This window comes from Lotus japonicus, chromosome 3, assembly GCF_012489685.1.
Source record: "Lotus japonicus ecotype B-129 chromosome 3, LjGifu_v1.2".
Classification (NCBI taxonomy): Eukaryota; Viridiplantae; Streptophyta; class Magnoliopsida; order Fabales; family Fabaceae; genus Lotus; species Lotus japonicus.
The window spans coordinates 71382790-71454878 of NC_080043.1; the positions used below are offsets into that span (position 1 = coordinate 71382790).

At 35.9% G+C, this 72089-nt stretch overlaps 5 protein-coding genes across 9 annotated transcripts in view; all 5 read left to right on the forward strand.

Annotated features, from left to right (window-relative positions):
* Window positions 1–323, forward strand: part of LOC130745634 (U-box domain-containing protein 40-like) — a 1172-nt gene extending 849 nt beyond the window's left edge. The window contains exon 1 of the mRNA XM_057597991.1: window positions 1–323. This exon is cut by the window's left edge and continues 849 nt beyond it. Coding sequence (XP_057453974.1) covers window positions 1–144 — 144 coding nt within the window. The 3' untranslated portion in view covers window positions 145–323.
* Window positions 324–15260: 14937 nt separating this feature from the next.
* LOC130745630 (organic cation/carnitine transporter 7) lies at window positions 15261–21440 on the forward strand. The gene is made up of 6 exons (XM_057597987.1): window positions 15261–15422; window positions 15546–15814; window positions 16599–16836; window positions 17625–18150; window positions 18239–18441; window positions 20720–21440. Exons 1-6 carry the CDS (start codon window positions 15420–15422, stop codon window positions 20942–20944), a joined length of 1464 nt encoding a protein of 487 aa, XP_057453970.1. The 5' UTR covers window positions 15261–15419; the 3' UTR covers window positions 20945–21440.
* Window positions 21441–24122: 2682 nt separating this feature from the next.
* LOC130745629 (YTH domain-containing protein ECT4) lies at window positions 24123–33897 on the forward strand. 3 transcript variants are annotated; one of them, XM_057597984.1, is made up of 8 exons: window positions 24123–24280; window positions 24755–24798; window positions 25887–26013; window positions 27103–27179; window positions 27260–27775; window positions 31222–31749; window positions 32274–32486; window positions 33135–33897. In XM_057597984.1, exons 1-8 carry the CDS (start codon window positions 24235–24237, stop codon window positions 33513–33515), a joined length of 1932 nt encoding a protein of 643 aa, XP_057453967.1. In that variant the 5' UTR covers window positions 24123–24234; the 3' UTR covers window positions 33516–33897. The 3 variants fall into 3 exon arrangements, with proteins under 3 accessions (XP_057453967.1, XP_057453968.1, XP_057453969.1); XM_057597985.1 differs by having other exon boundaries at window positions 24755–24792; XM_057597986.1 differs by having other exon boundaries at window positions 24151–24280; window positions 24628–24798.
* A 5267-nt stretch (window positions 33898–39164) lies between these two features.
* On the forward strand, window positions 39165–45270 carry LOC130745632 (uncharacterized). 2 transcript variants are annotated; one of them, XM_057597989.1, is made up of 6 exons: window positions 39165–39339; window positions 41032–41176; window positions 41716–41976; window positions 42837–42918; window positions 43598–43794; window positions 44747–45270. In XM_057597989.1, exons 1-6 carry the CDS (start codon window positions 39209–39211, stop codon window positions 45011–45013), a joined length of 1083 nt encoding a protein of 360 aa, XP_057453972.1. In that variant the 5' UTR covers window positions 39165–39208; the 3' UTR covers window positions 45014–45270. The 2 variants fall into 2 exon arrangements, with proteins under 2 accessions (XP_057453972.1, XP_057453973.1); XM_057597990.1 differs by having other exon boundaries at window positions 39200–39339; window positions 41032–41148.
* Window positions 45271–46861: 1591 nt separating this feature from the next.
* Window positions 46862–61191, forward strand: LOC130745628 (protein STRUBBELIG-RECEPTOR FAMILY 5-like). Of its 2 annotated transcripts, XM_057597982.1 has the most exons (16): window positions 46862–47192; window positions 47291–47423; window positions 48013–48084; window positions 48199–48264; window positions 48914–48985; window positions 49066–49137; window positions 49628–49699; window positions 49796–49861; window positions 50318–50383; window positions 50463–50767; window positions 51857–52140; window positions 52434–52702; window positions 53184–53304; window positions 59833–59969; window positions 60060–60216; window positions 60531–61191. In XM_057597982.1, exons 1-16 carry the CDS (start codon window positions 47108–47110, stop codon window positions 60657–60659), a joined length of 2106 nt encoding a protein of 701 aa, XP_057453965.1. In that variant the 5' UTR covers window positions 46862–47107; the 3' UTR covers window positions 60660–61191. The 2 variants fall into 2 exon arrangements, with proteins under 2 accessions (XP_057453965.1, XP_057453966.1); XM_057597983.1 differs by lacking the exon at window positions 46862–47192 and having other exon boundaries at window positions 47357–47423; window positions 48194–48264; window positions 60531–61190.
* Window positions 61192–72089: the final 10898 nt, after the last annotated feature.

A 72089-nucleotide genomic window follows, 5' to 3' on the forward strand; every position in this document is an offset into this window, starting at 1 on the left:
CACCTCTACACGAGCTCCGAGGAATCCATAGCCACCGGAACTTCATCATCAACCCCGCCACTGCAATTCTCAACGCAACCCAGTTGCTGCTACTCTTCCCCTTCCTCCTCTGAACTCGAACCAGCAACAACCCCAGAAGAATAAGAAATCGTATTTGAATCGAACGAGCTTCTTCCTCGGTTCTTACTCTCCGCGCTTCTTCCCCCCTTCTCTTTGAGCTTCTTCCTTTCTCCTTCTCTTCGAGCTTCTTCTTCTCCCCTTCTCTTCTTCTTCATCTTCCTTTCTTCAATTAGGTTAAAATTGGGGGAGGGGAATCGTGTTTCTGATTTGGGGAATGAGTTTGGGTAAAAAATATAATGTTAAAATGAAAAAGAAATTCCACGTCAATTAATGAAAGGGGTTCCGTTTGGTCAAACTAACGGTACTTAACAGAAGGGCCTGGAACGCACGTTTTTGAAACGTTGGGGGTGCCTGACCGCTACGTTTAAACACGGGGGGCCCCGATCGCTCATTTTTGAAACATCAAGGGCCCAAAATGGAATTAAGCCTTTAGTTTATTAATACTTGAATACATGATTGAAAAAATGAAAACATATATTTCACACATATAGTCCGAACTGTACCCAAAAAAAAAAACACATATAGTCCGAAAAATTCATGAATTTCGCAATTATAAGTGTGCATTACTTACTGTACACATTACATGGGGAAAGGAGAATGAAGGTTGTGTGTGGAATGAGAGAGGGAAAGGAGAAAGTTGAGTGCTTGGGTATGAAGGGGGAATTAGATTTCCCACACCTGTTTTAGAATTGTCACCCCATTTAAAAGTGGGGAAAAACCAAAATTGCCCCTCCGTGTTTTAGTCCAGAGGTTGAAAATTCAGACTCCTCCAGAGGTTGAAAATTCGGACTCTGCTAATATTAGAACAGAACAATCAATTCAGATTTACTTTTAGAACAGAACAGAACATCAACACTCGGAGCTCTCAATACGTGTGACCCAGAAGCGACCCAGAAGCGATACTGAGGTACCCATATCCGACCAAGAATCGCGACCAAGACCAAGAATCGCGACACTGAGCTCTCAATACGTGTGACCCAGAAGCGATACTGAGGTACCCATATCCGACCAAGAATCGCGACCAAGACCCATGTCCCATATTATTGTCACTGCATTTTCATGTTTCTGTCTTTGTGACAGTATCTGGTTTGAGAGATCCGAATCTTGAAGTTTCATTTTAATCCAGTTTTTCAACTCTCGGACGTCTTAAAAAGGGGGTGGTAAATTTAATTATCAATCAGTCCGAACCTTATAGTCCTTGAGAGATCCGAAACTTATAGTCCTGGATTGATCCGAAACCTAAAGTCCTGGATCACTCTTACCAAATGCAGCAGAATGCAGTAAGTTAAGACCAAACCAAAGGCATATTCCTCAATTACAATCTCAACCACCATCACTGCCTATCACACAACCAACTCTGACCACCATTAATCTTCACCACCAACCCCACCACCAGCCCCATTACTCATTCATCCTACACCATAAATCCCTTTACTTCCTATATTAGTCTCCTATGCACCAAAGGCATCCTACACCATTACATTATTTATGTATTGTAATTTTATTTAAATTGGATCATGTAACTTTTAAATTTTAAAGTCATGTTATTTTTGCTGCAATTGGACTAAAGTCATGTTATTTTAACTGTAATTAAAGAATCCGAACTTATAACTCTCGTACTAGTCCAAAACATCAACCTCTGGACTGGTATAGAGGTTTAAGTCCCGGAGGGTAGTCCCGGCATTTTTTTAAAAAGACTAGGGTGACAATTCTAAAATAGGGGGTGGAAAATCTAATTCCCGTATGAAGGTTGGGTACGGCAAAATGAGAAAAAGGAGAATGCTGAGTGCGTGGGTTTTGGGGAGATGGTGTGTGGGCGGAGAGGAAAAGAGAAGGTTGAAAGGACGGTTGAGGGATGTATTTTTTTAATAAAGGGTATTTTGGAGTTAAGTTCAAACGCTATCCTTATCGTGTATCATATTTTGGGTAAATTCTGTGGTACCGTGAAATTCTTTTTGGTACGGTATCCTGACTATATGAAATTGTGAAATTGAAGGGCAGAAAAAGAGAGAAGATTAAACCTTTTAACTTTTGTTGAAAACCTTAGACGTCATGCCGGTTGTTGCAGCTCTTTTTAAGTCAGAATCTAGTGGTGGAAGTTGAAATGTATGCGATGTAAGAACAAGAGAGTTATTGACCACAATAAGGGTGAGATATGGAATTTGGTGTCTGACAAACGACAAAATAATGAGATAATCTACTAAAATGGTCATGAATGATGGTGCTAGAGGCTTTTAAAAGTTAAAAAATTTGAGATAAATATGTTTTACATCATTAAAGGTACCGTACCCTCATTTAAATTAAGGTACCACAGCAAACACCATTAAGTTTGTAGGTACGTAAGTTTGTGGTTGGATTCAATAAAGAAGCTACAGGATATTTTCTCATTCTCCACTATGCTTGTTTGGAGAGCCTCTTCAATGGGAGTATGTAATGTCAAATGCATACTCTTATCAATATCTAATTATCTATTATCTTTGAAGCATATTTTTAATTTCAACATGGCTAGTGAGGGTATGTGAGAGTAGATACTCAATTTAGTCATGAAAAATGTGTTTATATTTATTGTTTAATGTAAAAGGTTTAAATAAAACTTGCAATTAATAAAATAAATTTTTTATATAAACTTTTAAGAGTTGTTAGGTTGAAGTAAAAATTAATAAAATGATAGAGATGATATGACATTATTAAGAGTTGTAAAAAGTAAAATGTAAATACTTTAGTTATGGTTAAAGATGCTCTCATAGACATAGACTCGTATTGTAAATCTCCCATTGATTATTGTGCGTTATTTCCCTCATGCTTTTTTTTTTTTTTAAAGTATTTCCCTCATGCTTATTCTATCATAATGTATGCACTTCTTTGATTTACCTTGCTTTTTATCTGACTCTGTGGTAATTGAAAAAGGATAAAAGTACTTATGGGTATTTTCGTGTTGTTGTGTAATGAAAAACTCTGATTCACATTTTCTCAAATATTTATTTAATGTGATAAGTGATAACTCTTCTCAATTACTATTTTTAAACACATGTGTCATGCTATTATTGGACAACCATAAAAACAATGTCTATTTAAATTTTGTCTATTGAAAAGGATAAAACTCACCCAATATTTTTTGGTATTTATCATATATTGTTGCCCAATGAGAAATTTAGCTTTACACTCGGTAAGAATCGATGAAGGACAAAGTTGGTTTTTATAGTGTGATCACTAATATTTATTTAATTAGAGAAAATATTTAAAAACTCATTAGTTTGGTTTGAGGGAACTTATAAATAGGCCCCAAAGGCCAAACCCTTATATCTATACATTTGTTTATAAGAATTAGGCTTGAGCAACGGTTAGTGTCGATCAGTTTCGCGTCAGAAAATCCAAAACCGACACAAATATGAGAATACAAAAATTCCATCCATTTCCAGCTAGTTTGCTCATCAAGTGAATCAGGTGCGTACTTTCTGAGCTGAAGTAATTGATACAACTTACGACATCCATGCAATTTAGGGTTTTAATGAGACCAATCCCTACGAAGACTTCATATGAATTGTGGAAAGAAAGGACATCCAACATTTTATATTTTCATCCTTTTGGATGACCTTGTTTTATCCTTCAACCAAAGACAATATTGGTAAAGTTGACTCTAAGTCATATAAAGGCATATTTCGCTTATAAAAAAAATATAAAGGCATATTTCTTGGGGGTTTAATAAGTTTTTTCCCGAACTTTGGCCAAGATTTGGTTTTCGTCCCTCGCTGACGTAACTTCTGGATTAGGGCCCCAAACTATGGCCGACTATGGTTTTTGTCCCTGTCGGAGGGTGGCGCTGACCGTCGCGGCCACATGTCACTGCTAGCCCACGTGCCCTTGCCACGTCAATTAATGAAGCTGACGTGGAAAAAAATAAAAAAATGAATTTAACGAAAAATAATAATAAACCCTAATTAATTTTAAAACCCTAATTATCTCCTAATCCTAATCCAAACACTCTCATATCAAATTAGAAAGTCCCATAAATCTCACACTCTCCACTTCTCATCCCTCAACATCTCTCACTCTTCAGATTGATCTCTCTCACGAACAGAGGACAGAGGTTGAAGAAGGACCATCGAGGAAGACGAAGTTGCCACCATCGAAGACGAAGGAAGACAAAGGAGCAAGGAGCGTGGAAGGATGCATGAGCGTTAGACAAGGTTAGTGCAATGCCTCCTTTATATCCTTTGACACTACCATAAAACAGTTTAGTTGGTCGGCCGGTCGCTTAATGGGCTAAATCGGTCGCTAAAACTATTAGTGACCGATTTAGAGACAAAAGTTCGTTCGTTGCTATAACCTAAGTTGCTAAACTTAGCGACCGAATTAGCGACCGATTAAGGGATGGAAATTAGCGACCGATTTAGCGACGGATGTAACACCCCCTTTTTCCCATTGTTTTATTTAAAAACGTTTATCGGAGTTTAAAAACATATCAAGGGAGTATTACACTTCTTCGCGAAAACTCATTAAAATTAACACTGGTTGTGTTTGAAAATTTATAAGTTCATATGGTTTTCAAAGAATGAATTATTTCTGCCAATAAAATTTCTAAACCAGCCAGACAGTCCTAAGATGCATAAAATCACTTATTTAAATAGGTTTATCTTCCATGATATTCCAATAAAATTCATCATACTCAGAACTGAATTTCATAAGCACATCGGCCATCAACAGTACGACATCTCCATAATTTAGAAAATTATTCAACAAATTCCATAAGGAGAGGTTATAAAATCCTCTCAACAGAAATGCAAAAGTAACGTAAAATATCTACCCAGTGTTACATTACAGAGCAAGACACTTTATTTTATTATAATAATAAACTAAGACTCTCTGAAGCTACTCCTCATGAGCCACATCTATACCTCCAGTACCTGTACGATGTCGCATAGAACATCATTCCAACAGAAGGGTAAGAACTTACATTGTATAAAATATAGCATAACAAAGAGCAAGTAAACAATTCAGATCCTGCTTTATAAACTCTTCACCTTTTCTTTAAAACCTGAGTGATTATAATATTTGCTCTCAAGACAGTTTCATAATTCTTATTATTGTTTCGGAAAATTATAAGCTTTAAGAAGAATAATAATTCGACTTTACCACAACAGCAAAACAATTCACCAACAACTCACCAAACACATAAAACCACTGAAAACGTGAAACTTAGTGTGTGAGACTCCAATGTATGCATGTGGTACCAATTGTTAACCTTAGCGGTATCACCGCGTCCACTCCAAACAGTTAACCACCAATGAAGTCCACTCCAGACTTCCAGAACCACTCCAGTTCTGGGGCAAGCCCCAGTTTTCCGAGGAAAACCGACATGTTGCCTCTTGACTATATGAAGTGTAAGATCAAGGTTTGATCAGTGGTTGCATCTCTATATTTTGATGATTACAATTAAGGTTTGTGATGATGAACAATTGTGGTACCCTAACGTTTGTCTTTTTTAGTTGTGACAAACAGGTTCTGAATCTGACCCAAGCCTATTTATTCAGAAGAAGAAGAACCAAGGGATACTGAAAAGAGAGCCCTAAAGCTTACCATGTTCGTTCAGAACAGTGGCAAATCCTTCAGAAGTTCTGAAGATACAAGCTCTCAAGAGGTACTGAAGAACCAGAGTCAGAAGCTCTGAAGACCAGATGTTCCAGCGGAACGGTCCAGAAGTAGAAGACTCAAGTTCTGAAGACCTGCAAGAAGTTGGTTCTGAAGACCCAAGCTATTCTAGCTCTGACGTTCAGAAGTTCTGAGGAACTTGTTCAGAAGCAGAAGTTGCAAGGTCAGAAGAATCCAAGCTTTAATCTGACGATGATCAGAAGCTTCACCAACGTTCATCTGAAGCACCTCGGATCTCAAGTCAACTGGTGAAAGGACAGGTCGCTATCATAGTACAAACCGTACAAGCCTCAGTCTGTCCGCCACCTACCTCGTTCAGCCTAGCAGTCTGATATTACAAGATTGCCACTCCAACGGACAAAACCCTAGCAACGGCTACATCACATGTCTTGGAGTATATAAAGGCTGAAGAAAGAAGAAAGAGACGAAGAAACTTTGCTGAACTCATTCAACTTATACGAACCAATCTCTTAGCATTATTTCTTCACTATTCTTAAACATCTGAGTTTACTATTAGCTTTTTAGAAGCATTTCCTGTAAACCCGAAACCTTTTACATTACTTTGTAAAGTTCCTTAAGAGACCAAGGTTGGTCGGATCTTGAGAGGACTGAATCAAGGTTGATTCAGTGTTTAGCTAGTCTTAAGAGGATCGGTAGATCAGCTTCTTAAGAGGATACTAGTGAGAAAATCAGTGTATTGTTAGTCACTTAGCAGGTAGCAAAGTGCAGCTGTAACACTCATTGATTTTAGTGAATTGCCTTCATCAGAAGAAGGAAGAAATCACCTTCACGGGTGGACTGGATTAGCTTGAGCTTTTATCTCAAGTGAACCAGGATAAATTACTTGCGTGCTTCATTTCTTATCCCTCAACACCTAGTTCTTATCTTTGAGTTTGGAAAAAGTTCTAAAAGTATATCCTTATTCAAAAACTCTATTCAAACCCCCCCTTTCTAGTGTTTTTCGCACCTTCATGAAGTGTATTTTGTGCAAAAACTCATAAATTAAAACATGCAATTTGAGACCACTCCAACCCCAAATATATAACATATTTTCTCACCAAATTCCATAACGGAAATCACACCAAAATTGCACAAAATAACACTTCAATATACTTATCAAAATCATTCACTATTCCACCGACAAACTAGCAACACAAAATCATCAAATGTCTCACATAAATTACCAGAACCAGTTCCAGAATCAATCCCAGAAATAAGCAGAAACATAGCAAACTTGCAGATAATTCTGGTACTAAAAGAGCAATCCAAAAATTATGAAACTTTTACCAAACATAGCCTCATACGTTAGCTTTCATATAAAATTGGTTTCACCCAATTTAGAATTCTGTAGAGAGAGTTATGCTCTCTACAGCACAGGCTGTTAGGGTGTCTGCGAGCAGAAACAGAGTGAACTTGCAGATAATTCTGGTATTGAACCAACAATCAAATAATTATGAAAATATTACCCAATATAACCCTATGAGTTAGCTTTCATACAAAATTGGTTTCACTCAATTCGGAATTCTTTAGAGAGAGTTATGCTCTCTACAGCACAGGCTGCTAGGGTGTCTGCGGGTAGAAACAGAGTGAACTTGCAGATAATTCTGGTACTGAACCAGCAATCCAAAAATTATGAAAATATTACCCAACATAACCCTATGAGTAAGCTTTCAAACAAAATTGGTTTCACTCAATTTGGAATTCTGTAGAGAGAGTTATGCTCTCTACAACACAGACTGTTAGGGTATCTGCAGGCAGAACAGAACCCAATTTTCCCCATAGCCTCAATTTCGCTCAAAATAAATTTTTCTCACCACATGTTAACACTCAACACAGTCTCTCAGTTCTGATATTTCAAAGAAGTTGGGGGTTCCTTCATGTTAAACTCAACCTCTGTTATACTACAATTATACAAGGTAAATTCAAACCCTTACCTCTTGAAGATCAAATTCTAGGTTTTTCTTCTCTTTTCTCCCCTTCTGTCTTTCACGCTTCTTTTCTTCTGCTCTGCTAACTTCTCCAATTCTCAAATTCTGATTTCTCTCTTTCTAATTCACTCCTAACCCTTAAATAGTCTTACAATGGGCCCCACTGTAAGACCCAAGTTTTAAGCTTATGCTAAGTGAATAAACTTCTTATTCACGATTAGGGTTGATGTAATGTGAAGGGAAACCTGAACGAAAGTTTATTAAATGAAATATATTTATGAAGGAGAAAGTTCAGGAAAAGTTCAAGGATTGCATTATGATCGATAAAAGTTATAGCACGAACGTTTTACGCTTAAACCTAGGTCAGAAACCCTAGTATATAGCTAATTTTCACTTTTAGGCACGACGGAAGCTAATTCCAAAAATCTTCAGAGAAATGTTAGAACTTCTCTTTTTCCATATATCACAATCGTTTCGAGGCGAAACTCTAGGATCTACGAACGTCCGATTCCCATCATCGGAAGTTTGCCGAAACCGAATCCCTGGTATTTCAAAACCCTAGAATTTCTCGACAATGAAGACTTTATCTATTCAGAACTTCAAATGAATATTCTACACGCGTACACCCATTTCTCTTGATGATTTCAATCTTTCTTCAGAAGGAAGTTTTCTATTCCGACATTCGATGCAAAAAGCAACTTATCGGGTAAAATAGTTTTATACCGACTATGCATTAGTTGCCAAAAATACAAGGAGACCTCTTTATAGTTTTGGAATTCTTTTGCCAAAACATATCTATTAATTCACGGAGAATGACGCCGGAAAAATCAGATTCGCGAAACTTTCATTTTCCCGCGAATTTCCAACCTTTATATATAGCAAAGAAAGGAAGAAAAACTCAAATTCTCCTCCATTTTCTCTCTTCAAACCCGCGGCCAAGAACAAGGAAGAAGGAAGAAGAGTTTTTGTTCAAACCTTGCTTGATCGTCGATCAATCAGTTGCTACTTCAAGGCTTCGAGGTATAGTCGCTAATCCTTACCTCTGATCGCTTTTTCCATAGCTTTTCTGTAGAGTTTTCTGAGCGGATAGTTTATGGGTTTTTGCAAAACTATCCTGAATCTTTCATTTCTGATTCTAAACCTCTTCCTTATGTGCCCAAGATCACTTCTGCCGGGTTAGATTTTCCGTTATGTCGCCGGAATTCCGCCGGAATCAATTTTAGCCTAAAATACCCATTTTTGGAGTTCTTGGTGTAAAGCTTCAACCTTTAGGCTGAAAACTATCGCCTTAGCTTAGTGCTAGTAGGATTAGTTGTCATAAACGTCGTTGGTGACGTCCCTGCAAAATTTTATTTTTGGGATTTCAGTTTTGAAAATCCTAAGTTAAAAATCATGACCAAAATACCCCTGCGACAGTTTTTGATCCGATAATTTTTCCGAGTTCAGAATACCCTTAGTTACGGCTAATGAAAGCATAGGAACCAAGTTTGATCGAAGAAAAATCGAGCCCCATAATTGTGAAAAGTGGCCGAGCCTATTAGAGGGGGAGGAGGAAATTTCCTTTTCCGAAAACTTGTCCTTTCGCGCTAGTTTATCGTACCTTAGGGTATAGATTACTTCGAGTAACCTTAGTAAGTATCGATAGCTTAGTTTCCGATAGATTCTGATAGTATTCTGTGATTTTATTGTAAAGGTGCTTTTGAGGATTTCCCCGAGGACCAACACTTTGAGTGCGAGGAAGCACTAGTTGATCATTCTGGAGAACTTTCAGGTGAGGGCTTCTCACTGAATCTCTAGTTAATGCTTAGGGTCGATGTTTCGACATTGTTTACTGTTTATGCACTGGATTGTGTGTGATTGGAAAATGTTTTCTGAGGCTTCGGCTGACAATGTAGATGATTCATCTACTGAATGTTTTTGAGTTTGACTTACATGCTATGTGCTATGTGGGTAATCTAGGATGTGTGGTGCATGCTTTATATGCTAAGTGCTAAGTGTTTATGATGCGATTTATTGATATATGACATGTTGTTGATTGTGATGATTTAAATATGCTTTACATTGGAAATCTGAGATTCTGAATGGTGAGAATAGCGGGCAGGTCATGCCGATTTTATTTTGAGAGTTTTGAGAAAGTTTGATAGGACGAACGAGGTTCGGGCCTTGATTTTTGTTTAGTGGATCGAGACATCCTCTGGAAGCGACTTGGGATTGGTAGATCCTGCAAATGTATAAGACTTGCGATAAGACAAAATGGAATCTATTTTATAAAGAAAATTCATAAGACCTTAAATAACCTCTAAATCTTTAAGTAATGATAACAACCTCGAAGGAAGGCATTGGAAGTGAAATCTTAATTCTGGAAAACGAGGAGTGTCGTCAGATCCAAGTGTTGAGTATGTCGTTGTTGTGCTGTTGGAGCAGCGTTTGATGTCGTGCTGTTGGAGCAGCGTTGGTTGTTGTGCTGTTGGAGCAGCTATGTTGTTGGGCTATCCTGGGGATAAGTCCGGGGAATTGATAGTTCCCGAGTATGTGATACTCTTGTGCTGTTGGAGCAGCTATGTGTTGTCGTGAAGTGTTGTCTTTTGGTCGCAGAATCGACTTTACCTTAGGGTAAGCTTTTAGAGACTTTAACTTCCCTAGAACACGTGGCGACGTGTCGAGTGAGGACGGAGACGTTGTTTGACTAATCATTTTGCATACATGCAACATTAATGAGGTATTAACACAGGACGTACTCTGGACCTCGTCGGTTTCCAAAATGGTCATAAGACCCGGAATGCCGTGAAAGAGCGTTTGTAGACGTCTCTTGTAGCAGACCGAAATGGCAGACCTACGGGTTTACTGCTGATTTGACTACCCCTGTTGGAGTAAGAGGCACGCGGGCCGAAATGGCACCACCGTGGCTGGTGAAGGGCTGATCCGTTGATGCCCATCCGTTCCGGATTGCATATTGGTTGACTGGGTTAACCTGCATACATATCACGCAACATGCATACTGACTTAGTTGATGAGTGTGGTTGCTATTTGATAAACTTACTTGGAACATGCTAATTGTTATTATTGTCGTTATGATTTTGTGGAACATGCAACCCTAGGAATGATATCTCTAGTTATAAGCCTAAGTGACTATCTATTATTTGTACCTATTGGGTTTATTATCTACATAGTTCTTTAGAGTTGACCCTCGCGTCTTCTGTGTGTGTTTTGGCGGACAACGCCTTTTGTCAGATGAGTATTGCGGACTGGTTCACCATGGTCCACCCTTCGGGGGAAACTAGGTTGGGATGCTGGAACAGGAGCGCGTCGCGGTAGCGAGAGGATGACGGATGGTGTACATAGACTAGGTCGTTCTGGATTTCGAATTCGGAGACGATCATGCTAGCATGTAGGTTTTAGTGCTGGTGTGAGCTCCTCAAGATGGGATTAGTGTAGGAGTAGAGTCTTAGCTCTGAACATCATTTGTTTCTTTTGGGACAGGGTAGCTTCCCACCTATAGCTTTTTGTGTGGTTTCTTTACAGGAATCACAGAGAGTTGGTTGGACTTAGGAGGTCTTGCTTCAGGCCGATGGGCCAGCTGATTTTCAGTTTTGAGGGATGGTGTTGCGGACACTTCGCCTTTATTTTCAGTCTGTACATATTGCCTTCGGGCGCTACACTTTTCTTTCCGTCACTGGAGGTTTACTCGTGACGAGGTTACTACTACAGCGGGGGCTGTTTATATATTGTATATTAGTTCTGATTTAGTTATTGTTGGGTTTTATCAAATATCTATTAATTCACGGAGAATGACGCCGGAAAAATTATCGGATCAAAAACTGTCGCAGGGGTATTTTGGTCATGATTTTTAACTTAGGATTTTCAAAACTGAAATCCCAAAAATAAAATTTTGCAGGGACGTCACCAACGACGTTTATGACAACTAATCCTACTAGCACTAAGCTAAGGCGATAGTTTTCAGCCTAAAGGTTGAAGCTTTACACCAAGAACTCCAAAAATGGGTATTTTAGGCTAAAATTGATTCCGGCGGAATTCCGGCGACATAACGGAAAATCTAACCCGGCAGAAGTGATCTTGGGCACATAAGGAAGAGGTTTAGAATCAGAAATGAAAGATTCAGGATAGTTTTGCAAAAACCCATAAACTATCCGCTCAGAAAACTCTACAGAAAAGCTATGGAAAAAGCGATCAGAGGTAAGGATTAGCGACTATACCTCGAAGCCTTGAAGTAGCAACTGATTGATCGACGATCAAGCAAGGTTTGAACAAAAACTCTTCTTCCTTCTTCCTTGTTCTTGGCCGCTGGTTTGAAGAGAGAAAATGGAGGAGAATTTGAGTTTTTCTTCCTTTCTTTGCTATATATAAAGGTTGGAAATTCGCGGGAAAATGAAAGTTTCGCGAATCTGATTTTTCCGGTGTCATTCTCCGTGAATTAATAGATATGTTTTGGCAAAAGAATTCCAAAACTATAAAGAGGTCTCCTTGTATTTTTGGCAACTAATGCATAGTCGGTATAAAACTATTTTACCCGATAAGTTGCTTTTTGCATCGAATGTCGGAATAGAAAACTTCCTTCTGAAGAAAGATTGAAATCATCAAGAGAAATGGGTGTACGCGTGTAGAATATTCATTTGAAGTTCTGAATAGATAAAGTCTTCATTGTCGAGAAATTCTAGGGTTTTGAAATACCAGGGATTCGGTTTCGGCAAACTTCCGATGATGGGAATCGGACGTTCGTAGATCCTAGAGTTTCGCCTCGAAACGATTGTGATATATGGAAAAAGAGAAGTTCTAACATTTCTCTGAAGATTTTTGGAATTAGCTTCCGTCGTGCCTAAAAGTGAAAATTAGCTATATACTAGGGTTTTTGACCTAGGTTTAAGCGTAAAACGTTCGTGCTATAACTTTTATCGATCATAATGCAATCCTTGAACTTTTCCTGAACTTTCTCCTTCATAAATATATTTCATTTAATAAACTTTCGTTCAGGTTTCCCTTCACATTACATCAACCCTAATCGTGAATAAGAAGTTTATTCACTTAGCATAAGCTTAAAACTTGGGCCTTACACCCACTCCCAACTACTCACTATAAAACCTAGAACCCTTATTTATCTACTCCCTCCGTTCCTTATTATAAGACCATTTTTTAGTGTTTTTCTTGTTCCTAAATATAAGTCCATTTACAATATCAATGGAGCATTAATTATTTTTTTCCAAAACTATCCTCATATTTAATATGAAAGAGACAATGAGATTTTGAAATAATAACTTGGAAAGAGAAATTTATAAGAAATTAAATAAGGGCAATCTAGGTAAGTGAATAAATTCTTTTACAAATTCTTTTAGGTAAAATGGACTTATAAATAGGAACGGAGGGAGTATATCACATAATCACTTAATTATCTAATAAAATCACTTAATCACCTTATCATCTAATTAAATCACATAATTCATCAAATTACCATATAGCATAATAATTAAAATAAAATAGTCAATAACCTAATAACGAAAAATGGGGTGTTACAACGAAAATTAGCGTAGTCAGTGTAGTCTTCTCTTGAGCTCCCGCCTTGTAGCTTTTATCATTCTTCTCTTGTGCAGACTGTCTTGTAGCCTTGACTTGTCTATATCATCAGATAGTAGAGGGCGTAGACCAAAAGTGATATTTCTTGAAATGCAATTCATATGAATTTTTTTACTATTACACTTATACCCTTAAAATTGTTATCATTCAAAATATAGGTGCATGCTTGGGTGCCCATAAATTCAAGTGAGTGTAGACTACATGAGTGAGGTGTATCAATAATTTATGAACACTTAATATGATAAGTACTGACTAGATTTTTTTTAGACTATTTACGTTATAACCCCAGCTGGCTTACTAAATATGCCCATATAATTTTTGATAATTATGTATGTAAAATTTTACCACTGTTAATATGACTTTTTAAAAATTCTGGTAAATCAAAGAACCTTGTATGTATGGCCGTTGTATGTGAACTAAATTTCATCTAGTCACTCATCCTTATACACAATAATTCATAGCAAACAACATAACCCCCCAACCAAATAAAAAAGAAATGCCCCGTAGACTAAAAGACCCAGTACCCCACAAATTGAGAACAACCCCACTCCGTTACAACCACAAAACCCCACCCAAAATGTCCCGTAAAACCAATTGAAGCACTCTGAGAAAACTAAGCTCCATACCACGCACGATGAGGACAGACACGCAAAAATTGCAGATAGAAGATTGGAAATGCGGAACCATTAATCAACCCAGCTAACGGTCTCACAAAAAAGAAATAGTTCACTCGTGATAGGAAAACAAGACAAGGCAACCCAATTTCCATATCTTCTGATAACGAAATCGATGCAATTAAAAAATCAGAGGCGAAATTGGGAAGAACTGTATGAACCCTAAAATCATAGGCGAAATGAGAAGAACCGAACGAACCCTAAATAAAACCAGAGGTAAAATGAATAACGGGATGGACATATGTGAATGAAGGTGAGGTAAAATGGGAAGAACATAAGGAACCCTAAAACTAGAGGCAAAGTGAATAACCGGATGAACATATGTGTGATGAAGGTGAAAGAAGGTGAAGAAATTAATCTCCTTCCAGATCCAATTTTTTTCACCTAACAAAAAGACTGAATTCGAAAAACAGAATGCTATGGGGTTAGTTTATAATTACAATAAACTTACATGGTTGATTCACAGCTTCAAGAAGATCACAAAATTATTAGTCAATAAATCTAAGTGTAATTTTTCTATTGATACATGTCACTCATGTACTTGACCTATAATTTTTTTTTTTGCTTGTAGCTGACGAAATGCCCAAAATAATTCATAATTGAAATTTGATGGCAAAAATAATTTAACCTCCTCAAAACATAGCATGTGGCCAAAGTGGCAGCACACACGCAAGCCCAATATAATTCCATTTTTCAATGTCTGATCAATTCATCAACCCCTCTCTCTTTATACAATAATAACTTGATTTCTGATGGATGCAGTAAAGTTATGTTCACACCTCTTAAATGAGGTGGAAATGAGGTGGAAAGAGGTGGAAGATAAGAGAGATAGGAAGAAAAGAAAAAGTAAGAGATAGAAAGTATAAAATATGATAGATAATAAGATGAGAGTGATAGAAATAAAAATAGGTGGAAATAAAGTGTATACAAAAGGAGGTGTGCATATATCATTACCCATTTCTGAGGTATCTCATAATGCTAATTTCTCTCGATACCTCTCTTTACGTTACATCTAAGCCGTGGGTAATCTTTTAAACCATTAATATTCACATTCTCCATTAAAACAATAACAAATGAAATTTATTTCTACAAATAAATGATATTTATTAACCCTCAATTGTTAAATTTTAAAAAATTAACACATATCACTACATTTTTTTTGGGTAGATATATCACTACATGATTACAAAGAACATATAAGTTTTATGTTTTTTTTATTATATCTCTTGATTGTTATTTGCAGGGTCGAGGAAAGTGTCTCCCTGACACCTCGTCGTCAACGATATGAAGGTCGAAACTGAAATATAAAATCATAAATGAACGAGTTTGAAAATTCAACGCTCTATTCTATTTCCCCCAAACCGAACACACACAACACAACACAATCATATGTATTTTGATTACTCCGAAGAAAGATCCAACTTCTTGAACATACCTTTCTCTCTCTGTCTAGAAAACCAAAATGGTACCATTGAATGAAATCAAATCACCTGATTTATCTTTCTACTCTATCTCGTCTTCGATTTGCAATCGAATCACCGCTCTCTTTTTCTACGATCTGATTCTTTATCTCATTTTGTGAATATAGACGGGGGTTGAAGGCCCAAGCTACACTGTAGATGATGCTCTTCTGGCTTTGGGTTTTGGGAATTTCCAGATACTCGTGCTTGGTTATGCTGGCATTGGTTGGATTTCAGAAGCAATGGAGATGATGATGCTCTCTTTTGTTGGGCCTGCAGTGCAAACAGCATGGGGTCTTTCCTCTCATGAAGAGAGCTTCATAACCAGTGTGGTTTTTGGTGGCATGTTGATTGGGGCATACTCTTGGGGCATTGTTTCTGATAAACATGGAAGGAGGTAGGTTTCTCTTTTTCATCTGCTTTACTATCTTTTGCATTTTTAGTGGCCTGCCTATCAAATTTAGAACTAGCTATGTCCTGTTTGAAATCTTCTAATCAAGTTTGTCGAGATCCCACATTGACTAGAGATAGATAAGGTCAGAGTAGAGCTTACAAAGAATTATAACTAAATTCAAGAGATTTGTATGTTTGGATACCTGTTGAGTGCAACATGACTGAATTTTCGTCTCATTCCATAAGTAGAGTTTAGTTACCTTTTTGTCTCGAAGTGAGTGCTCGGTGCAAACGAGTATTCTAACATAGTAGCTTATATTATCATGTTTAGTTCAAAATATAGTAAAGTGGTCCTAAGCATGCTATTTTAGGGATGGTGCCAGGCTATGATGAGAATCTGTTGTGTTGTAGCACCAAAAACTTAAAAAAGAAAAAACATAACATCACACGCAAATTGTCAAAATCAGCAACTAATTAACCAAAAAGAATGTGTAGATCTCAATTTATCATAATTCTTATTGTGCTTCATTTATATTGCATTTCTACTTTGTTTCAGGTAAGTGCCATTTTTTTTTCTTGAAATAGTTGAATGTAAAATATTCCCTTTTAAGAGAGAAAAAACTACAGCTAGGTGGGGGTTAGGATATTCTTCAAGACAAAGAAATTGAATGGGTGACTAAAATTAGTCTTGTTTCAATTTCAGTACTTAATTTTCAAGTACAGATATCATAATGAACTCATTCAATATTATCTGCATGTTTTTTCTTTGACTTACTTCAATAATTCAGGAAAGGATTCCTTATCACAGCAACAGTTACTGCTATAGCTGGATTTCTGAGTGCATTTGCTCCTAACTATATATTATTAATTGTCCTTCGTTCAGTGGTTGGTATTGGTTTGGGAGGTGGCCCTGTATTATCTTCTTGGTTTCTTGAGTTTGTTCCTGCCCCCAATAGAGGTACCTGGATGGTTGTCTTTTCAGGATTTTGGACTGTTGGTACAATTTTTGAGGCATCACTTGCATGGGTAAATTTTGTTCATTTCCTTTCAAGTTTTAGTTTCTCACCAATTACAATGTCAATTGTGTTATAACAATTTGATGTCTTGCTATATGTATCAGCCCTTTCCCTCTTTTGTTCCAATGGTTTTAGAAGATGATGAGGCTGTATTTTTTTGTTCCCCCCAAACAGGGAAAACAGGCAGTCACCTATGTTTATGTTTCTTTCCTTGGTTTCAGTTGTCCATGAAATTGGATAATCAGTTTCACCCTCAAATGGTCCATGGATCGAGACACAAATATCAAATTCTTTTATTTGATATTAAATGATTCAGATCTCAGCTGTTTTGTCATTAAACTCCTATATATAACTTCAACTTCGTTTCTTTATCATCAGAGCTCTGAAATTTTAAATTTGCTTCAATCCTACTTTTTAAAATTTTGAATTTACCCAAGATTCATTCAAGAACTAAGCAACCAACAAGTAGTTACCTTAGGACTTATCACTTAAGTAATTCATTCATTTCAAAAAAATAAAACTTAGGTAATGCATAGGGTGTCAAAAATTGCCATTATTCTTTCTATAACTTAAATACAAACCCCAAAAACTTGTGTACTTTCATCATTTAGCGCAGGAAAGCATTAATGCTTTACCTGTCATTATTAAGGAATTATCTTAAGTTGTACTAATCTAGCAAATGTTCTGTCAAATTTATTAAGTCAGATACGATAGTGGTAGTTTCTAACTTTCTATTCCCATTGCATGACTAACAGATCATTGAGCTGATGGGTTCACCTAATGAAATGCTCTTTGCAGATTGTGATGCCAAGACTGGGTTGGAGATGGCTTCTTGCTCTATCTTCGCTTCCCACATCTTTCCTCCTTCTATTCTACAAAATGACGCCTGAGTCACCGAGATACCTGTGCTTGAAAGGTAGAACAGCTGATGCAATCAATATTTTGGAGAAAATAGCAAGAGTAAATGGAAGAAAACTTCCTTCTGGTACCCTTGTTTCTGACCATCAAATTGAGCTACACGAAATCGATAGCTCCTCAGAGGACATAGGTTTACTCTCGCCAAGAAAAAGTGAAGCTGAATCTCCTAAAGGAATTGTTTCCAACTTAGGCGGCATCTCATCACTGAAGATGCTTCTCTCACCAAATTTGGCGAGGTCAACCCTTCTATTATGGGCAGTGTTTTTTGGTAATGCTTTTTCATATTATGGCCTTGTTTTGTTGACGTCTGAGTTGAATGGACATAGTAAATGCGTGCCACATGAATTGCAGACAGAGAGTTCCCAGGATATTAGGTACAAAGATGTTTTCATTGCTAGCTTTGCAGGTATGTTTTCTACTGATTCCAAAGTATTTGTTAGACAAATGCAGGGAAGTACATCATGCATGACTGAAACTTAACTAATTTCTTGCAGAGGTACCTGGGCTCCTCTTGTCAGCTGCAGCAGTAGATAAACTTGGTCGTAAGCTTTCAATGTCAAGCATGTTCTTCATGTGTTGTATTTTCCTGCTCCCATTAGTATTCTATCTTCCTGAAGGCCTTACAACGGGCCTTTTATTTGGAGCTCGCATATGCATCACGGCGACCTTCACAATTGTGTACATTTATGCACCAGAGGTAATGTATTTATTGCAAAATAATTTTGAATGATCTTGTTGAAACCAAGAGTGTTTGATATAAATGGTACAAACTAATGACACCTATTTATACTGTTGAATACATTAGTACTATTGTAATACAACTTGTATAATTTCATTCCAATAAGAGTATTAAAATACTGAGGCTCCTAAATCAATAAAAAGAATGCTATTATTTTTAGATTCTTGCTAATGAGTGATATAAGGGTATTAAGGGATGAAGAAATAAATAGTATTGTTTAAAAGTGCAACATTTTCCAATTCTTAATTCCTTAGGACCTTAACCAATATCCACATTCATTAGCATTTGTCTTATTTTAATACTACCCCTTAATCTGAACCTAAGCTCTCTGCTTGTTACTAATGAGCACTCTTAAAAAACAGTAAATTATGCATAGACTCCTCCTCCTAAAGATTTGTCAAGATGAAAGCAAACTCCATACTTGGCTATAAATAACACCCTACCTCATTCTCTTTTTTCTTAGTTAACTTCAAGTTAAAGAAAAGAAAATGTAAAAGACAAAGCCTTATTAATTATTAGTGAGCTTTATAATACAAGAAAAGTATTTCATGATTGTTGGTGTTACCAGACAACTAGTGCATTTTTCCAGCTGTATAAAACTTAGATGAGTGCAGGTGTGATAAATATTCCTTTGTTACAGAAATATGTCTGCCACCAATTTAAATTAACTGTATAAAGTACAATATTTATTCTCATAAAAGATAAATCCTTGATGTGGTTTGATACTTGAAAGAGGGTGTAAGAAAATGATACTGATAGGTACCAGCAGTGAATGAGCAGAAAATTTGTTATTATTCAGGAGTAGCAATGAACTGCAATTACTGGTTGTTGGAGAGAACCAGCACTCTCCCTAAAATTCCCTTATAGCAAACCAGATACCATCTTATATCTCTCTCCCTCTTATTTATAGACTATAGTATTTCCTTACTATCTCTAACTAACTCAATCACTGGCTAATTGTTACACTGACAGTTAACTGATGCTAACAGACTCATAAAGTGTTATCAAATAGCGGCTGTAGCGGCTGCGACCCGCTAAAGCGTAGCGGATTTTAGGGCCACCGCAATCGCTACGCCGCGACATAGCGGCCAGCGCGAGAAACGCAATCGCGGCAGCGACGGCCGTAGCGGCACTGGAAGCTGAAGCGGAAATAGCGGATTTTGAGGAATACTGCACGTTTTTTAATTTTTTAGGGTTTTTAAATATGGCAATTCTTGACTATTGGGCCACCGACTGCCTAATTAACTCCCCATTAATTCTTTTTTTCTATATTTATTATTTATGCTTCATCATTAAGAAGAATCACGGCAGAATTGAAAAGGTTTCCAAAATCCTAATTCTCCTTCTCTCATCCTCCTTCTACAAGCCCAATTAACTCCCCATTAATTCGTTTTTGTTGGATTTCCTTTTTCTGTTTCACTGTTTTAAGACTTGTGTTTGGTTATGTTGTTTTTAGTCTTTTGACATTTGTTTTGAGCTGGTGGCTGCCTTTAATAATTAACATTTGGTTGTTAAAAATGATGATTTTTTTGCAGTTTTTATTGTTATGTGATAAGCTGTTGTTTCTTATGCAGTTTTTATTTGTTCATTTCAAATGTTTCTGCTCTAGTATTGCAATGGATGTCTGATAAGCTGCTGTTTTTTTATAATATTTTACTTATTTTAACCGCTATGTGGTTTCCGCTATTTTCCCGCGACGCTATCCGCTATATGAAATAGCGGATTTTGGCCTCGCCGCAATAGTCCGCGTTCGCGATTTGACAACACTTCATTCCTTTAACTAACTAACTATTCTACTAACTAATTATAACAACTACTGTCTAGTTAGTTACAATAACCACCTCTCCAATTTGGGGGTTTTAGAGGGAAGGGGAGGGGGAGAGAGAGAGCGTAAGCCCTCCCCTTAATTGGAAGTTTAAAATTCCACAAAACCCCCCAATTTGAGGGAACTTCACAAAATGACTAAATGAGGTCTAGGAGAGGGGTCTTGGGAGGGATTTCAAAAATTCCCCAAACCCGTCCCCTCTTTTAAAGTTCTGTCAAACAAGGGGAGGCCTTCTCATAAGCCTCCTCTTTCACTTCCCTCCCTCCAAAATCTAACTTGCAAACAAAGCCTTAAGAGGCCTAATTTTTATCAGATACATATAGCTGAAGATGGTTTCACAATTTTATTTTAGCCTAGTCCTTCTTTATACATGACTGAATTTTAATATTTTGAAATGAATATGAACTGCAGATGTACCCAACATCAGTCAGAACAACTGGTGTGGGAATCGCAAGCTCGGTGGGAAGGATTGGTGGAATGTTATGTCCTTTGGTAGCAGTTGGTTTAGTACATAGCTGTCATCAAACTGCAGCTGTTCTTCTATTTGAATTTGTAGCTCTAGTTTCAGGAATATGTGTTATGCTCTTTCCGGTTGAGACCATGGGCCAAGAACTACGAGATAGTGTATCAAGCTGAAAGAGACCGGCAACACATGAACATAATGTGGTCTGATAAAACTTTAAAATCATGAAAACATATATAGATACACTAATGAGAAATCCTGCCAACATACTCTCTAACACACTATTTCTAACATACTTTCTCTTGATTGAAAATTATGTAGGTCCCACCAAAATCCATGGATCCACACTCTTAATTTGGTGGGACTCACATGAACCTAATCAATGAAAGAGTGTTTAAAAGAGTGTGTTACTAGTATTTCTTAGTCGACTTATCACACGGTTCTCAGAGGAAAAAGAGGAGAAAGGAGGAGTCATTTGGGGAAGAAGTAATTCAAGGGGACATTTTTTTTTTTTGCTTATTCCATTATATACCACTTCAATTATTCCCTTGCTCACATTTGATCCTTTTTTATGTGTAAATTGTGAAGTGAATCATGGTCAATGATCAACATTTTGTGTGGATGCCTATTATTCTTCTGGAAATTACAATTCTTAAATTCTTTCAACAATTCTTCTAATTATTAAATGAATAAAGTATTACGTGTTTCTTTTATGTTACTGAAATATGAGGCATATTTTTTTTGTTTGCCATAAGATAATTATTAAAAAGGATATACCAATAATCCTAAGAAAAAAGTATGGAGGAATTTAGCATTCACGTCTAAAAACTTGTGTAAGGTTACACATGACATTTTTGACCTGTAATAGGAAGTTTAGCAGGTAATTTGTATTTTTTAAAATAAAAATATTTAATATATTATGATATAATTAGGGAAATAGTTAGTGAATGATTATAGTTAAGTTGGTGTGGTAACTTCTTGAGTTACTTGTTCAGTAAAAAAAATTAATATTTTTTAAGTAAAACATTAATCATTAACAAATTAATTCATCCCTTTCACCTTAGTAACAAACCCAATTCACCCAACCTTAAATATGATTCAGAAACCCTGACCCATCATCATCATCTTCAACCTCCATACCAAGATCCAGTTGGAACCCCTCAATCAAAACTTGTACTTCGCCTCTATGCCGGGAGTTGGGTTTGGCACCCCACCTATGGGGCTTGGCACCCCACTTTATCAAATACGGAATTTAAAATTCCGTATTCTCCCTATTGAATACGGAACTTAAAATTCCGTACTGTATTTAAGCATGCGTGTCACATTTTCAACCACTCATTATATACTAAAACAGATACGGAATTTTATTTTCCGTATTGATACGGAACTTTAAATTCCGTATTTAATAAAGTGGGGTGCAAAGCCTAAGGGGTGGGGCACCAAACTCAATTCCCCTCTATGCCCAAAAGATCAAACCTTTCTGGTGTCAACAAGAACGAACATGAAGAACGAACACCCAGATCCCATGAAACCAAGTTCGAAGCTTTTGCCTAGATCGCAGATGAGGTCGCGATCATGGTTCGGGGTTCAATGATGTTGCGGTTCAGGTGAACAACGGTGCGGTGGTGGTTCTTGTTCGGAGTTCGAACGGTGAAGGAGGCAGATTCAAGCCACCACCTTTCTTCTTTAGATCTGATCTTTGTTGTTACCCACAAGTTTTCAGTGGGATCGATTTGTATTGTGGGTGAGGTTGCGGGGTTGGGTATCGGATTTGGGGTGAGGGTCGATTTGTATTTTGGGTTGCAGTGAGGATGGGGTGAGATTGGGTGTTGGTGTGGGTGTGGGTGTGGTGGGTTCTAGGTTTGAGTGGGTTCCTTACTCTGTGTACTGTCCTTTTTCTGGTAGCTGCAAGGGGAAGTGGAATATGGAGCACTGGGAACAAAAGTCTCTTCGTGGGCTCATTTTGAGCTTTGACGGTGGGGAGATGCTGTTATTGATTTTGTTTAAAGGGGATCTTGGGAGCAGATTCACACAAAATTTTGGGGATTTTGGGGCTTGGATTTTGTGGGGTTGGTGTTTTGGTTGCATCTAAATGGAAGAGCAACATTAATGGTGATTAATTTTTTTTTTTCACTTTTTAAATCTTTTACTTCTCAGATTTACCTTAATTATTTACCACCTGGATTAATTTTAAACTAACCCTAATTATTCTCTAATTATTAACTTAAATATTGTATAATATAATAACTATTTTATTTTTCAAAAATAAAAAAACTGATGTACCAGGTCAAAAGGCTCATGTGCAACCTTACACCACTTTTTAGATGACCATAATAAATTTTTCCAAAAAGTATGAACAATTTTTTTAGATTTATTATTTTTCATAAGTTAACTGTAAAAGCGGGTCATCGCTCATGCGAAAAAATTAATGATCCAAAGTTTATGGATTTTTTTTTTGAAAGTAAGTTTATGGATTATTAAACATTAACAACCTTTTTTTTTTTAACTCAAACATTAACAACCTAATTCTAATTGTAATTTCAAAAAAAAAATCATAATTGTTTTTTTTGAAAGGACTAATTCTAATTGTTGTGCAAAACATAAACAACCTAATAACTTCCTTCAACAAAATAGAAGATTTATTCAAGCTATTTTTTTAATAATTATTTGCATGGATAATTTGCAAAAAAACATTATGCAGTATTTTTAGGTTTATGTAGAATTTATAACTATAAATTAGTAGAAAATATTTGAAAATTATAAAAATAAATTTTAAAAATATTTTAAAATTTTAGCAAATAAATATAATATAACTCCTGAAAATTCAAACAAAAGATGCATTTTAAGGTATTGAAAGAATTAATTTTAGAGTATATACAACTAAGGGCACTGAGTGCTTGTTATTTTCATTTATTGGTTTGTTTTAATTATAAAAATATTCTCATATTTTGACTTTATTTCATGCTTTCAAAGTTTTGTAGAGGAAATTATTAAAAAGAATTTGAATGAGTATGACTAAAAGTAATGTGAAAAGTATACATGAATAACTTACATTTGATTAGGGTGCTCGGTGATTTGTAAAAACTTGTCAAATAAATACTAGTCAAACCTTTATTTAAAACAATTTTTTTGAAAAAAATTCCATAAACCATTTTAGATGCAAATGTATAAAAAAATATTGGGACTAAAAAGACATTTTTATTTATACATACATTTAAAACATTTAATAATTTTATTTTTATACTAAATTCAGTAAATTGTCTAATTTTTATTTTATTTTGATTTAATGAATTTTTTCCCCTTTGACCAGCATTGGAGATGATTATCATTTTTTATTACACACAACACAACACAATGCTGAAATAGTTACATTTATTCACACAATGGAAACTGAATACTGTTGGTAATTTCCACTCCGGTGAGATTGGTGTGCGGATTTTGAAGCTCTTTCCTCTTCAGATTCATGGCGGCAACCCAACCACCACCACTGGCTGCGGATCGCACCACCGGTATGTAACCTTCATTCAACTCCTTCACATCCAATTTCGATCTTGACCTTTCCCTTCATCAAGTCAATCATCGAATTCAAAAATAGTTTCTATGATCGTATGAATCCACCGCAAAACGGAAATTTTCTCGTTCGATGTTTCGATGTTCTTTGATTTCTTTCTTCAATCGTGGATCTGGATTATGCAAAAATCGGTGTTGTTGATCTGGCTAATTTGATTTTCTGTGTAATGAATAATTGAATACACTAAACATGTTAGGTTATTCAATTTATTTTCATGTGCGCTTTCTATTTAGAATTAGAAATTTATTCATGTAATTTATCTGGCATGTGTGTATGAGTGTGCAGGTATGATTTGTGTGCGTGTAATTATTAATTCAAATTTAGCTTTGGTTGGTCAATAATTTGTACTGCTACTACTGCCTGTGTTTCTAAAATCATACTAAGCCATTGAACACACTGATCATGGATGCAGAAGAGATGCCGGCTGAACCAGATAACTTGAAGGATCAGGTACTGGTAAATTCCTAATCTCTATGATGTCTTAATTGTTCTTGTTCCTAATGTGTAAGGTTGGGATCCACTTGCTCTGTTTATTAGGTTTTCATTGGAATATGAATTTAACAAATTCAACAAATAAGTCATGTGATATTAAGTATTAGGTAAATTAAACATTCTTAGGTATGCAATTTTTTGTAGTCACTATTACTTATATTTTGAAAATTGTATAATATGTCAAAATAAAATTGTTTGATGAAGTATCAATTAGTGTTTGAATTGTATGATTTTTTATAAATTTGATTAACTTAATAAGAACTTTCAGCCTGACGGCTGGATCGATGAAGTAAATGTTTATATACATTATTAAATTGTGTAGGTTTTAGAAAAACTTACACCTATATATAGACTATAGAGTGTATTAGGTTTGAGCATGCGTGAAAGATAGTTGAGCTAATTTGGATTGTATAACCGTAGTCCATATATGGATGGTCAAGAACCCAAGATTATTTTTCTTAAATCCAGTCCTAACCATCCATTATGATTGTGTGGTCAGGATTAATTCATGTCATGAGAGCATTCTATCATGTGATATGCATTCTACTCATACACATAACAAGTTTTTATAGAATACAAAATCAACCAGTGTAACCATTAAATCATTATATTATCTTAATTATTATGCATACCTAATTTATGTTGATTTAAACATTTGAAGGTCAATAATCTAATGTTAGATATTTATCATATTTCAAATAACATATTATACATTAAGATGGTATGATGAATTATCAATTAGATTTTAAATTGAATGAATTTTTGTAAAATTTATCTACTTCATGAAAATTTTCAATCCAAAGGTTGGGTTGTTAAAATTAATCATCTATGTTGTTAGTAAAGGGTGTAACTATGTTATGACTCACACCATCTTGACTCTATATTTTTACCTCTCTCTCTCTAGTCTCTACACACACACATACATTTGCATTTATATATGCATACTTATACATATTTATGTACATCTATGTATGTATGCATTTGTCCTGTTTTTCAGCTTCACTCATAAATTCCAATTCCCTGAGAGTTTAATATCTTATAACTCTTCTCAGGGTACAGCAACTATAGGTCATTCAAGGGAGACCACTAGTCAATCAGAATCTTTTGGTTCTGGTGGAGATTGTCCTTTGTACTCTCCTAATGTGTATGCTCCCCAGGCTCAGGCTTTCTACTACAGAGGTCGGTCTCTGTTTCCTCCTTTATACATGTAACTCCTTTTATATGAGGGAATTCTCATTTTATATTATCAATAGACCACCTCAGAATTTTAGCCATTGACATATAATATATGGGCTTTGGACAATGCGATTACTTACTTCCTCCCCTTTACGTGTTAGTGGCCTTGATATTTTGAAGTAAATCACCAAACTTGTGTACTCGTTTAAAAAATATATGATAATCATGTTACACTTGCCTGAATTATTTATCTTTTTCATTACCCGTTCAACTATTGTCCGTGCTCTACTGTCTGGGTTGCACACCTTGCCTTTATATTACTTTCATTATTCTCCATCTTTGTGCCAAAATCGTGGAAGAAAAACTGTTTCCTCTCCATACGATACAAAAACTTCGTGGCCTAGTGCCATTTGTGTTTCATTTCTAAATTTCCTGCCTAAAGCTTTTCTAACATGAAGTCATGAACCAACTGTCCCAAAAGCTTAAGTGGTTGGGGAAAGGATACATGAATGGTTTTATATTATATTTCTAACAGAAGCATTGATAAATTTTAATTCTTATTACACTTGATGAAAGGTTGTGCTTTTTTTAATCAATGAGTTTTGCCAAAGTGTGTTAGATTTAAAATTAATTTATAATGATGGACTTTTTTCTTGGTACACACTTAATTTAGTAACATGTTTCTGGAAACTTTTGTCCAATTGTTTTTTTTTTCCTTTTCATCATATTAGAGTATATAGAGTATTAACTCTCTGTTATATTGAACAGCTGTTAGTAGCTTGTAACACAAGCCACTGTGGCTTCTATAAATACCCATTGTAACTCTGAAATATTCAGGAAAATATAGTTCAGATAATTCAGTTACTCTTTCTCTCTCTTCTCTCTCTTTCTCTCTATTCTGTTACAACAGTTACTCTATTACATCAGCACTGCATATTAACATCAGAGTCTTTTAAATTGCAAAGTGTATATTGACTATTAAAATCTCGATTGTCTTTCGGTGCTCCTCTTTACATTGTGCATGTCTTATTCTGCGCAATGATTGTGTGGTGTTGCTTTTGTATTTTCTAATTTGGATGGGTCTGATTCCAGGTTTTGACAATGGAAATGGCGAATGGGATGAATATCCTTCATATGTCAATTCTGGGGGAGTAGAACTCGGATCTCCTGTAAAAATTTCACATCTCTTATCTATATACAGTTTCTTTTTATATTTCTTTTAACATAATATTTTTTTCTTCAAATTTAGGGTGTCTACAATGAAAATCAATCCCTGGTCTTCCATTCTGGATACGGCTTCAACCCTCAGCTGCCTTATGGACCATATTCCCCAGTTACCACACCTTTGCCTTCAGTAGGTGGAGACGCACAGTTATACTCACATCAGCAATTTCCCTTCACTGGGCCGCCTTATTACCATCAGCTGGTTCCTCCTAGCTTACCATACCTTAATTCACCGACTCCAGTTTCTCAGCCAGAGCTCACCAATCTGGTAGGTATTGACCAGCAAGTTGATAGCATGTTTTTTGGACCAAGAGCTGGTTATCCTTCTGTGGGATCTTTTGGTAGAGGAAACTTTCCTGTAGCACCTGGTTCCTTTAACTTTCATGAATCCCAACAAGGATTCGATGGATCAAGATCTGGTGGAATCTGGTCAGATTGCTCAAAACCCTCAGAAAGGCAGAGGTCTTTGATGCCTCTATCTCCATCTGTTTCTCCACAGCCAATTGGCTCACTTGGGTCATTCGGGCTGAGTGCTGGAATGGTTTGTTTTATTACTTGTGCATAATCATGCAAATTATTGCATTTTCTAGTAGTTAACTTTTGAACTCTGTTAATTGGGGATAAAACCAAAAGTTAAGAACAGAGTTTGTGTCTTGTTCAGACACTATGCTGTGTTTTTCATTAATAAAAGAGAGCTTGTTTTACAAGCTTATTCAGCTGTAGAAAATTATACAAAATAATAACAGATAGAGCTAAGGATGACGAACTAAAACAATATGACTACCTGAAGCATCCCCATATATCTAATACTACCCATTTGACTGGAGCATATCTATCATATGTTCCAAGCTTGTTATAGAAATTACTAACTCAACATCCTTCAAGGGATTTGTGAGAGTGACAGCAAGCTGGATATTTGAGTTGACAAAGATTGTGACAGTGTAAGCTAAATGAAAGACAAGGTTCAAGGCAATATGTAGGGCAACTTAATTATCATCCACATGGTCATCTATCCAACATGTCCAAACAAGAGTTTTTTAAGCCTCTGTTTCGACCAGACAAAATCGTAGGTTGTAGTAGCCATAACTCTGGATCAAGATCCTCTCATGTTCCCTCATGTTGACAATTTGTGTCTATACCTAATAAATGGGTGGGACCCTTGAAATATTTATTAAGAGATAGACAGACACAACGTTACACTTGACATTCTCATGATCCTAATCCCATAACTCTATTCTACTTTTGCATTGGACTCAGATACCACACTCTGTTTCTTACTTTCCCTGAAATCAGGTTACCTAATAAAATAAACACAATACCCTAAAATAGAATCCCTATTAGGGGGTGAATTTGCCCAATCAACTCCAAAGTAGCTCACCACTTGAGTGTGTCCCTTGTTCCCTTAGACATGTCCTTTTCTTAGTGCTCCTTAGAATTCTAATCTTAGCATCCAAATGACCATCTTTGGGAGAGTTCAAGAATTGACTTAACATTCACTGCAAGGGATGTTAGGCCAAGTTACTGTTAGATAGTTACAATTCTCAACTAGTATTCTATAGCTGCCAACATCATCTAAAGGTTCTCTTTGACCTAGAAGAATACATTTGGATACATCAAAGTATCAATAGCCCTTGCATTTAACATGCTAGTCTTCTCAGTATGTTTAAAGCATACTTCGATTGTTAGATGCCACTTCAATTCCTAGGAAATAATGATGCTTGCCCAAGTCCTTTGTCCAAAATTAATGGAAGATGAATTGTCTCTGAATGCCATGGTGATCATCGCTAGTGAAACTATCATCTACACCAATCAAATGGAAATATCCTTGAGGGCAATAATGGTAAAAACACTCACTGCCCTTCACTCCAAACCATGACAAATTTCTCACAACAATATTGAAGCGACCAAACCAGACTCAAGGAGATTGTTTGAGACCATGGAGACATCCATGCAAATGACATATATGTCCAGAACAATCACTTTGGTTGTTGCTCCATGTAAACTCTAGCAACATACCATGTAGAAAAATATTTTTGATATCTAGTTGATGAAGAGGCCGAGGAGGTGACGACTTACGGTAGCCATGCCATAGAATTCGGGTTAGGCCTAACTTTACCCCAAAACCAAGCTTATAGGTGAGGGTTTCTCTACCCTTGATAAACACTTATTTGGTCATATCTCTAGTCAATGTGTGGCTTCAACACCCCCCTCATGCCCAAGGATGGACATGTGGAGCGTGGAATTTGCAGGTTTTAACATCGACAGGTGGCCTATATATGGGTGGTCTCCAATAAGCGGATCTTGGATAAACTTTGATATCATCTTACAATTAGGGTTAGGCCTAACTCTACCCTGAAAGCTAGCTTAGAGGTTATTTTATGAACACTTATTTAGCCATAGCTCCAATCAATATAGGATCTTAACACCATGGACAAAAAAATGTGGGCAAATGCCACTTTGGCTATTGAAGAGAAGATATAATTATAGTCAAGGCAAAAAAATCGAGTGTTAAGGGAAGAGAAACTGAGAGATGTATGTGGCAATCTGTGTTTCAACCATAATGGAGGTTTATTAATCTATACTGAGGTGCAACAGACGCAAGAGTAAACCCTTATGTTAGAACAACAACAATATGGAAGAAATAGAGAAATACATGATCGCAAACAATAGAAAACACAAGATTTGATCACGCAGTTCGACAAAGTGTGCCTACGTTTGCAACTACGGAGCAGTTGTAGTTCCGTCTTATTGATTAGGTCAGGTCCTAGGGTTACAGTGTTACAACCATTATATAGAACTAAGAACGTTCCAGATTACAACAATACCCTCGCCCGCCCCTTGCCCTCTTGACATTGCCCATGAGCCATACTCAACACCTTAACTCAGTTCCAAAGATTAGTGTGTTGTCATATTAGTCCTCTCAATTATTAAGTAAGATGAGCTTGTTTTTCAAGCTTGTACAAGAACAGCATCATCAATCAAGCTTTTCCCAACTAGGTTGGGTTGGCTATATGAATCAAATGCCACTATAATACTCTTTCATTTGTTAAGTTCACAAATGGACCATCTACGTCTATACTTCTCTTAATGTTTTGACCTATAGTTTTCCTTGTTCTCACTCCACCCTTAACTTCTACCTTATCCTCATCTAGTTAATCTTCCTTATTGGCAACTTACAGAGTCTTAAAATAACGCATAAAGCTTAAGATAAAGGACCAAAGAAACCTAACAGAAACTTTTGCATTTATCTAAAACTCAAATGTATAGTAACTTTATTTGCCAATGTCCCCAACTATGTATAATACCAATTGTACCTCGGGCACCACTGGCATTTATTAGAATTTGGGAGGCCTAACTCAACCCAGAAGCTAGCTCAAGAGTTGAGGGTTGCTCTACCCTTTATAGAGGCTATATATGCCATATCTCTAGCCAATGTGGGACTTCTAACCGCATTCCCCAACATTTAGAATTTAACTGTTGGAACAGTGCATGTATTTATGTGAAGAGCAAAGAAATTTCAATGAATTTTGAATCAATCAATTGATAAAAGTAGGTTCTCCGTACTGATTTATTTTTATGGCATCTTAAAGTCCAATGACCCAAAAAGTGATATTATCTTATTCCGAAGAAATTTCTGAATTGTGGTTAGTGAGCCATTGCAATAATAATTTATCTGTTGGAACTAGTGCATATCTTTATGTGAATAGAACAGAAATTTCAATAATATTAAATCAATCAATTGGTATAACTTACAAGTAGATTCTCCTTAATGATTTATTTGTAAGACATCTTAAAGGCCAATGACCCAAAAAGTGATATTACCTTATTCTGAAGAAATTTCTGAATTGCGGTTAGTGAGCCATTGCTTATCACCCACACCTTACAAAGTCTATTACCATTCAAGCAACAATGTAAAATTGTACAACTTGTCAGAAAACAAAATTATGCACTGGCACATAGTGCTGCTAACTATCCCATTCTATGCAGGCATCTCATCAGCAGCGACCATTGTATGGGTTTGGATCTGGTTCAAACTCCTATGGTAGAGGCTATCACTCTAATCATGGTTCTAGCTTTGGAGACGCTGCCATTCCCAGTCTTGGTACTAATGATAGAAGCTTCCTTTCCCTTGAAAATAGTAGACGACAAGGCAGGGCAGCTGCTTCTCTTTGCAAATGTAATGGTGCTCTTGATATCCTTAGTGAGCAGAACCGTGGCCCGAGGGCCTCAAAGGTGAAAAATCAAATATCAGCTGAAAATAATTCTGTTGATAGTAATAAAAATAATGCATCTCCTGCCAAGTTCCAAGATGAATCATTCAATCAGCCAGATTTTGCCACAGATTACAAGGATGCCAAATTTTTTGTCATCAAATCTTACAGTGAAGATAATGTTCACAAGAGCATTAAATATGGTGTCTGGGCTAGTACACCAAATGGAAATAGAAAGTTAGATGCTGCTTATTGCCAAGCAAAGGAGAAGCAAGATGCCTCTCCCATATTTCTCTTTTTTTCGGTAATCTTCTGATATCTTTTATACGCACAAATGTTGCAATTTCATCCTATAGTAACTGTAAGTAAAGTATCTTCTGTCCTGTTACAGATCTTGGTTCATATTTTTTGTTTCCTGCTCCCATCTGTTAAAACATAAGAGAACTTTTGGAGATATAATTTTTGTTATTGCAGCTTAGTAGCTTACTAAGAGAGCTTAAAAAACAACAGAAGAACAAGCGATTATTTCCATAGAATAAAGTGTTTCCATAAAAGGGTTAAATGTCAAGGAGTGAGGACTTATGCTGTCAAGTAGTACTTGACCTTAAATTTATGGCATCGAATTTCTTTAGAAAAACTCTTTTTAGGCAGGGCATTTGATATCCATCGAGGTGGATTCTAAATGTGCTGTTAGTAATGAAGTACTAGGTTTTTTTAAGGTTATGACGTACTAAAGTTATTTTGTGTAGTTTTTTTGCTTTTTCTATTGCCTTGCTATTATGTGTCTTTCTCATGACTGCCATGGAAACTTGTTTCAACTATATACAGGTAAATGCTAGTGCTCAGTTCTGTGGAGTAGCTGAAATGGTTGGGCCTGTCAATTTTGATAAGAATGTGGACTTCTGGCAGCAAGATAAGTGGAGTGGACAGTTTCCTGTGAAGTGGCACATGATTAAAGATGTTCCGAACAGTCAGTTTCGTCACATTGTTCTTGAAAACAATGATAACAAACCCGTTACCAACAGTCGAGATACTCAGGAGGTAGGAATCTGTGGACCTTTCACTTCATATGAATTTATAAATCATGCTTTTACTGTTAACTGCTTCCGTTGGAAATAGAATTAAATCAAATCAAATCATGGGATTTACAGCAATCTCTTACTGTCAGAGTCCTATGACTTCTACAGAGTATTCTCTGTCTAAACTTTCAAATAACAAACGTATCAATCAAAAGATTTCTGAAAATTGAACATTAAACTGCTTATTTTCTTGAGAAGCCTTCTCTAACTTTTAGACAACCTAAACTTTTTCACAGATCTTTCTTATGAAGTATGCTGATATTTGTGTTATAAATTACACTTGTACGGCCTTTCTTTAGGTCATCTCCCAAGTTTACTTTTCGATCGCCTGATTTCTCATTTAATGTAATTTTAATTTTTAAGGGGTGAATGAGCGTCACCAAAAGGTATTGGTCTAGTGGTAAGCAAGCTAGATCCTTGGGAAAGTCATTTGTTAGGAGGGATAACTACAGTTTCCTGAACGGATAGAAACATCCGGGTCAACGACAAAAAAAAATGTCCCATCTTTGATAACACTTTCTTCTATAAACTTGCAAATGGATTTTAATAATCAGTCATCAGTTTTACTTGCAGCTGATTTTCCCTCCTTTTTGAATTTTAAACATTTCAGGTGAAGTTGCAACAAGGGATTGAAATGTTGTCCATTTTCAAAAACTATGAGACTGATGTGTCCATCCTGGATGATTTTGATTTCTATGAAGAGCGCCAGAAGGCCATGCAAGAACGAAAGGTGCGGCAGCAAAGCAGCTTGGTGGCTGCTGGGTTAGTTGGAGAAAATGAGCATAGGAGTTCTGCCAACAGTACTAATGATTTCATCAAACAGTTGCCAAAGAGCTTTGCTCTAGTTGTCCGCTTAGATGAGAATAACAACAAAGAAATCACTGCTGCTAATGCTAATAGAGATAATTTAGCGTCTGATGGACTCATTGGCAAAGTGATTAAACCTGAGGATGTCATTTCGGTGACTGCCTCTTCAACTCAAACCAGTTAGGAAGGGCTACCAGTTGTGCCAATGTTGATTGCATTTGGTGCTTGAAAAATCGGAGTCGTGCTTGCTTTACCTAATTTATTTTTCCAATAAGCTAGTGTTGTTGATGTAGTTTGAAGTTATTGGAGTTGTTGAGATTTCCAAATGAGTTTGCAAAAGAGAATGGTTTCATGTATAATATGTTCCTTAGAGTGCGTCAACTGAATTGTTTGTTTTGCACTCCTTACACACTACACTTTTGCTTATTTGGGTAGGTTAGATTTAAATCCCTTCCTTTTGTTTTTTTATTAATAATTTTGGGTTAGTTTGTTGGACAAGTTTCATTTGTAAAATTTTCTGATCTTTGTGAGCGTTTAAATAATGACAGCAATTACCTTGAAAATAACCATCGTTTATCCATACCATTTAATGTATTTTTTTTTGCTTAATTGTATCCACACAAATGTCAGCAATCTCTTATTGTCACAGAGTCCTATGACTTCTACAGAGTATTCTCTGTCTAAACTTTCAAATAACAACCGTATCAATCAAAAGATTTCTGAAAATTGAACATTAAACTGCTTATTTTCTTGAGAAGCCTTCTCTAATGATTGTATTTTTTTGTTTAAGTTTAATTTCTTAGTATTTAAAATAAAAAATTTGTCAACACCAATATAAGATTTTTTTGAACTTCAATATAAGATTTAATTACTGTTATATTGTTGTCGATTCAATTGTTAAAATATTTATTTATTTATTACTTTGGTTATGATTTAAGTACTGTTATATTTATTTTTTACTTTATTGTTTAAGTACTGATTATTTTGATGTCTAACAAAGATGTATTATATAATTTACTAACATTACTAACAACTAACATTTGTCTATCAACTGAAATGGTAGTGTCTTAGAAGGGGTTGAGGGAAGAGGGTGGGTGAGAAGTATGGTGAGATGTTCACACTTTCACACTAAGCAGAAGAAATGAAGATGAAGAACACCATATTCAAAGCCCTAGGTCTCAATCTCTTGTGTCGTTGCATACTGCATAAACACTTCCATACTTACCTTGCATTTGATCCTAAGATTGTGATTTTAGTATTTTAGTCTTGATTTTTTTGCTTTTGGTGGCATTGTTTGGTTCTCATAATCTTTGGGTATTTCTAGGTTGATGAAGATGAAGAACACCATAGATGATGAGAGATTAAAGATTATAAAGTTTTAATTAAGAAATTTGGATTTGGTCCCCCATTTTTTAGAAAAGTTGGTTTTGTCCCTCAATAAAACACGTGGCGTGCCATGTCCACGCCGCCGTACACCTTGGCAAGTCACCGAGTTTGTTTTTCTCGGCGAGGACCAATCTCGGCTATTTACCAAAGTTTGAGGGCGTATTTCATAAGGTTTTTCGGTAAGAGACGAAAATCAAAGCTCGCTCAAAGTTTAGGGACGATAAGTGAAGTAGAAACTAATAGGAGTGTGAGTGAATCATAACTCTTTAAATGAAAGTTCATGACTTTAAGAGATTTGAACTTGTGCTCTCATCCTTACCAGATCTGCTTGTTTATCACTAGACTAACACCTTGTTGGTTCTCTAAAATGTTATCAAAAATAATATTAGGGTTTTGATTTTGATTTAATAAGTTAATTTATTTAAATGATTTTTTATTTTTGTGTGGAAAAGAAAGAAAGAGGGTTGGTCTCCTCCCCAAGAAAGAAAATAACTAGTTGAATTCTCGTGCATTGCACGGGTTATTTTATCATTAAATTTGTGTAGTATTATCTTTTTTTAAGTTTTGTAATTTTAATTGCACAAACATTTTTTAATGAACTTTTTAATTGCATAAATTTATAAATGTATGTTAGAAATATATATTTAATGAATTAAACCGTAAAAAAGAATTTAGTTTGTTTATGAATTTATATATTAATATTTTCTTAAAAATAATAGATGTTAATGTTAATTTGGGAAGATCTTTACTTTAGGATGATAATTTTACGTATGATATTTCAATTTAATATCATAATAATAAAAGAAATAAAATTAAGGGGTTAGAATTATAAACTTGCTTGGTAATTATTTTTCATAATTATCAATATATAAAATTGGTGTGACATGCATTTATTCATAAGAGGAGCCCGTTTTGTCGTTTGCTGACCACGTTAAGTTTCATAGATGACGAACAGGGGCTTGATTTCCTTTGTGTGAACATCTTTTAAAAATATATATACATTTCTTTTATTGAATTTATAGTATTTTTTGGTACATCGGAGAGATAAATTACATTTGCGAGAGATTGATCCCGGAACCTTTTTAGCACTTACCACTTAAGCTAACATAATATGATGAAAAAATAAAATAAAATAAAATAAAAATTAAGTTGTTTTCTTAATTTGATTTTCTAGGATAAAGTTTATTTTCGAAAATGAAATATATATATATATATATATATAATATGTTGAGAAACAACCTCTCTCAAATTGGGTAAAGTAACTAAGTCAACAAAAAGCCGACCAAAATTTCAGCTACTACAACAAAACCCTCCACCACTAAAAAAACCCACAAGCATACAACCATGCTTTAACTCCCAAATCAACAACCCCCCTAATGTCAACGCCTACACCTCTAGGAGAGTCCCCATTTGAAATCGTAAACAGCAACAGGTTCAACCGGATGGGATCCTATCAAGCCACGCGACACCTGTAAAGTAGATCTAACCCAGCTATGCATACCAAAGAACCCAAGATTCTAGGTTACTTGACTATTTCTAAAATTAAGGTAGATCGAGCTTATTGTATAGGATTACTTTTTGGCAAAGAAAATAATTATAGGACTTCAAATTCGAATTTTTAATAATTTTTTAATAATAACATTTCTTTTTTTTAAGGTAACATTTGCCGTTAAAAACATTATAAATTTTATGTTCTTCGTAAGTTTTTTCAATATCTTTTTAGATTAATTTTTATAAATTTTATTTAAAATATAGTATATAAGAGTTTTTTTTGAAATGAATAGTATATAAGAGTTTAAATATGCATTTAATCGTAAGACCTTCCATATTTCTTTCTAATGGACATGGTTTTTTGAAATAAATTTTATTAGGTTAAAGTAAGACTTCTTTAAGCAGAAAATAAATCGAAGGACCCTCCTCAACCTATGCATGAACATAATTACATAAAGCTTACTTTGATATACAGTTTACCACCACGTTAGCGAACAACTTCACATGAACCAAACTGCAGAAGGCAAAAACTCAACTAAGGTCCAAAAAATCCTCCACAATCATCAGCGAGTAGGAGCGTGATGCCACTGGTGACTTCCGCCCATCCTTCAACAAAAGACTGCCTGTTTCAAAAACCAGAGATGAAAACCCCGATGGATAGCAAATATGAATATCCCATTTCAAGAACAGGCTCTCGGCTAGCATAGGATCCAACGTAAGTCATATCACGCTAAAGCCATGATCTAACTCTAATAATCGATTATAATTAGGCATAAATCAGCAAAATACATGATATATTTTGTCTAATATTAACACTTGAATCTACATTTTTTAATAATTATTGAAGAATTGAATTAAGTAATCTCATATATTTTGTCATTTATAAAAAAATTGATAGTATATTTAAATCATTTCATATAATTTTAAGTATTATTTAACAAATACCAAAAACTCAAAAACATAGAATTTTTAAAGTGAATGATTATGATGTTAGTATGAGACATAGATCACATCTATAAATTAAATTAAATCCTAAAGTAGAAGTATGTGTTGAGTGTTGTCATTTGCTAAAAGGCGAATAAGCAGAAGTGGAGAAAAAAATATGTGTATAGGAGAAAAGGATGTGAACGTCTCTATCTCATCAACTTTTAAAATAAGATATCAAGTCAAATCTAGTAATTACGATCATATTGATGATGATTTATTTAGTCCGTTAATTTAAATTTTGAATTTTAGAGAATCTTTGGTTTTAATTAAAACATTTTCTAATTTACTAATGAATACTTGTGACGTTCAGAAAAAATAAATGAATACTTGTGTTTTAAACTTGAATATTTTTTCCCCAAAACAAATTTAAATCTTTTTCAAATTCGAACTACATTAAGTTATAACCTTCTTTTTATAGCTTTCATATTTATTAATTATTATATTTTAAGCGTAAAAAAAATAAAAATATAATTATGTTTTAAATATAAATATTCATTAATTAAGGGCATTCATGTAAAAAATTAAGTTAACAAACAAATTAGAATTTACAGCCTAACTATAAAAAATATGAATTTTTTTTATGACTCATGAACCAAGACTCATTTAAGGAGAGAGTTATAAACCTATCTATTTTATTGTCAAGATGAACATTCATAATATAATAAGTCATCCCTGTTTTATAAAGGTGTCTAACCCTAGATACATGGATTTAGAATTGCTCATACAAACATAATCCGCCCATAAAAGTGGGTGGATCACCTAAGCCTGTAAAAACATATATCGCTATTATGAGATAAATAATACATGAATCGCAAACATGACGTAAGAAATACATAAATAGTGTGAGACCACCCATATATGAAATAGGGTGATTGAGTCATGATTAATGGTTCGCCAAATGTGAGATGACTCACGTGATAAGGATTTATTCGCCAAGTAACCGGGGTCACACGCCAGGTAGTAAGACCGCTCGCCTGGTAGTGCTAGAGTCGCCCAATTAACAAAAAAAAATGTAAATATGAATTTCATTGTTCATTTAAATTAAAGTAAAATTTAGGAAGTATGAATTAAGAAAGAGATAATTCAGTTATAGTTATTCCGTGAAAATATTGAAAAACATGTTGCACTTTCCATGTGTTAATGAACATCTAAATTTGACAAAGAGAAAGCAACAATACTCATAATAGTGAAATAGGAAGATGAAGATTTCAGATGTGAAATGCGAAAGTAAAATATAAAATGAACACATAACCTTTTTTCTGCAAAGAAACTCACCTCTCCATCCATCTCACAAATGCATTCTTTCCAACTTTGCCTCTCAATGTATCAAACCTTTTATTGAAAGCGTCAAAACATCCCTCAAACTCTCCTGCCATCAATTTTTAAAATAAGTTGAGAAAACATTAGTCTGAATAAAAAAAAAAGTTAAGAAGGGATTAGAACAATTGATAAACTTAATCATGCAATATATAGCACCAGAAGAAGACAAAGATGAAGTTGGATGAGCCTTTCAAACCGACAACATAAAGGAGGTTGAAGAAACAAACTGTGAGAGATTAACGTATTTGTAAAGATAAAAAGAGAGGAAATATTTTATTTTTGGCACGGATATGTTTTTATAAATAAAATATAAATAAAACATTCACAAATATTACACTTTTTTATATATGATGGACATATTCAAAGTTAATAAAAAATAAAAAATTTACAGATGGATGAGGTGGTTATATATTTTTTTAATGCAGATTTAATATTGAATATGTATTCAAAGTTAAGAGAAAACAAAATCTTGCAGATTTAATATTGAATATGTATTCAAAGTTAAGAAAAAAAAAATCTTGCATATTTAATATTGAATAACAAAATTTGTATATTTTTTATTGCGATAATATGAGAGTGCAAAATTTTCTAGAAAAAAAACATTCCTCTAGTATAGTATATAGATATGAGCGATATATATTATATTATTGCCATGACGTGAGAGAGGATTGAGAGGAAGGGAAAAACAAGAACATGATCAACATCATTCTTGTGGCTGTTGTTGTGGTCGCGCCTCTTATATTATTTCTCTGGCGGCGGCGGAGGAATCGATTTCCCTCCGCCGCATCTCCACCCACCTCCGATTCTTCCACTTCTAACTTGAGGTCTACACTCTACCCCATGCTCTTTATTTTTCATTGAATTGGAACTGCAGTTTTATCGTTTTTTTTCTTCTTCGTTTCTCGTCAATCTGTGATTTTGTTTATGCTGTTGCTGCCTTTGCTGCGTGTTTTTATTTGCTTCAAGTTTAGAATCCGATCGAGTTCGTATGCTTTGCATGATGGTGTGACTGAAATGCAGTCTGTTTGGGGTTTTCAATAGCACCTGCAAAATTGGGAGTCTAAGGGCGTGTTTGATTACAGTTTTAGTTTTCAGAATTAATTTTTAAAAACAGTTTTCAGAAGAAGAAAACAGTTTGAATGACATGTTTTCCAGATATTTTTGGTTTTTTAGTTTTAAAAACTGAAAACGAGAACTGTTTTCAAAAACAGTTTTTGAAAACAGTTTGAATGACATGTTTTCCAGATGACATGTTTTCCAGATATTTTTGGTTTTTTAGTTTTAAAAACTGAAAACGAGAACTGTTTTCAAAAACAGTTTTTGAAAACATGTCGTGTCAAACAGGAACTGCAAACAAACAGGCCCTAAGAGTTTATGGTGTGACTGAAATGCAGTCTGAACCAAACGGCGCTCAGTTTTAGGAATTATGAGTTTTACTGTGTTATAAAGTGTCATGGGGGTGGGCCTGTACTAAGTTTATACACTTGAGGAAGCCGGGACACTTCGAAATTGTACTTGTACTTGTACCTGTCTCAGATATTTCATGGAAATTTTGGACTTTCCTAGCTGCATTTTACTGTTTTTGTTTACTAGTAAAGATAAGAATGCCAAAATAGTTAGATGGTACTATTTTGTCATGTTTATAAAATATAACCGCTCATGCTAACTTTTAAAACATCAATTCTCTTTTGAATTAGGATATAGGTTTTTATGTGTTATACTAATTTTATGTGTTGTGTTATAGGTATGTCATGTCATTGAATTTTTAAAATTAATTGTATCCCAATTTCTGTGACCATATGTCATATTATATCCGTGTCATGTGCGTCATATCCATGCTTTCTAAACACGGAAGTTCTTAGTAGTGACTCTCTGAGATGTCTCAATCATCACGAACAATAGCAAAGTATGCACCAAAACAAACAATTACACAGTACACACCAGAATAACTGGTTGTTTAGCTGGAAAATAGGATCTTATTAAAGCATAATATCCTAACCTTCAGCCGATGATTAGGTCTCTGCCTAAAATAAAAGGAAACAAGTATATACCTGATCATTATAAATTTACAGCTAATAATCCCATAATTTCATGATTAATCTTATCCCTTAATCTTGATGTCAATCATCCCAACCCTGCTTGCTACACATAATGTAGGCTGGACGTTCCATTTTCAATTTCTGATCTTAGGATGTTCCTATCAAATATCAATCCTCGGATGCTTTCATCCTATCATGTCGTATATGATTGTGAATTGTGCTAACAGCTGATTTACTATCACTATATTCCATAGGACCTTCAAGTGGAATAAACTTGAAGGCACGGCATACATATTCTATGCATGATTTTGTTATCAATAAAATTTGAAAATTAAATTTCAGTTTTAACATGCACACTCACGCACACTAATACTTTGGATCATGTTTATACTTGTGTGTACTGTCATTAACCAACACTGTATCTGGTGCATAATAAGGTGATTTGACAATGCAGAAGCTTTTTGTTTACTTTTGCAGAACCTCAAAATTTGTGACAGATGCAGATTTGAAGTTTTTAGTGGAATTTTTGGATGAGAATCTCAACAAGAGTGATAAATGGCAGGATGTTATAGACAAAAGAAACCAAAATCTATGGTACAATGCAAAATGCTGCAAGCCTGAGGTTACTGATTTTATACTTAAACTGGAGTGCAGAAATTAGAATTTATCATTGTTATTGTGGGAATGTGAACTCCGTTATTTTTTTAAATAACAGAATGCTTGTATAATTATTTTGTGTCTGTTGTCTGAAGTTCACTATCATTTAATTGTTATATGATGAGTAAAACATCTCCCTATTTCCCCTTTTTCTCTCTTGCACAAGCAGGCCTAGGCACTGACACTAAAGCAGAGTTAAACCATCTTCTGGTGCACTTTGTCCTCTAATCAGTATATTCATTTATAATTCATTACCGACCTATTTTGTCCAAGTTAAAGACAAATAGTAATTTTTAGTTAATAGCCTCTTCGATACACAAGTCATTTTTTCTGTTTATTGTAAGTAATGTCAAGTTACATGTAGGCATGTAGCTCTGTCTGTTCTTCCATCGTGTGATCTTAAATTTAATAGCTTGTAACCTAGTATCTTCTATATACGTGATAGCATAATAGTTTTTAAAGTGATCTATAAACTATTTAGTTGTTTCTTCATGGATGTTGCAGAATGGTCCCCTGACATATTTGAGCGTAACTGTGTTCAATGGTATTTCGTCTGAGATGCTAAGAAACTTCTACATGGACAATGATTACAGAAAGCAGTGGGATAAGACAGTGGTTGAGCATAATCAACTGCAGGTGGACGAATCTGATGGTACTGAAGTTGGTCGCACAGTTAAAAAGTTCCCTCTTTTGAAGCCTAGAGAATATGTGCTAACATGGAAGTTGTGGGAGGGGAGGGATAATTTTTTTTACTGTTATATGAAGGTAATACATCCAATTAGGGTTTTGTATTGATACAAGTAATTTCTTTTATCAACTGATTAGTGTTACTTAAGAGGGAGAGCCTCAGCGCGACAGTAAGGTTTGCCATGTGACTTTGCGGTCACAAGTTTGAGCTGTGAATCAGCCTCTTGCAAAAATGCAAGGTAAGGCTGCCTATTTAGATCCACAAAGTGGGTCCCGCCCCTCCCTGAACCTCGCGCATAGCGGGAGCTTTATAGCACTAGGTTTGCCCTTTTGTTAATTAATTGATTAGTGTTAATGCACATTCTTATCCCCCATATATTTGTCATTGCTTTCTTATATGGATGCTGTTGCAGCCACAACTCTCCCTCTTTCTCTTCACCTGCTAACTTATCCTGTCATTTGTCAGGAAGAATCTATGCTGTCAAAAATGAAAATAAAATTCCTAGAAAATTTATTGGTCAAGAAAGTAGAAATCATAACTTTTTTAGAAGACACTGTTGTTTGCATGGCATAATACTACCCACTTGTTGTAACTATCAATATTTCCTCTACTTTGTGATTGTTTTGACTTTTGAGATTCATTTGTTTGAGGTTTGTAAACCATACACCGACATATTTGGACATCAAATCATTCTGATTTCTCATTCTATACATATTTAGATAGATGCTCTTGACCATTGCATGACCTTCATGCATAGTTTAGTAGAATTTCAATATATCTTGGTTGATGTTGGCAAATAGTTATTCTGTGTTAAGCAGCTCCATTCCTTTCTGACAGATGCGTCCAAATATTGTGAAAAAAACTAGCTTTCTCTTTTTTATGCAATAAATTACTGATTGTTTATTTTCTTTCCAATTTTGGCTATGAACTTTGTTAGGAATGTGAGCATCCTTTGGCGCCACGGCTGAGAAAATATGTACGAGTTGAGTTTTACAGATCTGGCTGGCGAATAAGACAAAGTAGGTTTTTGGCTTATTTCCCTTTTTTTCGTTAAACTATAAATTTTTTTTTGAGTTTATACATAGAAGCTTATGAAGAAAATGTGCTTATTGTCATAAACACTTAATGTAGTTATTTATTTACTCGGACACACTCTTATTCCTGATGAAGATCCTATGTAAATGTACAGGAAAAGTAAATAAGCTATTTTGTAGCCCACAATTTTTTACAACATGATAGGATGAATCATGTGAGGCAGAAAATGTTTACCAAGTCTTTAAAGTAAAAGATAAATGGAACTTTCATCTTATATAAGTGTCAACCAACCAAGTCACAGGAAGCTAATATGTTTTCGAAGTCTTAACTGAAGTCAGAGTTTCATTTACATGTTGCTAAGCAGGGAATGATGGGCATCTATTTACCAGATTTAGAGGGGGTGTTAGATTCCATTGTAAAACCCCAAGAGTTGAAGGACTAGAATTGATTCTGAAATTATGTTTCTTATTTTTAGGCAGCGAACTGATTATTAGCCAAAGTTTAGGAGTTTATTCCTTTTATGGTTCTTATTTTCTAGCTTGACAGCAAGCCCTTCTAGAATATATATTGTAATCATTTATGATGAATAGAGATATTTCAGATTTTGTGAATGATTTCCACCTATGAAATGATTGCTTTGTGATTGGCATTTTTAAATTCCAGTACCTGGTCAAAATGCCTGTGAAATTACAATGTTTCATCAAGAAGTTGCTGGTTTGAATATGGAGATGGCAAAACTGGCTTTTTCCAAGGGCATATGGAGTTATGTATGCAAGATGGACAATGCACTTAGAAGTTACTCTGCTATAAGCGGCCAATTATCAAGTTCAGTTACTACTTCAGTCAATTTACTGCAAAAGGTTAGTGCTGTTTGTTTTATACATCATTTGATTTATTTCCTAGTTTAAACCTTTTAATTTTCCCATGTTGATGCCTTATATTATAATTATGGAAGTACTGCTCGACGCAGATTTGCTTTAGACTTCAAAATGAAATGTTACTGATGGCTTAGTTATTATACTATTAATCTATCAACCAACTTCTATGATGTGAGAGCTCCCTACTGATTGTTTAATGGCAGAAATTCAACTTAGGCAGGACAAAAATAAGATGTGTAGAACGAAGCGCTGATTTGTGGGATGTTGAAAATGTCTTTTTCTGAGCTAAAATTTAGTGAGATGGATTATAGCTGTATCATATCAGAATAAAAGGAAAGAACCAAAAAGTAAGTAAAATTCAGGAAGTGACAAACATGATCAACACTCGCCCTTAGAGTTCGAGAGGTTTTGTAGAATGTTTAAAGAGAGAGAAATTGGTGTTTTGTTTTGTGGGGCAAGTTCATGTGTTGGCTGGTAAGTTTGAAGTAAAAGAATGTCTAAATTGATTCAATTTGAGAATATTTTACTTAGAGATGAGAATTTATTGTTTTAAGCAGAGTAAAAATGATAGGGACTTAATCGTAACAATTAAAAAAATTGAAGGAATAAATTTGCATAAAAATTTATTTGGGACCAAAGTCACATCGATTATACCGGAGGAACCGAAAATACAATTAGGCCATTTATTGTAATAATTTTGTGTATCATTCTTGGCTGTAGTAATAGGCAAATAATTAGTGTCATCTCAAAACTTTGATTCATTCAAAATATAGAGGTATCTGATTACTGCCATGTAGGTTATAGGCACCTTATTGAACCCTTGCGCAAACCATTTTCCCACTTGGATGACAACAGATGTCACCTACCTTACTACGTATGTATAGAATCAGGATCAGTATGCACTGGTTTGTGGCTAACAATCCTTCGTGTGTAGGTACCGGCTTGGTTGGACTCTAGTACGAGAAACATATCTCCAGCACATCGTACTACCATCCATGATCATGTTACTAATGAATCTGAAGCGCGTGTGATCTCAAGAAGGCCATCCAGAAAGTTGCTAGCCAATGGATTACTGCTTCTCGGGGGTGCAGTATGCCTGTCTCGTGGTCACTCTAGCTTAGGAGCTAAAGTTGCCATGGCATACATCTTAACAAAACTCAGTAAGCATGGTGCTGCATCAAACCAAAGAAAACAAAGTTGAGTTTCACGTGTACATACTCATACATTATACACAGGGAGATTAGGATTCTCTTGTGTTTCTCTCTCTCTGCATAAACATTCGGAGAATCTCACCTATTTAATACATATGATTATGAATAGAGAGATAGACACAAAATACTAACATGACAGTCATGGAAAATCAGGATTGGTTGAAAGTATATGTTGCAAGTATTTAATATTTACACCAGTTACTAACTTTTCACTTTCTATTGAATATGAAGTTAATCAATTCCAGCATTTTGTTGTGATATTATTATCGTAATTATATACATATTATGTGGTAGAAGTATTTTAAAGTCTGTTATGAATAGCTTAAATATGGTTAAGTGTTTAAGCAAAATGGTTGTTTCAAAAGAGCAAAGGACCCTAGAATTTGAGAAAAGAAAGTTCTCCACGACGTCAACTCACGTATGCAAAAAGTTAGATTGTAATCTATCCAATTAGGAATGCCATTTTAGAATTAGAATGATGTGTCCAAACTTCTTTGAGCAAGTTCCTATGGATATAAATGTGAAGATGAAAAGGCCATATACATAATGAAAATTATAGACATAAAATTATACTTAGATCTTAAAGCAATGTTTCTCTCAAGCAGAAATTTATCATCGTGTTCTAAAAAATTAATAAGAGAAACACATTCTTTGAAAGAGTCATCTATCATTCAAAAGAAATAAAAGCTCTAATTTTTTTAATTAAAGTATTCCCATGGCCGACGGTTATGGATTAATCTTCTCGAGTCTTTGAAATCATATTATGTGAGTATGTCTCTTGATATATCATTCTTCATAGTTCATACACACCGCCCAAGAATCTGACTCTTAATTAAATACTTAAGGAGACAAATTATTTACCAATTACACTACACTTTTTTTGGTAGCTCTTGTTCTGAGTAGATCGCTAAAGAACCCTTCTCTTTTCTTGCATTATTTTTTGTAGAAGTTTGGGAATGCTAAGGAAAGATAATATTTGGTCATGGTTGTTAAAACTTGAAGAGGTGATAGAGGTATTTGTTGCATTTTATTGCTTTATATTATCTAATAATAATATTTGTAGAAATATCCAATCAACGAATAAGGTATAACACAACTAATAATAGGTAGTTGAATTCCTTGACCAATGATTCCATATTTCAATCCCTGTGCGGTATGTATAGAGAATGATTTGTTTGGAGAGACCTACCCACATAATTTGATTTTAGAGTCTCGAGAGAGTTAATCTCATGATTGCCGGCTATGAATATCTTAGTGCAATAAAAAGCAATGTGAAGCATTCAACATTTAGCTATAGTAGTAAGTATTACATGCATCCAACCACTAACAGTAACTAACAGTATACATAATTTTACACCGTCATCTAATCACATCTCTTCATTTCTAGTTTTAGATGTTTTTTAAATTCAAATTCAATTATTACATGATTATTTTTATAGGCAAATGTTAGTTGTTAGTAATGTTAGTAAATTAACCATCATCAGGGTTCGAACCTTGGACCCTTCACCCTTCCCAAACCTTATGTCTCATAACTCTTACCACCTGAGCTAACCTTCGGGGACTCAATTAAATTGATGAATTCTAATTGGACGATTGTGTAAAACTTACCTAATAATTAAACTCTAGTAATGTCATATAAGATATAAAAGTTGTAAATAATTAACATACATTACGCTTATTTAACAATGATGTATAAAAATTTTAGTGCATGCAAATAATTTTGGTATACAAATAAAAAAGTTTATATACAAATATTTATTAGATTATATAAAATAAAAGTAAAATTTCTAAATCTGTGGGTGCAGCTCCGCGAAAGAGTGGGAGAACCTTGCATGGCAGTATATGGCACTACTAACCCTTGTTGTTTTCTTTCCACCATTTTTAGCATATGTTTCCTTCCCTTCTTCTTCTCCCTCCTAAATTTAGCCAAACACAAAAACACCTTTCAAACAAACCATTTCCCTTCCCAAAATGTGTTGGTTCATGCTGCATTCTTCTTCTCCTTGCTTTCTCTTTGATTTTCTTCTTCCAATTTTCTTTCCTCGCTTTTTCCCTCTTGTCTTAATACCCCTTTCTCCTCCAACATGCACCACAACCTCGCCAGGTTGTGGATTGCTTTGCTCGCGGTCGCAACCGCCGCAGTTCATTGCAAAACCTCCTCCCAAGATGGTAGGTTTTCTGCAATTGCAACATCATAATGAATCATTCAATTTAATTCATTGTTCATGTTTCAAATTCTAATTATTGTGCTTAATGATGCTATGCAGTTGCAGCCCTAAATGTGATGTTTTCGAGCTTAAATTCGCCTAAGCAACTCAGTGGCTGGAAATCAAGTGGAGGTGATCCTTGTGGTGACTCATGGGAAGGAATCAAATGCTCTGGCTCATCTGTCACTGAAATGTATATAATATATTGCCTTTAACCTTTTCATCTATAATAGATTATAGATATATTACACATTTCATTTTTCCTTTTACTCCACAAATGTTAGAAGTCTCACATTGGCTAGAGAATGTCATAGCTTTTTAACGGGTAGAGCAACCCTCAACTCTTGAGCTAGCTTTTCGGTTGAGTCAGGTCTCCCAAATTCTATTAACAAATCTAATAACTCTAATCATACTTATAGCATGTTTGAAAGTTTTTCTTTCCTCAAATTCAATTCTAGCACTGCCATAGAATTGATTTTGGGTTTGAAATCAATTATGGTAGGAATTCGAACATGCTACTACTCCATTAAATAACTCAATTGAATTTTGTGATATTACCTGAACACCAAATTTTAGATAAATTGGACATTGTTATTTAGTTAACATTTACTTCAATTTTAAAAAGTATAATACATGTTAAATTGAAATTACTTGGGCAAGTTATTAAATGGAATGAGTATGACAAAAGTTACTTTCAGAGTAAGTGAACCCTTCCCAGGATATTGCAAGATCTTTTTTACTTAAGAGTTTGAGGAATTCTAAATTGTTTTTTACTTTGACAGAAATTTATCTGACATGGATCTTTCTGGATCAATGGGTTACCAGTTGGCGAGCTTAACATCGGTTACCTACTTGTGAGGCCCAGATCTTCAAATAGACTCCTCCTTTCTTTTTCATTTTTAGTTTTACTTTTATTGATAATGAGGGAATACCACTTGAATGTCATGCATTGATTTTTCTTAGTGCAGTGATTTGAGCAACAACAACCTAAAGGGTGATATACCGTATCAACTTCCTCCAAAAGCTCGTTTCATGTAAGTCATCTTAGTAACAATTTACGTTCATATAGTGATGTCAAGTACAATGCTTCCATTATAACTCATTACTCCGAAAATGTAACACCACCTAACAAGCTTATAGGATGACTAATTCTTGACACGGTATCCAAGTGATTATGAGTTGGATCCTTACCATCCCATTGTTCTAATTAAATTATGATAGATTTCAGCTCAAAATATGGTGGTTTCAGACTCCAAGCTAAAAAACCTAAGACTCCATGTCATGATTGTGTTTATGTTTAAGTCCATTCATGGATTAACGTCTAATAGCTTAAGCCTTCAGTGTAATTGGTTCTTCATAGTAATAAGTTTCCATATATTAATCTTGTTTAAGAGTTTTGAACTTGTTCCTCCAATTAGGTGGATTGCGGATTTGCGTATATTTGTAAGCTATCAGTGAATATGAATTTAAGTTTTCAAGGTTTGAATATCTGTTTAAATAATATTGCCTAAAATTTTAAGTGCTTCCTAATATTATTCATTGAAGATGTTTGGATTCATTCTCCTTTATTTTAATGGAAGGTAAAAGAAATGTTATCTGTTGACGAGTTTTCTTCTTCTAGATAACTTGCATTTAATTGGCATCATATTTTGTCATCAATAATTCTGTTATCTGGTCATGCAGAGATCTTTCTAACAATGGCTTCACCGGAAGTATGCCCTATTCCTTTTCTCAAATGAGTGACCTCAACCACCTGTAAGCAAACTGACTTTCTATTTTTTTTTCCATAATTTTCTCAGAACTTTCTTTTGTTTCTCAACATATTATATATGCAGAAATCTTGCTCATAATCGGCTCAATAACCAGTTGGGAGATATGTTTGCGAAGCTCACTAAACTCAAAGAACTGTAAGTGTGACCATATCTTACTGTAGCTGATTTTGGCATTTAATTGGGCTAAAGGTGGAAGCTATTATTACGAACCTGGTTTTAGCCATATATTAAATAATTTTGCGATATGGCATGTGAAAAACTATGTGAACACATCATTCTTGCTCGGGCAATGATACATTTTTACTTTGAATTGTTCTGTTTCAGAAACACATCTGTTTTTTTAAACTTTAATGTACTATTATATGAAGCTTTTGAGGATATTTTTTCCTCTGTGCGTGTGTAATGACTCCCTTTCAGAAAAGCATCAATACCCCTTGAACAATACATGCTATATTTACTTCATATTAAACTGCCGGCATGTTTGTTTTTATACTATGAAAATGGTGCTTCTGTGTATGTATTTGCAACTGAAGTATATCACTTTTTCCCCCTCCTAGTATACGATTGTTAAGTTTCTTCAGACGTTAAAATTTTATTAACTGCTAATCATTGAATAACAATACAGGGATGTATCATTCAATTCAATGTCAGGAAACCTGCCTCAGAGTCTTAAATCACTCAAAAGCATCAAGAAGTTGTAAGAAATGAGCCATTGTCATTGTCAAGGAATACACACACTCACATGTACCCTAGTCGACTCCTTCACTGCTAACTTGTATTTATCCTTGTACAGGCATCTGCAAAACAATCAATTCTCCGGTTCAATAAATGTCCTTGCCAGCCTCCCGCTTGAAGACTTGTAAGTTCATGTTTACCCACCTTAGAGACTGATTTTCCATCCCTCCCCCCTATAAAATGTCTAAGTATCTTCAATATTTGACTCTCTAGACTTGCAGTGCGGCGGTGGGCACCTAAATAATATGTTTTGGATAATCTAGATGTGAATCTATAGCATATTTATGTATGAGTATGGGGTTATTTATTCATTTCAATATTATTTTTTGCATAAAACTATGAATAATGTCGAGTAAAATGTCCAAATCAAGTAGTCAATTTATGAATCACTTTGCTAAAGACAAATTTGATTTCTTTTTAACTTGAAGAGTCAGTTTTTTTAAAATTTCAAAATGTGAATTCATAATGGAATCTATGGAAAGAATGATAGCTATACCAAGAATAGATAGTGAATCGGATTTTCTCTTCCACGAAACTGACTATTAATAAATTAACTTCATTACTATTTTTATTTTAACAGGAATGTTGAAAATAACAAATTTACTGGTTGGATCCCTGAAGAGTTAAAGGAAATAGACAGCTTGCAGTAAGTACTGTGTATACTCTTCTGTTGATGGATGCTTTATTAAGGTTGTTTCTCTAACATTGTATTGTAAATTCCAAAGAACTGGAGGAAATTCTTGGTCAACTGGACAAGCACCACCTCCTCCTCCTGGTACACCTCCTATCAAGCATCATGAGAAAAAGGGTGGATCGTCTGTTATTAGTGGAGTAGTTATAGCAGGCATAGCTTTTGGTGTGCTGGCAGTAATTATAGTTGTTGTTGCTCTTTCTAAAAGAAGAAGGTCATCTTTACCTTCTTCACATTTTATCGATGAAGAGAGGCACAGCCAGCACAGATCCTTTACACCCCTTGCATCGCAGGAGTTATGCAAAGATTCGGGTGATGATGTAAGCAAAGAATACAAAGGTAGGTTTTGTTATTCACAAATTTTGTAGTGCTTTCTGTTTTTCATGGCTTCATATGATTCTTATTCCTTATGCAGCCAAATTATTTTCCTTTTTGTTGTGTTGAAATTTTTATAGTAATTTTGCTACACCTATATTCTAAAATATACCTTTGGTGAAAAAAGTGAATGTAGATAGATAGTATCTGTTGTTGACAACTAACTGTCTTTATTTAGGTTGGAAGCAGATTTCGTTTTCCTTTTCTTTTTCATCTTTTTTTGGGAGTTTGAATATAGAATTAAGCGCTCCCTCTTGTCATCATGACTTAAGACAATAATACTGAAATTCACAGAATATTATTTATGTAATGAAGATAGCTCAGCTCTTCACAACAAAGGGGAATCCTATGGAAACAAGAAACAACAAATAAGAAAAATAGGGAAAAAAAGAAAAAGAACACTAAGGTGTGGCAATTGGCATTCCTTCCCATGCCAACCTACAATCTGTCTTAAATTCCCTGCTATTCCCTCCTTCTCTGCACCCCCTTATATAATACTTTCTCGCTCTTCCCCCATGATTGCTGAATCCCTTGCCCCACTACTCATATTTGACCTGCCCATCCTGTTATATTCTTCCCTCTCTCCTCCATCCAGTTCCTCCATTTCCTTGCTCCCTAATCCTCCATTTTCTTCATTGCCCCCATACAATCCCTTTTCCTCCTCTCATACACATGTAGGCCCTTATCATTATTAGGCCTATCCTTCTTCAATAACAACCATCTTCTCCAATAACGAGTCAATGGCCCATCATCCTCACACTAGTTTAGGTAATGATGGCAGAAATTCACTGATTTTATGACTAGAAGATCTATAACATGGTATGTAAATTCTAATGACTCAATGATTAGCCTTGTTAAGGATAAAATCTATTTGTGGAATTGCACAGTTCTTAAATTTTGGAAGTGTTGATCCTTGACAAGCTTTCAATGTCTTGTTAAAAAGAGAATTGTTACCTCCATATATAAGGTGTTGAATCAATTTTCCACATTGTGGCAATGGCCAATATGGAGTTGATATATCACGTAACTGATTTCATATGTTATTGGTGACAGGATTTAAGTCATTGGATTCCACATTCGATTCGACTACAATTGACATAAAGACTTTGCAAAAAACACCATCAATTGGTGTTAGGTCATCAGTCTCTGATTGTGTGCAATCCTATAATGATAATGAGTTTGCCAATCGTCTAAATTCTAAAAGAAGCACATCTGTCCGTTGTATTCCGTTTTCATTGTCAGAGTTGCAGACTGGTACTGCTAATTTTGCCTCTGGTCGACTTCTAGGTGAAGGATCCATTGGGTGTGTTTATCGAGCAAAATATGCAGATGGAAAGGTAATTTCTGTTAAACTAATCTATGATTGAGCTTTAGTTTGAACTAGCCATGGACACTATAGTATTTGTAAGTGCACTAAAATTCATAAATGTATAAAACCAGTTAAGCAGCACCAATAAGCCATATGTCTTTCCAAAGAAAATGCAAATGCATATATGACACTCCTCTGTAATCTGCCTTGCAGCCTTGAGTCAGGCATGGCTTTTGAAGATTTTAGCTGCAATTAAATTAAAAACAATAAAAATTTACTTTAAACTGAGGGAAATCTTTACCATCAACCTTTTTCTATCAGGTATTGGCTGTAAAAAAATTCAACTCTTCACTTGTTAATGGTAGTCGTCCAGAGGAGTTCTCTCAGATTGTTTCAAGCATCTGCAAACTTCACCATCCAAATATTGCTGAGCTTGTTGGTTATTGTTCAGAACAGGAGCACATCTTAATATATGATTACTACAGAAACGGCTCTCTCCATGACTTTTTACACTTATCAGATGACTTCAGCAAACCACTAACTTGGAACACCAGAGTCAGAATTGCATTGGGAACCGCTCGGGCTGTTGAGTTAGTCTATATCTACAATATTGTTACTTTCATTTTTTGACATAGCTGTTATGACTGTATGGAAATGTAGTCCCGCATATAGATATGCTTATATTGTGTTAATATATGGACCAGAAAAGCAGTCCACTTCAACCATTGTTGCATACAGCATTCTTTCTAGATAGGAATGCCAATTCCTTTTTTTGTTGTTGTGACTGTATGTCTATTTGATCACAACAATATTAAAAACTCTTTTATTTAAAAAAAATGTTAATGGATTATAGATTTGTGCAAGAATGAAATTGCTTAATAATACAATTATTTATATAAATTCAAATAATCATTTTTTTGAGTTGCACAACTTCATGATTTTTCAAGTTAAATTCAGTATTGTATGATGATATTAGACTCAATTCCATGATGGATCTTTGTTCAAAATACAAGTCTTTATTTTACATCGATTGCATTTAAATATCATTAATGCCATTCGTTTATGATTCAGGTACCTACATGAAATTTGTTCTCCAACTATAATTCACAAGAATATCAAGTCCTCCAATATTTTGCTTGACACGGATCTGAATCCCCGTCTCTCAGACTATGGTTTGGCTTCCTTCCACCAGGTTTTTCTTGTTTTTCTCTCCGAAAGTATTGTATACTTATGTCCTTTTTTCTTTACAGCCACTATGGAATTTTGATATAATTTTTAACATTTCTGGAAAGGAGAATGTTAGATACCAGAAAATGAAGTAACAGTATATAGGAATTTAGAACAAATAGAGCTTTATATTATCAATGGAAATGGAGAATGATTTACAGAAAAAGAGAATGGAATCCTCTTCAACTGCCCAGAGCTAGGCTCCTTAACAGAAATGCACAATGCAATCTGCTCCTCTCACTAACTTGATTCTAACAGAATGATTCCTCTCAATCCTTTCCTCACTCCTTATAGCTAACCTGATGTCAATAGCTCTCTCTCTCTCATGACACGTCACCTTCTCCCTAACTAACTATTAGTCACCATTCTCTTCCCCCTTCTAGAATACACCTGCCATATCTTGGGACCCTTTGGGTTCTGATGGGCTAAAGGTTCAATATGGCTTTCTTGCATACCATTGGGCCTAACAATACCCCGTCCATTTGCCTGAGCCTTGTCCTCAAGGCTAAAAGATGGAAACTGACTCTTAATGGTAATCAGGTCTTCCCATGTAGCTTCATCCAAGCCTTGTCCCTTCCACTGAACTAAAAGCTGTTGTATCTGTTCCCCTTGTACTGTCACTGTACGCTTGGCCAAAATGGCTTCAGGTTCAATCACAACCCCCTTTTCGCCTTCTAAGTCTGGCAAATCTTCCGCCTTGTGGTAGTTGCCTACTGCCTTCTTTAGTAAGGACACATGAAAAACTGGGTGTACTCGAGAACCAGTAGGCAATTGCAACTGATATGCTACAGCTCCAACTCTTGCGACCACCGGGTAAGGACCATAGTATCGTGCAGCAAGTTTGGCATTAATTCTTGCTACCACAGAGTTCTGACGGTGGGCCCTGAGCTTAACAAAGACCCATTCACCTATTTCAAAGCTGCGGTCACATCTCTTTTTGTCCGCAAAGTGCTTCATTCGGTCTTGAGCCCTCAAAAGGTGTTGCCTGAGTTGTCTTATTGCTTCATCACGCTCCACAAGCTCCCTTTGCACTGCTTCAACCTTGACTTCTCCTTGTACCCAGCGAGTAATAACTGGTGGTGGTCTCCCATACACTATTTCGAATGGTGTTTGCCCTGTGGATACATGATAACTCGTATTATACCAATACTCAGCCCAAGGAACCCAATGTGCCCAAGATTTTGGCTGATCAGCAATGAAGCACCTCAAATAGGTTTCAAGACACCTATTTACTACCTCAGTTTGTCCATCAGACTCTGGATGGTAGGCAGTGCTCATCTTCAACTTGGTTCCTTGCATTTTAAAGAGCTCCTTCCAAAAGTTACTCATGAACAAAGGATCCCTGTCACTCACAATGGATAAGGGCACACCATGAAGCCTCACCACCTCTCTCACAAATATGTCAGCTATCACCTTTGCTGTATAGGGGTGCTTGAGAGGTACAAAATGAGAGAACTTGGACAACCTGTCGACTACCACCAACACAGCTTCATAACCTTTGGATTTGGGTAATCCTGTTATGAAATCCATGGAAATATCTTCCCAAATTTGATTAGGAATTGGCAAGGGTTGCAAAAGTCCAGCTGGGGAGCTAGCCATGTATTTTTGCCTTTGGCAAATATCACATTTCTTGACAAAGTCCTGAACTGAACCCTTCATGCCTACCCAATACACATTGGCTGCAATTCTTCTGTAAGTTCTATAAAATCCTGAATGGCCTCCTTGGGGTGTTTCATGGAATTCAGCCAATAACTCAGGGATCAAAGAAGACCCTCGAGGAATGACCAATCTCCCACCATACAATAAAATTCCTTGCTCCAAGGTGTACCCTGACTTCACTTCTTTTCCCTCCTGAATATCCTTGATAATTTGCTGTATCTCAGGATCTTGTGCAATTTCTGATAACAAATCTTGTTTACTGTCCCATCTCACACTGGTGACAATTTGTTTGAATTCCCCTGACTCATTGATTCGAGAAAGGGCATCAGCTCCCCTATTCAACTTCCCAGGCTTATAACAAATGTCAAAATCAAATCCCAAAAGCTTTGCTGCCCAGTTTTGTTGTTCTACTGTAATTATTTTTTGTTGCAACAAATCTTTGAGACTTTTCTGATCAGTGGTTACCTTGAATCTCCTTCCCAACAAATAAGGTCTCCAGTGTTGTATTGCTAGAACCACTGCCATCAATTCTTTTTCATAAGCTGACTTTGTGAGATTCCTAACTCCCAGTGCCTTGCTGAAGTAAGCTATAGGCCTTTTATCTTGCATCAAAATTGCTCCCAACCCTCCTCCAGATGCATCACATTCAATTACAAATTCTTTAGCAAAATTTGGTAAAGCCAAGACTGGGGAAGTAGTCAATTTCTCCTTAAGAGCATCAAAGGCAACTTGAGCTTGTTCATTCCACTTGAAAGCTTCTTTTTTTGTGAGGTCAGTGAGAGGTCTGGCTATCTTGCCATAATCTCTAATAAATTTTCTGTAATACCCGGTGAGGCCCAAAAACCCCCTAACCCCTTTTACATTCTTTGGGACAGGCCAAGCCATAACACTGCTTACCTTGTTGGGATCTACTGCTACTCCATCTCCAGAAATCAAGTGTCCCAAGTATTCTACAGATTGCTTCCCAAACAGACATTTCTTCTTATTAGCCACCAAACCTTGAGTTCTCAAAGTGGAAAGGACAGTTCTGAGATGCTCTTGATGGGTTTGCCAATCCCTACTATATACCAAGATGTCATCAAAAAACACTAGAACAAATTTTCGCATAAATGGACGAAATACCTCATTCATTAAACTTTGGAATGTTGATGGTGCATTCATGAGTCCAAAAGGCATCACTAAAAATTCATAGTGACCCTCATGAGTCCTGAAGGCTGTTTTATGGATATCTTCCTCTCTCACCCTTACTTGGTGGTAGCCTGACTTCAAGTCCAGCTTTGAGAAATATTTTCCTCCATGCAACTCATCCAACAATTCCTCTATCACTGGAATTGGGAATTTGTCTGGGACAGTAGCCTTGTTGAGGGCTCTATAATCAACACACATCCTCCAAGAATCATCCTTCTTCTTTACCAAGATCACAGGACTTGAAAATGAACTCGTACTGTGTCTAATTATCCCTGTTTCCAGCATCTCTTGGACTTGCTTTTCTATTTCATTCTTGTGATGGTGGGGATACCTATAGGGTCTGACATTAACTGCTCCTTCTTCTTCCCTCAGAGTAATTACATGCTCCTTGTCTCTCCTTGGCGGAAGTCCCATTGGTTTCTGGAAAATGTCTCCATATTCTTCCAGCAACCCTTCAAGTTCCTGCAGCTTCTCAGCCTCAAGTGCAGAATACATTCCTTGGTTCTGACTTTCCTTCCCCCACTTCCTCAAATGAGGGTGGGATTTGCCAATGACACTTTGTAGAGTTTCCATGGACTCTAACCCCTCATCCAAACCCCTTAAAGTGACCCACTCATGGTTATGCCAGAAACTCATCGTTTTCCTTGCCCAGTTCACAATCATGTCTCCCAGAGTTCTCAACCATTCAATTCCTAATACAAGATCCACAACTCCCATCTCAAACAATTGTGCATCAGTCACAAAGGGAATGTCCTCTACTTTTACCTGCAGCTTGGTGCATTTACCACGGGTTCTTGAGCAAAAACCATCCCCCAATGTAATGCGCATGGGAGGTGTGTCCACCACTTGCCAACTTAGCTTGTGCACCAGCGTCTGGGAAATGAAATTATGAGTCGCTCCACTCTCCACCAAGATCAAAATGGGAACCCCTTGAATTGTTCCTCGCAATTTGATGGTTTGCAGTTTGTGTCCTTCTTCCTGGCCCATCTGACACAGACTTATCATGCTCATCTCTCCCTCATTCTCATCCTCTTCATCTTCTACCTCAATAGCTATCAATTTTCCCTCAGCATCTTTGTCGTCATCTTCCTCCATCAGCAGAACTCTTAATTGTCTATCAGGGCATTGATGCATTGGGTGGTAGGCCCCTCCACACTTGAAACAAAGCCCCTTTTGCCTCCGATCCATCAGCTCATTGTAGGATAAATGAGTAAAGCCTCTGTCACGTGGATTTCCTCTTTTTCTATCCATCTGGGCCGGTTTATCCACTCTGGGCCCATTATTGGTTCCTTTGTTGTTGTTGCTTGGGCCTGTGGTCCCTTCCTTCCCCTGCTTAACAAAAACCCAGTCGGATCCTTTACTGGACCCCTGATTGTTGGTTCGGGTCGACCCATACCCGGATCTGGGTTGTCGAACATAACCCGATCCAGAATCACCCATCGTCTCCCTCTCCACAGCTCGAGCTATCTGCAGAACCTTCAAGCGATTTGGATCTCCAATCGTTACTAAACTCCTCACTCGTCCTCTGATTTCTCTCTTCAAACCATGTAGAAAGTACCCAAGGAATTGCTTGTCAGGCAATCTGGGTATTTGGGCCGTGAGATACTCGAAAGAGGATATGTATTCCTCCACCGATCCTCGCTGCCGGAGCTCCGTGAGATGTTCGTAAATGTCGTCGTCGCCATATTCGCCGTAGCGTTCAAGGAGTGCCTCCTTCAACCGATCCCAGGTGAGGCCTTCTTCTTCGTTGCTCAGTGAGTTGAAGAAATGGATGGTGGGACCATCCATACTAAGCTGTGCAAGACTGGTCTTCACTTCCGGGGCGGTGTTTTGTACCCGGAAATAGACCTCTGCACGCGAGATCCATCCCGCCGGATCGTCGCCGTCGAACATCGGAAGTTCCACCTTTTTCATCGAGTGCCGGAACTCCGCCAGAGCATCTCCCTGCAAACGCGATGATCCATCCTTTGGTATCTCCTTCTCCGATCCGTCGCCAGCTCTTGCTCCTGAACTGCTTCCATCGCCGGTGTTCCCATCGTCGGCGATGGTTGTTTTCCCCAGGTTGCGTTCCAACAACGCAAGGAGCGCCGCTTGTCCTTGCTCCATGGCCATCAGAGTCGATTTCATCCCGGTAAGTTCTTCCTCCAAGGTTGCGATCTTTGCTTCCATGACCTTGACTGTTCCTGGCTGATTCTTTTTCGGTGGCATCCACTGGTTCTCTCTCGATTTGGTATCCGGTAGGTCGGACCAAATTGTTAGATACCAGAAAATGAAGTAACAGTATATAGGAATTTAGAACAAATAGAGCTTTATATTATCAATGGAAATGGAGAATGATTTACAGAAAAAGAGAATGGAATCCTCTTCAACTGCCCAGAGCTAGGCTCCTTAACAGAAATGCACAATGCAATCTGCTCCTCTCACTAACTTGATTCTAACAGAATGATTCCTCTCAATCCTTTCCTCACTCCTTATAGCTAACATGATGTCAATAGCTCTCTCTCTCTCATGACACGTCACCTTCTCCCTAACTAACTATTAGTCACCATTCTCTTCCCCCTTCTAGAATACACCTGCCATATCTTGGGACCCTTTGGGTTCTGATGGGCTAAAGGTTCAATATGGCTTTCTTGCATACCATTGGGCCTAACAGAGAATGATTAAAAGGTAGGCTCTAGAAGACTTTTTTGGCTTTAAAATACACTTTAGGTAGACTGGTTTGGCATGAGCTTGTGCTCAAGCGGACCGCAGCAGAAGCCACATTTGGACTTGTGCTGCTTTTGTTTGAACTAGTCTCGGAGGTCATGGAATTCAGTCAATTCACATTAGTAAAATTTTTTTGGGGGGCCTTTGGATCGTAGGCCATTTGAGCTCTGAAACCACTTATTGGATTTGGAAGCGTGAGTCCAAAATATTGTTATAAGTTGGAGTGAATGTATTGGGTTTAATTGGAGGGTGTTGTCTTGTCCAAATGTTATAACAATATTGTTATATTGTTCCTTGAAAGTATCCGATGTGAGACTGTTTGAATTTCAACACAGCATAGTATTGTGTTATGCTAAAATTCAATTTTACCATTGACACTTGATATTAATAAGATATAAAAATGTTTTCAACTTTCAGTCAACTTCCAAAACTGTCCTGCTGCTTACACACCCGCAAAGGTTGGGCTAAATGTAGCATCAAAAACTAAAATGAAAACAGTGACAGTACGCCAGTAATTCTCTATAAAACACAATTGCAAGATTTGAAAAATGAAATTCATCCAAACAGGAAAAATAAGAGGAAGGAAGACTCACTATTGGTTCTGCGACCGTTTTGCATCTAAAGTAACAAACTAAATTCTTCAATTCCAGTATTTAATGTGAGAATGTTATAAAGTCTACGCAAAGTATCCAACTGATTTTCTCTTTTTCCTGTTTCATATACTCGGGCTCTTTATATTGTCATTTTAATAATAACTCCTCCTGTATGAAAATAGAAAATTGGTTGAAATACAATGATTCGTGCTTCGTAAATATTTGATTTCATTTTGTACTACTTAACTTCGCCTGTTTCTCATGATTTACTGCCCAAAATAGCCTTTATTTGTTTCTGCATGAAAATGCTCATGTAACTTATTGTTCATGTTCGTTCCTACTCCCAGCGAACTAGCCAAAATCTTGGGGCAGGATATAACGCACCTGAGTGCGCAAAACCTTTAGCCTACACCCTGAAGAGTGATGTATACAGTTTCGGGGTAGTCATGCTGGAACTTTTGACAGGACGAAAGCCTTTCGACAGGTGCTTACATTCTCTATTCATTTCTCTCTATGTAACAACATTCCATATCTGAGATTAATAAAGTTGTATTGTCTTGTTCCTTATCTTCAGTTCGAAGCCAAAACAAGATCAGTGTCTTGTTCGTTGGGCTACCCCGCAGCTTCATGACATTAATGCGGTGGAGAAAATGGTGGACCCTGCCTTGCGGGGACTTTACCCTCCTAAATCACTTTTCCGATTTGCTGACATTATCGCCCTTTGTGTTCAGGTACGAAATCATTCTTTTTCACATTCTTCAATAGGCCTTTTTTTTTAAAACATGTTAACTTTTTAGAAAACAGCCATATCATAAATAGTGTTGAATCATAAATGGTAGATCAGAAAGGGTACATTCCACTTCCAGCATTCATAGTGTCAAAATCAGTTTTGCATCTTCATTTAGCACACTATAAAACATGTTACCTAATTTTGTAGCTTATAAACGTGGGTGGTGGGAGAAGTGCAACCAAACATGCATTTAAATTAACTGTCATTACATTACTTGATTACAAGTATTTCAACATCCTTCTTTCTTTGTATTAGGCTGAGCCAGAATTTCGGCCACCTGTGTCAGAGGTGGTTCAGTCATTGGTGCGATTAGTTCAACGTTCAAGCATGAAAATGAGAGAGGATCTTGGAGGCTTCGGTCGGTTGGATGATTACGATGACTGAATACTGATACATTCTGTGAATGTCAAGTGTCAACATGTATAATGAGTGAAGACGCCCCTGCCACCCCACTTCTGAACACTTATGGTAAAAGCAATCTTCATAGATGTGCCTTTGGTAGAAATTTCAGTGACTCCAGTGTTTTAAATTTAATTATTTATTTGTTTTTAGAGTAGTCGTAGGTTGTGAGTAAAGCTTGTGGAAGGTTATGAAGACTAGCAAGTATATATCTGTGTATTTTACAGGTAGTTTTGTAACATATATTAAAAAATATGTAAAAGAGATGTAGGTTTGATTGCATTTTTGATTCCTTAGTTTGGACACCAAGTAGTGTTTGTTCTCTTTTTTGTCATTTTATCTCATCCATGTAACTTGATTTCCTCCAAGTTACCAAAAAGTACTCATTATAATTCAATAGAATTAAAAATTGTGCAATGTATGCTATCAAACAAATGTCAACAATTAATCTCATGCACTAAATGCTTAAACATAAGCTGCAAAATAGTCTAAGCTCAAACAGGCTCAAATCCATGCAGAAAGTAAAAAAAAAAAAACATGAAGCAATATGAAAGAAGTAACAAAAACAAAACAACAGAACAATGCTCTAGGATACTCCCCGTCTATGGTGTGCTCAGGCTCACTCCTCACTTGCAACCTTACAATAACACAAGTTCGAACTATGGTGTTCAACTTGATTTCCTCCAAGTCATCTCACCACATATGACTATGACAGATGATTTTTCCAGGATTTGAACTTGTGTTTTCACTTTTATAGAGGTTTAGCTTGTCTACTACTAGAGTAATATGTTGGTAACTTGGTTATACAATTTGACTATTGATGGAGAGCAGTTTCTTATCTAAACATTTGAAAATAAGAATCAGAAGGAAAATAATATTGTACAATATTTACGGTTAGAAGCAACGTTGTTATTGGCGGGTGACTGGGTGAGGGACCATGGCAGAGTGCTCAAAACCTGCCATGTTGAACAAATAATGATGGTGGATTATGGAGGGATATTGGACATGGCAAAGAGCCATAAACCCACCATGACATTCTGCCATTGCGGATATTTGATAACACTGGTTAAAAGTGAAAAAGAAATGACAAACTAAACAAAGCAACCGTGTTTTATAGAAGAGAAATTGATGACTATATAGCCACTGTGTTAGTTCCATAATGCCTTGGACATACAGCTTACCGGATAAGAGTATGAAAAGAAAAGAAAACAGGACACTTCTAAGGTGGAAGCATTAACACAGAATCACTGATACAAAGTTGGCTACTGTTGCTTAACATCATCATCCATGCGTTTTCATTCAACAGGAAAGGATTGTAAGAAATGGGAATAACAAATAGATAATTTTTCCTCCTGACTGTAGTGCCAAAAAAGCTTCAGCCATGTCAAAATCTTGATGTCTAGTTCCAAATGGAAGTTCCCAATCAAAATAGTACAAAAATTGTGCTAGAGGAAGTACAATATTTGGTAGAGCAAGAACTGTGCGGGGAAACATTTTCTTTCCTGCACCAAACGGTATGAAACAAAATTAGACCCCTTTAGTCAATTGGACAGTCCAGAAATCTCTCATAAAACTAAAAACAAAAATAGAAAGGGTATGTTTGATTGCAGTTTTAATTTTCAGTTTTCAGAAACAATTTTTAAAAACAGTTTACAGAAAACAGGAAAACATGTTTTCCAACATTTAGAAAATTGATATCTAAAAAGTGAAAACTATATACAGAAACTGAAAATTGTTTTTTAAAACAAGTCGTATCCAGGTTTTCAGTTTTTAATAACTGAAAACTGTTTTAAAAACGGCAAACAAATAGACCCTTTAAAAATTGAAAATAAAAACTATTTTAAAAAATAGTTTTATAAACACCGACAAACAAACAGATTTTTAATTTTTTCAATTTTAAAAAATAAAAAACAGTTTCAAAAACTATAATCAAACATACCTTCAGTATTTCTGAGATTCTTTCGATCCATCGCCTACCTTTTACTGAAGTCAGCCAGCTTCCATTATTTTTGTTACAAGAGTCAGTTCCATTTGCTAAATGGATAAATAATACTGTATTTCCTTTTTTTTCAACAATTTATCTCCCTTTGGATTCTATCTATTCTTTTGTCAACTTTGGATTCTAACCTTGACTTCTTTGGATATTTTGGTATCGAGTAAATGTCAATTTAATCATTGAAAGTGGTACATTCATTGACTGGTTGGTCTCTGAACTTTTAAAATGACTTTTGTAGTATTTGAAAGTGGCAAACGTTAGACAATGGTTTGAACCTGAAAATTGGGAGTGGAAAAACAATACATTTTCTAATTGAGCCAAACAATCTATTTGTTTTAATGTGAACTTAGTTATATTTATTTAACTTATAAATGTTAAATTAAAACATTAATTCAACATTTGACAAAAAAAAAGGGGGGTGGGAGAGGATTAATTCAACATGTTGAAATTAATGTTTCCACTTTCCACGATTAGAAGTTAAATAAATATAACTAAGTTGACATATTTACAAATTAAGTGTGTAGGTCAGTTGTTAATGATGGTGTTTTACCCCTCACAAGTTGAGATTTGAACCCCTAAACGTTTATAAACCAAGAAATTCAAATTTAAAACACAAGTTTTTTTTTATAAAGGAAACTCAATTATCTAAATGAAATTGAAATTGAAATTGGAAATAGAATTCTAAGTCAGGCTTTAATTCATAGCGGAAGTGGAAATAAAATAGCAGTTGAATTTATAATGGAAGGTAAACCTGACCCCATAAATTGGGCCTCCCTTGTTAGAAGGGCCTAGCAGCCCAATTTTGAAGTGGAAAATTAGTGGGCTGGCGAAGTGGAAATAAAATAGGGAGTTGATACAGTCATTCAGCACTCCAATTTTCACCTCTTCTTAAAAATTCTAAAATTACCCTAAACCCTAAATTACCGAATTTTGAAAATGTCAAAAACATATCATCTTATCAAAAGATGGGATGAATTTTCTTTTCAATTCACTCAAAGCTTCACTACATGAAGAAAAAAAAGATATAAAAAAAATATTGCATTACGGAGAAGGAGAAGTAAAACATGGATGGGTCTATTCCTGATTTTCTTACAATATTTCACAGATAAATTATTGTTATTCATGATTTAGATTCAAAGAAAATGTTATAATTGGTATGTGAAGCTACAAGGACGGGCGTTCCACACTTCATTAGAAGCATCACCTCCTATTAATATGGAGAAATTTTGCGCGAAATCTATAGTATAACCCATTAATATGTGTCCACCGCTGCCCTCCCTTTAAAAAGTTATATAAAATGGGGGACACCGGTATATACCATTTCATGACCATCGGATATATTAGTTTTAAATTAATGTGGTTGGGATTCATTGATGGTAACCGGTAGGGGAGGTTGCGTGGTAAAAGTTATGAAACTGCGGATTGATCCTTCATTCAATGCATTATTTGAAAATAGGTCCCTTGGATTAGTTGATCTGGTTTGACCTTTTTGTGGGTGAAATAATGTTATTACAAATCAGAAATGTTTATTAGTAGGTGCTAAGTATATAAATATATATATAAATACTACATAACATTTAGTATGATATAATTTTTGCGACGGGATAACAATTTCTTAATCGTATGGGTTCGGTTTCAGAGTCCGATCGTTGATTTTAAGTAAGAATGTAATAAGAATGCAAATATATGATAACTGGATTGGTTAAATGGAAAAAATAGAATTAGGTTTGAGAATTAGATTTCCTCGCCTGTAGAATTGTGAGAATGCAATAAGAATGCAAATATATGATAACTGGATTGGTTAAATGGGAAAAATAGAATTAGGTTTGAGAATTAGATTTCCTCGCCTGTAGAATTGGGATCATTATGAGTTCCAACTTGTTTAATCATGACGATTTATGAAATCTCAAAAGTGTAATGGATCTCGGTTGGCAACATAGGTTGCGATGAGTAGCTTTGAGAATGAGATATTAAAGTATGGTTATTCTTTTATGAAGAACTACTGGATTGGTTAATAGAATAATGATTTGCAATCCACATTCTGGAAATGAAATGCAGTCGTTGGGTTAAGTGAATTTGATTACTACATTGAAAGGTGTGAAACCAAATAGGCACGAAGTTGTTTATGAAAGATTGCGAAGTAGTTTTCAGCCTATTTTAAATGTTAGTATGTTTTGTGTGGTTTATTTGCAGGCAATGGTGATGATGAAAGTGTGTTCTTTAGACAGTGTATTGAATAGATTGTGATTGTGTTATGAAAATTAATGTTGTTGATAAATTATAGGGTTAAGGGTCATAGTAGTCCTTGTGTTTGTAAAAACGTTTGATTTTGGTTCCTCAGTAAAAAAACCGCAAGTAACTTTATAATTTTGTTTAAAAGACCCAAAAAAGAATACATATAATCTCTTAGTAGGAAGCTTTTATGGTGTTGATCTATTATTATCGTAGGCCTTGTAGTACCTTGAACTTCATATAAAATAATTGTTCGTAATTGTTATATTACCCATATTTTTGAACATATGCGCAATTAAGGTCGAATAAAATTTTGAGTAGTAATATAAGATGCTACAACATACTATTTCATGGGTGTTTTTTTTTCACATGACACGAGTCTAAATCGTAGTAACGTACATAATAAAAAATTTGTGGCATAATACATAAAATAGAAATGTAGTGCTCAAAATTTACATGCATGTAGTGTAGTCAGATTTGACTGAAGTGTATAGGTAAAAAAACATTATAGTTTAAAAAACATATATTTGCGAAGTATAATAGAGATTTATATAGTATAAAACCTATAATTAGTTAGATGTTGATATTATGATTACTTAATATAGTTATATAAAGAGGATGGCTACGTGGTTCTTGTAGTAATTACGAACAGTTCCAGTATTAACAAAAAAGAAATAATTAGGCATGATAATTGGGTTACTGGCCTTCATTTAAAATTTGAAAAGAAAATTGAAGATTGGAAGTTGGAACAGATCTTACTTACTTATAAACTATATATATATACCTCAATGGTAGTCAGAATAAGAAGATCCCAGATATTAAGAAACAGAACGGGTGAAGCAAATAAAACAACATGCACATGATAAAGGGAAAATAAGGATTACAAGATATCCTTCATTTCTTACATAAATAGTTAGACTACAATCAGAAATGATGATAATAAGTGTCATGCACACACGACGGTAAACACATTACTAGATCTGTTCCACCCTGTGAATGATCTGTTGCTGAAAATGCAATGATATTCATCCAACTTGCACATGAAGGTATGAAAAACGGTAGAAAGGGGGGGGGTTTGAATAACGTTTTCAAATAAAAACTTCCACCTTAAAGATTTCAACAAATCTTTCGAGACTTAAGTGCTAAAGATAAGAGATAGAAAAGCACACAAAGATTTTTATCCTGGTTCACTTGATAAATCCCTCAAGCTAATCCAGTCCACCCGTCAAGGTGATTTCTTACTTCTTAGAATGAAGGCAATCCACTAATCAGGTAAAGTGTTACAACTGCACTTGAAACCTTCAAGTGACTAACAATTACACTGACTTAGCTCACTCTAAGATTCACTCTCTTAGTCTTCTCTAGGATCCGATCAACCTTGATCTCCTAAAGGTAACTAAACAAACTGTTTAACAAAGAATGTTTACAAGAGATTTGCTTCTGAAAAGCTAATAGTAAACACAATGAATTCAGATGAAAGAATGCTTGAAGGTTTTTTGAATATAGCTTGCGCGTGTGTAATTTCTTCTAACCGCATCTTTCAATCTTCAGCCTCTATTTATACTCCAAGGATTAGGGTTTGAACGCTGCATGGAAATGCTACCGTTGGAGGGCAGTTCTGGAAATTCCAGCTTCTGTTGTGGCTGAGAACGTTAGGTAGGTCGTCAGGATAGTACATATGCTTTTGTACTTGGATAGCGACTTGTCCTTTAAACCTAGGAGACTTCTGATCAGGGGAATGCTTCATGTTGGAACTTGTGAAGCCGGTTGATCAGAGTCAGAGGGAAAGCACAGATCCTCTTACCGTTGTATCTTCTGATTCTGAACTCAGAGGGAAGTACATGGTCTTCAGAGTTTCTTGCTTCTGGACATCAGAGTTTCCACTGTTCAGCTTCTGGATCTTCAGAGTCTTCTACACCATCAGAACATCTGAACCTTCAGAGTTTCTTGGTTGTCAGAACTTCTGGATCTTCAGAACTTCTGGTGACTGAGTCCATATCAGAGCTTGTATAACTTCAGATCTTCTGAAGCATTTCTACTGTTCAGAGTGAACATAGACGTGGCGAAAGCGTTGCTTGAGTCACTCTTTATGCACAGTGCTTCTGATTAGTGTGAGACTAAATCAAGGTCAGAGCCTGTAAATAGCACACTCAGAAAAACACGTTAGAGTACCATAATTGTTCATACTCAAAAGGTTAACTTGTAATCATCAAAACATAGAGTTGTACTACTAGATCAAAACTTGATCTTACAGCACACGGTTGGAGTGTTGTAACCATGCAGCACTTGCTTCGTCTCTTGTTGGGAAAGAACGAAATAGACAACCCCTATATCCCTGTATCTGCTGGTGACATTCAGGCCACGTTGAGTAAACCACTGGGGTTCTTCCTTTGTAGACCACATAGGTCTTGTTGGGGTTTGTCGTCCTTAACAATCTGGCGTTGACCTGATCCATAAGAAGTTGAGGTCCCAGAAGTTGATTGTATTCAAACAATGATGAAAGCAGAGGGAAAGGAGTGGATGATCCTTAAAAAAAATGGATACTATTATATATAGACCACCCAAGCATGACCAGTATAATGGGTTTGGTTTCTACATTTATAAGCGCATTTAAAACCCTAACCACCATATTTGTAAATTATAATGGATTGAAGCTATATCTGGTTGACTGGTGCCAGAAGTCGGTCAAAGAGGAGAAAGAGACATAATTTCCCACCGTTGCCGGGTGAGTTCGTAAAGGTAAAGTGCTACAGATGTTTCTGATATGTGTGGTCACATCATTCGCAGTCATGACTTGACATGTTGAACCACTGGTAAGTATGAATTTAGGGAAAAAATTATTAACTAGTCATAGTGCAAGTTTGAAACCTTTATACAGACAGGCATCCAATTCGATCCCAACTACAAAGAACAATCTATTACTGGAATTATTGTAGATTGCGTTCTTTAATTGTAAGTACCCGTTAGGCCTCTCAACTATTCATCTGCAAATTGATTTGTCAGACTATATTGCTGGCTCATTTTGCACATGCATGTATGTCCTTTTATCACTTTGACAATGATATTTTGCATCCATATCCATATCATGATAATTAAAGGATCTCTATTATTGAACATATCCACTCAGGAGTCATTGCTGCCTCGTGAACTGAGCACTACTCAAAACCATTAACCATACTAAAAGTATTAACATTTGGTTTAATTTTGTGTCCCACTTATGACCCTGAGTAAAGGTTTGGGAACTTATTCAATGTGTGTAACCGCATTTATTTTATCATACACCCTCACAATTATTCGAACCTTGACTAACTTTTGGACGCGTGGGTGACAGTGCTACGTGACCCTTATCATTGCATGTTTGACCGAATAGTTGTCTAGGGCTATATAGTGTTAATTTAAAGACTATATTAGTGTACTTAGTTCATGAGTGTAGGAAGAAATCTTGCGAACTTGTTTGGACCATTAACATTAATGCGAGTAGGTGTGTCTTACCAGCCTTTACGATGGTATTATTACTGTGACGAGCAACCATCATAAATTCATCTCATCTTAATAATTTACGGCCTATCTTGAGGTTTGAGGGAAACATTTGATCCAGTCCTTGTTATGGCAGGAAGTAATAAAAATTATGTGGTGTTTAGGGGCAGGAAGGTGGGCATCTTCAAGCAATGGAGTGAGTGTCATACCCAAGTTGTTAGATTTAAGGGCAGTGCTTTCAAAGGCTACGACAGTCGCGAAGACGCAGAAGCGGCTTGGGAATACTTTTGCAATGAAGCCCGAGTACCTGTTGAGGTGGATGAAGAACAACAAACTGATCGATGGACCCTTGGGCCTAGCACCAACACAGACGTGTCTCTTGAGGGTCTGTCGTTGAAAGGTAATATGTTTTTCATGCATTAGTATAATCTCCAATCTTAGTTGGTTTGAACTTATTGTTGTGTTATCTCACCTCTACGTACCAGATGAGGTGGTTGGCAATGACGGGGTTGGCAAGGATGGGGTTCCAAATGATCCCGACCCAAACGAGTTTTTGATTGAATACAGTAACCAAGCTCTCCTGCGTGACGTGTGTGAAGCCATACGAGTGCCTGAAGCTACCTTATCCCTGTTAGAATCAACAAATATCAACGGTGCTCTTCATCACAGGTATGTTGCATGCGTCACAGTTGACAGTCCAGTGTTCATGGTTGGAGACTTTTACGTTGATCACAACGAAGCTCGAGACAGTGCGTCCTGGGTCATGCTGCATCACCTAGTTGGGAAAGTAGGGAAACCTATTAAAGACTACAACTACCATGTTGTGGAGGAGTTAGTTGCCCAGATGAGCGTTAAGGATGATCAAATTGCAACGATGGCTGCTGAAATCGCTCTTCTGGAACATGAAATCAGCACCTTGAAGGCTACCATCGGGTTTCCGCACTAGTTATTAAGCAGGATGGTTGATGGTTTGTTTGTGAAAACCAATATTCAATAGTTATTTTGTCCAACATTATCCTACCTACTTTTCCGGTTATTTGGTCCATTTGTTTGTTCAAATGTGTTCTTAGTTAGTCATGAAGCGTGTGCATGCATGTCTTTGGACAGATGTGTTTCATTTTCCCTTTAATTATTCAGATGTTGAACACTATTAATCTGATAGGTATATTGACAACTACAAGGAACTCGAAGCAGTTTAATCTGACTATCTAACATGGTAAAAAGTATCGAGGGTAAATTAGTCACAAAAGAAAACATGTTAATTGTACCAGTCATGGTTAGCGAACTCTAGAAATCACTCGCAAGGTTTGGTGACTATCTAACATAGTGGTAAGTCAAGGGTAAAGTAGTCACAATAACAATTGAAAGCATGAGCTTATCCAAGGAGCTAATACTGATTCTCATATCTGATAGAGATAGGGTAGATCGTGACGATAGTCGTGTTTCCTTGAATCTCTTCCACCTAATCAATAATGAAAGCATGTGGTGGACAAAACCAATGTTGACAACTTTAAGCGCACCTAATCCGACTTCCGTTGAACTTATCCTATACCATTATGTCTTGACTAGTGATCGGCCTTGAAGGCACCCGTGCTATATGATGTGCAAATAAGAGTTGTATATTATTTATACAGAGCTTATCCAAGGAGCTAATACTGATTCTCATATCTGATAGAGATAGGGTAGATCGTGGCGACAGTCGTGTTTCCTTGAATCTCTTCCACCTAATCAATAATGAAAGCATGTGGTGGACAAAACCAATGTTGACAACTTTAAGCGCACCTAATCCGACTTCCGTTGAACTTATCCTATACCATTATGTCTTGACTAGTGATTGGCTCTGAAGGTACCCGTTGATAAGTGTCAATTTTACCTAGTTTTCCATTGTTATTAAGACACTTATCTATGTGATTTATGGAAAATTTATATCAAAGTACTCTCCTTTGCTAAGAATTTATAGATTAATGAATTCTAACTAGAAAGTGTTTAAAATTTAATTCCAATCTCAACTTTTGTTGTAGGAATGATGATTTAAGGAACAAATGCAAGAGACCAAGGATTTTGAAGATTTTGTGTCAAAAGAGCTGAGCTGATTTTGAAGGTGCTCAGCTGATTTTTAGTGGAATGGTTCTGTCCTAAAAGAGCTGAGCTGATTTTGAAGGTGCTCAGCTGATTTTTAGTGGAATGGTTTTGTCCTAAAAGAGCTGAGCTGATTTTGAAGGTGCTCAACTGATTTGAGGCGGTTTGGAGACAAAACCCATCAGTGAAGGTAAAACAAATTCAGCTCAGCGCACGGGAAAAAGAGCTGAGCGCCCTGTGTCACAAATTTCATATAAAAAGGCCAAAAATCCCATCAGAAATGAGAAGAGGGAGAACCAGAACTTGAAAAAGGAGAAAACCCACAAAGGAAGAAAGAAAGAAAAGTGAGATCGAGAACTTTCGCACCTTCCGTCGAGCTGGGGACACGCCGACGACGGCACGGATCATCTTCATCTTCTCTATTCTCTTGTAAGCTTTAAGCTTCCATGAAAATGGATAGCTAAACCTCTTTGTGTTGGGATTGGATGTAGTCTTTTATCTTGAATGTATCCAACTTGATTCTCATCTATAAATTTCTATTCCTATGTGTTGATTTCAATGATCTTGTCTTGTTCTTCATGCTAGTTTTAGACTGATCAACTAAAGCTTGATTTTGGATTTGATTGAATGGTGGGAAGTATTCCTTTGATTCTGAAATAGATAAGATCATCTAGTGAGCTTCACTTTTAGGAATGAAATTGAAATCCATTAGTCAAGAAGCATCTAAGCTTAAAGAAACTTGTTTTCTAATTTACTCAAGGAATTGATTATTGGAAAGTGAGGTGATAATCCTTTTTATGAGGGAACTGTGAAAAGGATAAGAAATGATGTGATGGAATCCAACATAGGAAGTGACTTATATGTGAAGTCATAAGGATACTGAAAAGTTAATCGGCGAAATCCAATTCCAACTGTTTTCTCAACTTGTTCACAACTCATTTTATTACAACTTTCTTTTAGTTTTGCAACTTAGTTTAAAACAACCAACCAAAACACTCCTTGAATTCATTGCTTAAGTATTTTCACTAAAGAACGGCGTTGTATTTCCAATTCCCTGAGGACGATAAAAACCCTTTACTATACTACAATTGAATCTTGAAAGGGATTTGAACGTAGTTGTGGTAAAAACCTTTCAACACCCTTGCTATATGATGTGCAAATAAGAGTTGTATATTATTTATACAGAGCTTATCCAAGGAGCTAATACTGATTCTCATATCTGATAGAGATAGGGTAGATCGTGGCAACAGTCGTGTTTCCTTGAATCTCTTCCACCTAATCAATAATGAAAGCATGTGGTGGACAAAACCAATGTTGACAACTTTAAGCGCACCTAATCCGACTTCCGTTGAAGTTATCCTATACCATTATGTCTTGACTAGTGATCGGCCCTGAAGGTACCCGTGCTATATGATGTGCAAATAAGAGTTGTATATTATTTATACAGAACTTATCTAAGGAGCTAATACTGATTCTCATATCTGATAGAGATAGGGTGCTTATACAGAGCTTAATATATTGTCACAGATTTTGAATGATATAAGATTTTAAAATATGAATATAAAAAAAGGGATTAACCAGGAATAAGTGGCCCTTATTAAACCACGTTTAGAAACCCAATCCAAACTCGA

Excerpts from the sequence above, each read along its gene's own strand:
- LOC130745629 (XM_057597984.1), top strand. The coding sequence starts at position 24,235 with ATGGCGGCAACCCAACCACCACCACTGGCTGCGGATCGCACCACCG. Across the intron at positions 26,014-27,102 it reads TCAGGCTTTCTACTACAGAG|GTTTTGACAATGGAAATGGC; the intron begins GTCGGTCTCTGT and ends GTCTGATTCCAG. Across the intron at positions 31,750-32,273 it reads CCATATTTCTCTTTTTTTCG|GTAAATGCTAGTGCTCAGTT; the intron begins GTAATCTTCTGA and ends AACTATATACAG.
- LOC130745630 (XM_057597987.1), top strand. Across the intron at positions 16,837-17,624 it reads TTGAGGCATCACTTGCATGG|ATTGTGATGCCAAGACTGGG; the intron begins GTAAATTTTGTT and ends TGCTCTTTGCAG. Across the intron at positions 18,151-18,238 it reads TTTCATTGCTAGCTTTGCAG|AGGTACCTGGGCTCCTCTTG; the intron begins GTATGTTTTCTA and ends AATTTCTTGCAG.
- LOC130745628 (XM_057597982.1), top strand. The coding sequence starts at position 47,108 with ATGCACCACAACCTCGCCAGGTTGTGGATTGCTTTGCTCGCGGTCGCA. Across the intron at positions 47,424-48,012 it reads GGCTCATCTGTCACTGAAAT|AAATTTATCTGACATGGATC; the intron begins GTATATAATATA and ends TTACTTTGACAG. Across the intron at positions 49,862-50,317 it reads AGCCTCCCGCTTGAAGACTT|GAATGTTGAAAATAACAAAT; the intron begins GTAAGTTCATGT and ends TTATTTTAACAG.
- LOC130745632 (XM_057597989.1), top strand. The coding sequence starts at position 39,209 with ATGATCAACATCATTCTTGTGGCTGTTGTTGTGGTCGCGCCTCTTATA. Across the intron at positions 41,177-41,715 it reads CAAAATGCTGCAAGCCTGAG|AATGGTCCCCTGACATATTT; the intron begins GTTACTGATTTT and ends TGGATGTTGCAG. Across the intron at positions 41,977-42,836 it reads TTTTTTACTGTTATATGAAG|GAATGTGAGCATCCTTTGGC; the intron begins GTAATACATCCA and ends GAACTTTGTTAG.